Source organism: Bos taurus, chromosome X (assembly GCF_002263795.3).
Source record: "Bos taurus isolate L1 Dominette 01449 registration number 42190680 breed Hereford chromosome X, ARS-UCD2.0, whole genome shotgun sequence".
In the NCBI taxonomy this organism is placed as follows: Eukaryota; Metazoa; Chordata; class Mammalia; order Artiodactyla; family Bovidae; genus Bos; species Bos taurus.
The window spans coordinates 64638980-64701192 of record NC_037357.1 but is presented as its reverse complement, the minus strand read 5'-3'; the positions used below and the strand labels follow the sequence as shown (position 1 = coordinate 64701192).

Below are 62213 nucleotides of genomic sequence, written 5' to 3'. Positions count from 1 at the left end.
GCCTGTTTGCATTTGTGTCCCTGTCCCTTACACGTGTGTGCTTGTGTTGTGTGTGTGTGTGTGTGTGTGTGTGTGTGTGTGTGTGTGCATGGGTCCTGCCCACTGCAGACACAGAGATGAAGGTGACATTATCTCATGTGATGATGAGATAGTCCTGAGATATGGAGCAACCAGAAGAGGCAAGAGGTGTTCACAGACTAGGGGAGACTGGTCCATGCATCTCTGTCATGCCCCTGTCCAGGACAGGAATGAGGAAAGGATGAGAGGTGACAACTATGGACAGTGACTCTGCAAATCTGCAGTTACATCAAGAGGAATAAACAAGCTCACAATTTCTGCTGTGTTGTGTGTTTGTATCAGTAAGCAGTGATGAGGGGTTTGAGGAGTCACCGAGAGGAAATAAATCATAAGTGATGTGGGGATTTAAAACCCCTGTCTGTGGACCCCTCAGTCTGTGGTGCATTGGCTACCCTGTGGAAATGCTGGACCAGGCTAGGGCAGGACCCCCGATTTTGAAGAGGTCAGGTCCTTTGGATAAAGGGAGAGACTGGAAAGAGGAGGATGGGAATGAGAGCCGGCTTCACTGCAGATTGTTCCACACATATGAGAAGGGGATCTGGGAAAGTCCGGGGCTAGTGCTGTCTAGGATCAGCCTGTCAACCAGCACACTCCCTCTCCAAGTGTGTTACATATTGGCACCATACGAGACAAATGACATGCTAAGCTAAGCTCTCAGAGTGAACCCCCAGGCATCCTAGGAGAGATGGGGTGTGAGCATGGAATCTGTCTGGGCACTTCCAGCTACCTGGCAGTGCAGAAATGTGAGGAAAGTGCAGGTGTGGGGTGTGTGTGTGTGTGCTCCTCTGCCAGTATCTGCCTGTGAAGGAGGCAACAGGGATGAAGCAAGGATGGCAGCATAAGCAGCTGCTACCTGCAGAGTTTGCCAGTTTAAAACATCACTATACTCTTCACAGAATGCTTGGATATCAGGACTACACAAAGGACGGCTTCAGTTGATCATTCGCTGCTCCCAAGCCCACAGGCCTGGGGAAACAGGGTAGGCTGCAGTGTGTTCTCAACCTGGAGGGTGAACAAGAACAGCACCACTTTGAAAGGGCCTGTATACCCTAAATATGAAGACTTCAATGCCTCTGGTACCCGTGAGTCATGACCTTTAATGGAGAGCTGTCCTTAGCATCTCACCTACTGGCATTCAAGCACGTTTCAAGGAGTTCCCTAATGCCAGCTAGAGCATGTCCCGTTTCTCCCGCTGTCCAAAGTGTGGCCAAGCCACTGTAGTCCTGTGCAATGTTCATGTCCACTATGTGAGGGAGGGAGGGACGCCTGTCTCCTTCTGTGGTTCAACAGAGATTGCCTGTGTTTGCCTCTAAGTTTGAGAAAGCATTCCCCAGCTGTGTGAACTGACATAGTCAGATGCCCCTGTGGATGCAACTCACACAGGAGGAGAGCTCTGGCTTTATTCAAAGTTTAAGTGTCTTTTATGAGCGCTGGTGTCCAGAGAGTGGCAGAGGGCAACAGCACCAGTCAGAGAGACAGAGACACACAGACACAAGCCCCTACTATACACAAAGAAAGATGGACAGAGAAACAGGGCATGCCAGAAGCAGAGACAGAGACACAGAAAGCTCTGTACCCTGTGGCTCTGGTGCCCCTTAGCAAAGGAGCTCAACTGTATCAAACTGGTTTTGTACCCATTCTCCTGTCATCCAGACCACATCAGCCTCACTGCTCAGTGAAGGAAACTATTCAGCCACATTGTCCCCCTGCATTTCATGGGACACTTTCAGAGAGCACCCAGAGGTTAAAGTTCCTGTGGGCCACAGGAGTGTCCTTTTCGGATATGGAACTGGGAATTCATGGTTTGAATTTCTGGAGGCCAAGGAAGTGGCAGCTTGCACCTGGGTCTTGCCAGATGGAAGACAGACAACGTGCCTGGAGGTGGGCACTCAGCGAAGCAGAGGCATCACTTGGCTCACTGGAGCCCAGGAAGCCAGTGGGGTGGAGGTGTGGGGAGGTGGAAGTGGGTAGGCCCAGGGGAAGCAGGTGGGGGTGGGCCAGAGGTGACTACCTTTGGGCTAAGGGTGTGTCTGTGGAGCGTGACACCCACTACTCTCTCTGCCAATGGCTGAGATTGGGCCCAGAAGCCTGGGAGTGGTTCACAGCTCCAGCAGCCTAGTCCAATTCAGTTCAGTTCAGTTGCTCAGTTGTGTTCGACTCTTTGTGACCCCATGAATCACAGCACGCCAGGCCTCCCTGTCCATCACCAACTCCTGGAATTCACTCAGACTCACATCCATTGAGTCAGTGATTCCATCCAGCCATCTCATCCTCTGTCGTCCCCTTCTCCTCCTGCACCTAATGTCTCCCAGCATCAGAGTCTTTTCCAATGAGTAAACACTTCACATGAGGTGGCCAAAGTACTGGAGTTTCAGCTTTATCATCATTCCTTCCAAAGAAATCCCAGGGCTGATCTCCTTCAGAATGGACTGGTTGGATCTCCTTGCAGTCCAAGGGACTCTCAAGAGTTTTCTATAACACCTCAGTTCAAAAGCTTCAATTCTTCGGTACTCAGCTTTCTTCACAGTCCAACTCTCACATCCATACATGACCACAGGAAAAATCATAGACTTGACTAGACAGACCTTTGTTGGCAAAGTAATGTCTCTGCTTTTGAATATGCCATCTAGGTTGGTCATAACTTTCCTTCCAAGGAGTAAGCATCTTTTAATTTCATGGCTGCAGTCACCATGTACAGTGATTTTGGAGCCCAAAAACAAAGTCTGACACTGTTTCCACTGTTTCCCCATCTATTTCCCATGAAGTGATGGGACCAGATGCCATGATCTTTGTTTTCTGAATGCTGAGCTTCAAGCCAACTTTTTCACTCTCCACTTTCGCTTTCATCAAGAGGCTTTTTAGTTCCTCTTCACTTTCTGCCATAAGGATGGTATCATCTGCATATCTGAGGTTATTGATATTTCTCCTGGCAATCTTGATTCCAGCTTGTTTTTCTTCCAGTCCAGCGTTTCTCATGATGTACTCTGCATATAAGTTAAATAAGCAGGGTGACAATATACAGCCTTGAAGTACTCCTTTTCCTATTTGGAACCAGTCTGCTGTTCCATGTCCAGTTTTGACTGTTGCTTCCTGACCTGCTTCCAACAACACAAGAGAAGACTCTACATATGGACATCATCAGATCATCAACACCGAAATTAGATTGATTATATTCTTTGCAACCAAAGATGGAGAAGCTCTATATCATCAACAAAAACAAGACCAGGAGCTGACTATGGCTCAGATCATGAATTCCTTATTATCAAATTCAGGCTTAAATTGAAGAAAGTAGGGAAAACCACTAGACCATTCAGGTATGACCTAAATCAAATCCCATATGATTATATAGTAGAAGTGAGAAATAGATTTAAGAGCCTAGATCTGATAGATAGAGTGCCTGGTGAACTGTGGAATGAGGTTCGTGACATTGCAAGGAGACAGGGATCAAGACCAACCCCATGGAAAAGAAATGTAAAAAAGCAAAACGGCTGTCTGGGGAGGCCTTGCAAATAGCTGTGAAAAGAAGAGAAGTGAAAAGCAAAGGAGAAAGGAAAGATATAAGCATTTTAATGCAGAGTTACAATGAATAGCAAGAAGAGATAAGAAAGCCTTCCTCAGCGATCAATGCAAAGAAATAGAGGAAAACAACAGAATGGGAAAGACTAGAGATCTCTTCAAGAAAATTAGAGATACCAAGGGAACATTTCATGCAAAGATGGGCTTGATAAAGGACAGAAATGGTATGGACCTAACAGAAGCAGAAGATATTAAGAAGAGGTGGCAAGAATACACAGAAGAACTGTACAAAAAAGATTTTCATGACCCAGATAATCACAATGGTGTGGTCACTAACCTAGAGCCAGACATCCTGGAATGTGAAGTCAAGTGGGCCTTAGAAAGCATCACTATGAATAAAGCTAGTGGAAGTGATGGAATTCCAGTTGAGCTATTTCAAATCCTTAAAGATGATGCTGTGAAAGTGCTGCGCTCAATATGCCAGCAAATTTGGAAAACTCAGCAGTGGCCACAGGACTGAAAAAGTTCAGTTTCCATTCCAATACCAAAGAAAGGCAATGCCAAAGAATGCTCAAACTACCTCACAATTGCACTCATCTCACATGCTAGTAAAGTAATGCTCAAAGTTCTCCAAGCCAGGCTTCAGCAATACATGATCCGTGAACTTCCTGATGTTCATGCTGGTTTTAGAAAAGGCAGAGGAACCAGAGATCAAATTGCCAACATCCGCTGGATCATGGAAAAAGCAAGAGAGTTCCAGAGAAACATCTATTTCTGTTTTATTGACTATGCCAAAGCCTTTGACTGTGTGGATCACAATAAACTGTGGAAAATTCTAAAAGAGATGGGAATACCAGACCACCTGACCTGCCTCTTGAGAAACCTGTATGCAGGTCAGGAAGCAGCAGCCTAGGGGGCCCGTTAAACTGCTCAATCTTGCCGGCCTGTGCACTTTGTTCCAGGTGATCCCCCACCCACTTCTTCAGTCTCAGGGCACCCCCAGAAGGAGGCAGCTATGGCCACTGGGTGACAGCAGCATTCTAATTGGCTGTGCAGGCCACCTGCTGTGCTGTCATGTCCAACCCCTACATAGCTGCACCAGCTCGGGCCACAGCCAGGGTGAGATGCTGCCAGAGTATGCCAGGAGCACCCTGGGACTCTGGATCTTCTTAGCTGTGAGGCCAAGTTTTCAGGGGATGGGGGCCCTGGGTCCTCCTCTCACAGTGGGGGCATCAGGGACCTTGTAGGCACCAGGTGGCACACCAAGCAAGGAGGTGGCTCTCTTCAGTGTGTAGGCAAAGAAAGGAAGGTGAGGCCCTGGAAGCGAGAGAGATGGTGGGGATCGGGCAAGAGGTCAGGCTGCTGGTGGAAGAAGACAGCATAGAGGAGGTGGAAGTGGTGGAAGATGTGGAGCAGGAGCAGTTATCCTTGCAGGAGCCAGAGGAGAAGCTGGAGGAGCAGAGCCAGGAATGTGCAAGGCCAGGAGCCCCGAGTGATCTACCGGCCCATGCTGGAGAGGCTGGAGTGACTGGTAGCCCTTTAGACAGTGAGTTTAGGTCTGGGAATGTGAAAGACCACAGGGCCTACGTTTGTATCAGGTGGAACAACCGTCGGAGGAGGAAGGGTCACTTGGATCAGAGATGTGCCATCTTCCAGGGATTCACAGGCTTCTGGGCCCAAGCCGTATCCTGATTTCTATTCCTCAGAGTCAGCTGCTCAGGAGGAGGAGAAGGACCAGGAATAGAGGTGGGGACAATGGCACAGGCAAGGTAAGGGGTGCCCGAGGGAATAGAGGTGGGAACAATGGCACAGGCAAGGTGAGGGGCGGCCGAGGGAACTGTGTGCTGGTGGTGTGGAGGTCCAAAGGTACAGCAGGACCAGAATTCGAACATGGCCAAAACACCTGTAGGTGTCTGAGCCATGACTTTGGGTGACTCCTTTTGTCTTGCATCTGAAGAGGAGCAGTACCCAGGGTGGGGATTCTATGTCAGAAGTGACCAGAAACATTAGGCCAGAGTAGCATTCCCAGAGAGTTATTATTGTATTTGTGGATAATCCTGGGAAGTAACAGAGACAGTGCGAGTCCCACAGCCCATCCCAGTCAGTCAGAGCCCCTGTTGTTGTTCCCACTAGTGCAGTGCAGAAGCAGGAGGTTTTCCACACCAAGGTGGAGAAGGAAGTGGCTGCTGTCCGGTATGTTGTGAGTGCCAGACGACTCCAGACACATCCTTGTGAAGACAAGGAGCATTTCAGAGACCCAGGGCTTTCTTGTTAAACACACACACACACAGAAAGACACACACACATACTCATACACAACACACTTGTCCACAGACAAGGTGTGCCAAAGGGACTGCAGTTCCTGACATTTTTAAGCAGTGACATGCCACCATTCAGCACACACCATCCAGTCAGAAATAAGAAGTGGTCAGAAACAGATCCTCCCTTGGCGAATGCATACAAATTCAGACACCAAAGACTGGTCAGTGTATCTCTGTGGCACCCCTGTCCAAAATAGGAACGAGAAAAGGATGGCCAGTGACATCTCCGGACAGTGGTTCCACACATCTACAATTACATCAAGAGACATAAACAAGCTCACAGTTGCTGCTCTGTTGACCTGTTTTTTACTACAGGCCTTTTTCCATGACTGATCTCCTTAACTGGAAAGATCACACCCCCTCATACTCTGAAAAGCCCCAAGTAGTGATTGGTCTCTTAGAATCCATCTTTCAGACCCACTGCCCCACCTGGGGAGACTGCCTGCAGTGTCTCCTCACCCTATTCAATATAGAGGAATGCCGATGAGTCATGACAAAGGCTAGAAAATGGGTCCAGGCCAATGCCCCAGGGGCCCAATAAGATGTGGAGAACTGGGCTTGGGAGAACTTCCCAGAGGAAGAGCCTCTCTGGTATCCCAATACTGAGGGGGGAAGAAACCAGTTAGAGAGATAGCCACAGGCCCTCTCTCCTACAGGGGGTAAAAGACGGGGCTAAGAAGCCTGGTAACATGGCTAAGACCACTGAGGTGCTACATGAACCAGATGAAAGCCTGGACGATTTCTGAAAAAGCCGTGTGAGGCCTTCTGGGTTTTCACCCCTTTTGATCTTGAAACCACTGAAAATCAATGGATGATAAATTCAGCCTTTGAGGGATAGGCCCAATCAGACATCTGAAAAAAAAAAAAAAATTACAGAAATTAGAAGTTTTGCAGGTAAAAATGCCACAGACCTGCTTTGCCAACAAAGTCTTTGTCAATCACAACTAAACAGCAAAAAGTGGATGAAGCAAAATGTCACATTCTTGGCAGCTGTTCTGCCACAGTGTGCACCCCCAGTGGGACCACACCTTAAGGCAAGGGGCCCAGATCTGAAAAGGAAAATTCCCCTTAGCCACAATCAATGTGCCTATTGCAAGCAAAAGGGACACTGGAAAAATGAGTGCCCCAGTCGCCCAGAGAAGTAAACCAAAGCAGCAGGCCCACCGATCCGGTATTAACTCAAGCCACACGGCACTAATCTGATCGGGCTAACTCAAGCAGAATCCCAACTAGAGGAAACTGAACTCTCTCCAACTGGGTCCCCGAGAGACCATGGTCAGAATTCAAGTAGGGGCTATCCAAGGGACTTTATGGTGGACACTGGCACTGAGCATTCCCAGGTCACCCAGGAGATAGTCCCCTTATCAGGAAAAGAAACTACCATCATTGGGGGCACAGGAGCCCAGACCCACACACATCCAGACCTGCAGGCCCTTTTGCAGTCCTTGATAATGCTGACGGGGGGCCATGAGGTAGAGCACGAATTCCTTCACTTGCCCAACTGCCCTATTCCCTTGATGCGAAGAGTCCTGGTTGCTAAGATGGGGGCCCAGATTTCCTTTTCTGCTGATGGGTAACCTCTCCTAAAGCTAGCAGGCCCACTCTCCTCCTTGATTATGACTCTTGCTGTAAGGTGAGAAGAAGAATGGGGCCTATATTCCTCCCTTCCAGGAGAAGGGACCATTCCTCCGGAATCAGAGACTGAGTACCCACCAGTTTTGGCCAAGGAAAATGCTCTGGGCCTGGCAAAACTCCTTACTCCCATCCTGATTGATCTGAAACCAGGAGCTCAGCCTGTAAAACTACAACAGTATCTGATTCCCCGGTAGGCCCGGCTGGGAATCCACACTCATTTAGATAGACTACTCCAACACGGACTTCTGATGAAATGTCAGTCACCTGGAAACCCCACTACTACCCGTGAAGAAGCCAGGGACACATGACTACCATCCGGTTTAGGACTTAAGAGCTATAAATGAGGCAACAATTACTCTGCACCCGGCAGTGCCTAAACCGTACACCCTACTAGGACTGATCCCTTCCACAGCTGAATGACTTACTTGCTCGCACTTGAAAGATGCCTTCTTCTGCCTCCAGCTTGCACCTGTCAGCCAACCACTATTTGCCCCTGAATGGGAAAACCCACACATGGGAAACAAGAAACAGCTCTCTTGGACGAGGCCTCCTCAGGGTTTCAAGAACTCCCCTACTCTCTTCAGCGGAGCTTTGGCCACTGACTTTGTGCAATTTCCTGGACGAGAGTTAGACTGTGTCTGGTGAAGTAGGTCATTGAGCACAACACAGGCTCGATGCCTAGAAGGAGCAAAGGCCCTCATCTCCTTGTTAATGGAAGCTGGGTACTGGGTATCAAAGAAAAATGCACAAATCTGTAAAAGACAAATCAAATATCTAGGTTTTAATATCATCTCGGGCCAGCAAATGCTAGGAACTGAAAGGAAACAAGCAGTTTGCACCAACCCTCCCCCTACCACTCACCAGAAGGTCCACGAGCTCCTGGGAGCAGCAGGATTCTGCAGGATATGGATCCCTGGATTTTCAGACCTGGCCAGAACCCTATATGAGGCCCTGAAAGAAGAAAAGGCTCCCCTTGAATGGAGCCAAGAAGTGGCATTTCAAACAATTAAGGCCAAAGTCTCCAATGCCTCAGCCCTAGAGCTTCCCAATATCAACAGAGCGTTCAATCTCTGTGGTCATGAAATGTACAAAATGGCCTTGGGAGTCTTGACGCAAAAATTCAGGCCTTGCCAAAGGCCAGTGGCCACTTGTCTAAACAGATGGCCACCCTACCTCCAAGCAATAGCAGCCACTACCATGCTAGTGAGCGAGGCTGTCAAATTAATGTTGGGGCAAAACCTAAATGTTAACATCATACACTCAGTTGTAACCCTGATGGATAGCAGAGGCCACCACTGGCTCACACATGCATGGATGACTGAGTATCAAGGGTTACTATGTAAACATCCATGGGGAAACCTGAAAGTTGTATGAACTCTAAAACCAGGTATCTTCCTACCAAAAGAAGCAGGGCCCTTGGAACATGATTGCTTGGAATTATTAGACGAAGTGTTTTCTAATAGACAAGACCTGACTGACAAGCCACCCCACAACCCAGACCTGGTCCTATATACAGATGGTAGCAGTTACATGGAAAACAGAAAGAAGATGGTTGGGTATGCTGTAGTGTCTCACTCTGAAGTGGAGGAAGGAGAGGCACTTCCTCAAGGATGGTCAGCGCAGAGAGTGGAGTTATGGGCATTAATCGGGGCCCGGGAACTCAGCTGAGAGCAGCGAGTCAATACCTATACAGACTTGCGGTATGCTTTCACTACTCTACATGTCCACAGAGCCTTATACAAGGAAAGAGGACTCCTTACAGCAGGAGGGAAAGGGATCAAAACCCAAGTCAAAATATTGAAACTTCTGGAAGTAGTATGGGAACCAAAGGAAGTGTCAGTTGTCCACTGCAAAGGCCACCAGAAGGGAAGTGACCCAGTGGCCGAAGGGAACCGTCACACTGATGCAGCCACCAAGGAGGCTGCCCGCGGCAGCCACCAAATTCAAAGTCCTGCTAGCCCTGGAGATACCAGCTGCCCCCAGGTACTTTCCTGAGGAGGAAAAATGGAGAAAAATGGAAGGGGGAACCAAGGCAAAGATGGGATGGTGGCTCACACAAGACTGCAAGTCCATGTTCTGGCACATCTTGCCTACAAGCTGGTGTACCAGCAACATGAACTGACCCATATGGGCAAGACTGCCTTAGAGAGTTTGCTAGACCCATACTATCTTGTTGCTCACCTCCCTGCACTCTGTTCTTCTCTCAGTGATGTGTAAACTGTTTACAAAATAAAGCTCGCCAGGGCCCTAGTAGATCGGCAGGGACACAACATTGTGGACTATCCCCCTTTGAGGATACGGAAGCAGGTTTCACTGAAATCACTCCAAATCAAGAATTTAGATATCTTGTAGTTTTTATCTGCATCTTTTCAGGCTGGGTGGAAGCCTTTCCTATCCGAACTGAAAAAGCAAGACAAGTAACCAAGGCAGTCCTGAAAGACATTGTCCTCAGATATGGAATGCCTCTGTCCATAGCGTCAGACAAGGGACCAGCATTTGTAGCCAACGCAGAACAACAGGTGTCAAAGACTTTGAAAACCCAGTGGAAATTGCATACTGCCTACCATCCCCAGAGTTCAGGGAAAGTGGAACACGTGAATTGAACCCTCAAACAAACTCTAGCAAAACCATGCCAGGAGACCAGCTTATCTTGGGTAGGTATGTTGCCTGCAGCCCTCTTAAAAGTGAGGAGTTTGCCCCAGGCAGGGATAGGGTTTTCACCATTTGAAATCCTGTATGGACGACCACCCCCACTAGTCAACTTAAGGGGAGACACCAGAGAACTAGGGAACTTGAACTTATATAAGCAGCTACAAGGGTTAGGACACACCATCTCTCAAGTACATACATGGATAATTGATAGAATACTCGTTTCCTTAGGCATAACAGTACATCCTCACCAACCAGGGGACTGAGTATGGGTAAAGGATTGCAAAAAAGAGCCTTTAAAACACATGTGGAAAGGGCCATATTCTTTAACCTTAACTACCCACACTGATCTCAAGGTGGAAGGAATAGACGCTTGGTTCCATTACTCCAGAGTCAAACCTGCAAGTCTGACTGATAGCCAAGAGAAGTGGGAAACGACCCTTAGTCTGGAGGAATCCCTGTGCCTGACCTTGCAGAGAAGGAAACAACCATCCCCAAAGCCCCACTCTGGCCACACTGGAAGCTGGTCAATAAAAGCACGGCTGAAGCTTGAGGAACCAATAGGACCGACAAAAGGCAGATGTATTGGTTATTAATTGGTCTGGGACTCCCCCTATTCATCTTATTTGGAATAGGGCTTTACTCTTTCCCCCAGAGTGGACTTGTATCCAAAAACTCTCTCTCTCTGCTTTGTCTAATTCTTCATAGTTCTTGTTTTTTGGAGTTTCCTCATATTGTGATCAACTTAATTATGAAAACAGCGTATTTTTGCCTTTTAAGTTGTAAAATCCCCTCCTCATCTGAGAGCCAGGATGATTGTTCTGAATGTATGGAGTCTTTCTACCTTGAGGGTACATGGGCCCTGGAAGTGTACTGGATTGGATGCCTCTCTGCTATTCCAATGGAATCTAACAATTAGCAGGTGGGCAGGGTGTCCTATTCAGAGTTGTGCCCTGTCCAAGGAAACAGTAGGCAAAGAATGCCTAAGCTGAGAAGGGTTAAATTATACCTGGGTCGGAGAAACAAAATGCAGAAGAGCCCTGGTCTATAATGATCCCTATAAGAAATTTCCATGGTGTCCAGGGGCCCCAACCTGGTATTGGGCTCCCCAAAAAGGAGGGAATGGAAATCACACTTGCATTCCCTTGAATTCCACTTCTGGGATTCTAGAGCAAAACTGTACAGGAAATCAACCTGATACTAATCCCTTTCTTGCAATCCCAGGCATTAGCCCACATTGGAAGCATCTTTACTGCACAAACCCAGACTTATGGCAATCCTGAGAGGAACTTTTTGGAATTGTGGAAGAAGGGCCAACTCAGAGCTCCCATGCAGATATGGAAGAAACTGCACCATAGGAATAATTCAGTCAGGTTTCTTCCTCTTACCCACACCAGGGGATATGCTGGTGTTCCCAATTTGTGATAACCTGAGACACAGAGAAAAATGATTCTTTGAGCTAGGAGGAAAACAAAACTAGGGCGAAGATGGGAGTTGGGGATACAGGACCCCCATTTACATGCTCAATCGAATAATCCAACTGCAGGCATTACTTGAGATTATAACTAATGAAATCGCAACTGCATTGGAACTGTCATTACAGCAACAATCCCAGATGAGGACTGCCATCTATCAATATCGAACAGTGGAGGAAGGAGGAGCATATGAGAAATTCAACCAAACTGACTGTTGTATCCAAATAGATGACAATGGAAAATTTGTGACAGACATAGCTAAAAATATCGAGAAGATTGTCCATGTTCTGGTTCAGACAATGTTTCTGGTTAAGACAATGATTGGGATTGTCGTAGTCATACTCACTGATGTCTGCTTATTCCCTGGTTCACACCCGTCCTAATCAAAAACATAACAACGTTCATTCATAGGAACAGTTGTCAAATGGAGAACAGCCACCTAGCTGTTGCTTTTAAAGGATTACCAGCCAGTTCTGGATGATGATGTTCTCTGACAGCTGCAGATGCACCATAAACATCAAGAGGGGGGAATGAGATAGAAACCAGACCAAAGCCCCCAATTAAAGTAGCAACCTTTTGCTTTCCCTTCCTTTATCTTGTGTTAACATCTGCTGCTCATCAATCACTGCTTATGCATCTGATCTCTTGCTTGCTGGTTACCTCCTCTCCTTGGGAACTAGGGCTACCTGGGGAAAGGAGGGATCTGAGCTGTTCGAGCAGGAAATTTATGGTGCATAAAAGATACTTAGAACAAAGGCAGGGCACTCAGTCTTTGGAGGCAACTCCACTGAGCCCACACTGGTGCTGAATAAACCCAGCTGTTCTGCATCTTTGAGTGCCGCTTGTCTCTTTCTGATGCCACAGAGTCTATAACAACACTATGATGACAATCAGCTGACTCATGGCCTACTTTCCCATGGCCTTTCTTTATTTCAAACAGTCCTCAGAAACTTGCCTTGTCTGTGCTTTTGCATTCTATCTGCCTTTTCTTTTTTTGAGAGACTCTTGTATGGCAGGAGGAATTACTATAAACTGGGCCATCTTTAGTGGTAGGAAGTCATTTAGCACAATTGGTACAGTTGGAAAAGTGAGAGGAAAGTCCTAATACAAAAATGTAACTTCCAAGTTAGTGCTATCTTCTGGTTGTATGAGTAGAGTAGTAGTCAACGAGAAAGAAAATGAAATCCCAGATACGTGGTTATCTTGTTATGATCTCCAAATTGAAATATGCTTAAGAGAATAGTCTATATATAGGTGAATCCTGACTCCAGCTCTATTAAGTATTCACACTGTTTGAACAGTGTGAGTGAGCAAGTCTCCTTTAAGCCCTTCAGTTTGGACTGAATTGCATTCCTTTTTATTTTACTTTTTTTTCAGATATGTACTTTGCAAGTAGGAATGGTGGTCTCTTGGGGTTCTCAGGAAACCAGAGGACTGCTGATAAGAGTGGTGACCATAGACTACAAATTCTGCCATGGAGAAGGTAACAATAACACACCTGGAAAACTCTCTGAGGGAAAAGCCCATGTGATTTCAATGGTTTGGGAGGGCTTGTGATCCTCTAGGCTTCCCCATGGCTACTACAGCCTAGTGTCACAGCCTAGTGTCTTGGTTAGGGGAGATTTAGGGAGGCATGGTTGCCATGACATCACGACTCTGTGACATTACTAAAGCTATAGGCAGAATACCTTGGTCACTTCCCTTTGCCTCTAACAGATGAAAGGAGAGGCCTGTATCTATTTTATGAGGTGGGGCTGTCTTCATGATAGGCTTATTTTCTTCTACCACTTACTGTAAATGATGCTCATTCTAGTAGTTCCTAGGCCAACTTTACCCATGAAATAGGAACAAGCTCTAGCCCAGTTGAATCTCTAAAGAAATGGTGAAAACTCTAAGGGAGTGTTAAGTATCTGTGAGGATCATCAGTTTATGTGTTAGAGATTCCATTACTAGTTTCCTTTCCATGAGACCCTAGGTAAGAAAAGGAGGCCTCATTTGAAACTGAAAGCCTCTTTTCAAGAGGAAATGTGTGAATTGGTTTTCTAGGGTTGCCAGAACAATGAAAAACATACCAGGTAGCTTTAAAAATGTTTTCTCAAGCTTCTGAGGATCAAACCAGAAATCAAAGGGTCAGGAGATTTGTTCTGTTCTGGACTGTGTCAGTCCAGAATTTTCTGGCTTTGTCTTCACACAGTAATGTCTCTGTGTTTTCTGTGACTGATCTCCTTTTCTTATAAAGAATCAGTTGTATTAACCCAAGTACCTATTCAGAGGCCCTATTTCCAAATAGGGTCAGAAGAAAAGACAATCTACTCACATTTTGACTAAATATAATGTACAGAGAGTTATGTCTTCAGCATAAAATTTTGAGAGGATACAATTTATTCATGATATTCATTTTCTCCTCTCAACTTGCTACTGCTAAATATTCATCTGTATCCCAAAGCTTACCCCACTAAGCAGCTTGCCTAAACCCAGAAAGCAGCTGCTTAAGAAAAAATGGGTTGTTTAGGAATAATACAGATGAAAACAAAATTCAAAGTTTCTTACCAATCCAGAAATCCTCTCCACAAAGACAGAATGTATGGGAAACATTTCTTTTATTGAATAAGTATTAAACCATAATGTGATGGCCATGATAAGGAAACTACTAAAAGACTGCAAAGAGAATAGAGGTATTATAAATATGTTTCCTAGCAAACTGTCAATCACGCTTTGACTGTTTGGGTCGCAACAAACTGTTACAAATTCTTAAAGATATGGAAATACCAGACGACATTACCTGCCTCCTGAGACATCTGTATTCAGGTTAAGAAGCAACAGTTAGAATCAAACATGGAACAACGGACTGGTTCAAATTGGGAAAGCAGTACGTCAAGCCTGAATATTGTCATCTTGCTTATTTAACTTACACGCAGATTTCTGCTAAGTTACTTCAGTTGTGTCCGACTCTGTGTGACCCCAGAGATGGCAGCCCACCAGGCTTCCCCGTCCCTGGGATTCTCCAGGCAAGAACACTGGAGTGGGTTGCCATTTCCTTCTCCAATGCTTGAAAGTGAAAAATGAAAGTGAAGTCGCTCAGTCGTTCCCAACTCTTAGCAACCACATGGACTGCAGCCTACCAGGCTCCTCTGTCCATGGAGTTTCCAGGCAAGAGTACTGGAGTGGGGTGCCATTGCCTTCTCCGTACATGCAGATTACATCATGGGAAATGCAGGACTGGATGACACACAAGCTGGAATCAAGACTGCAAGGAGAAATATCAATAACCTCAGATATGCAGATGACAACAACCTAATGGCAGAAAGTGAAGAGGGACTAAACAGCCTCTGGTTTAAAGTGAAAGATGAGACTGAAAAAAGCTGACCTAAAACTTAACATTCAAAGAACTAAGATCACAGCATTTGGTTCCATCACTTCCTGGAAATAGATGTGGATACAAAGGAAACAGTAACAGATTGTACAGACTGTATTTTCTTGGGCTCCAAAATCACTGCAGAAGGTGACTGCAGCCATGAAATGAAAAGTTTTGCTGTTTTGAAGAAATCCTATGGCACATCTAAACAGCATATTAAAAAGAAGACCCATTATTTACTCACAAATTTCCATACAGTCAAAACTACGTTTTTTTCAGTAGTCATGTATGGATGTGAGAGTTGGACCATAAGGAATGCTGAGTGCCAAAGAATTGATGCTTTTGGGCTGTGGTGTTACAGAAGACTCTTGAGAGTCTCTTGGACAGCAAGGTTGATAAAACTAATCATTTTAAAGGAAAACATTTCTGAAAGTCATTGGGAGAACCGATGCTGAGGCTGAAGTTCCAATACTTTTGCCACCTGATGCAAAGAACTGACTGATTATAAATGACACTCATGGTGGGAAAGATTGAAGGCAGGAGAAGAAAGGGATGATAGAGGACGAGATGGTTGAATGGCATCACTGACTCGGTGGAAATGAATTTGAGCAAGCTCCAGGAGATGAAGAATTACAGGGAAGCCTGGCATGCTGCAGTCCATGGGGTTGCAAAGATTCGGAAATGACAAGGTGACTGAAATGATCCTAGCAAGCATTGTTTATTACAAAATTTTCAAAATATGAAGCCGTCCTCAAAAAGACCTGATTAAAACACTCATCACAGTTATTTTGCCCTAAATTTACATAGTAATTGGGGTAACCATCAGTGTTTTCTAATTTGTTTCTAGAGAGAAGGATAAACTTCACATAATTTTATGACTGAATGTGGCTGTGGAAAGAGGCATACGCTAAGATGGTCTGTTACCCTCCACAGAATTGAGAGATAAGATGTTACTATTAACAATTGAGAAATAAGATGCTACTATGAACAAATACCCATGTACTCATGGGCAAACCACTTCAGTATTCTTCCCCAAGAACCCTATGAACAGCATGAAAAGGCAAAAAGCTAGGACACTGAAAGATGAACTCCCCAGGTCGATAAGTGCCCAAAATACTACTGGAGATATCAGGAGAGAAATAACTCCAGAAAGAATGAAGACATGTAGCCAAAGCAAAAACAACACCCTGTTGTGGATTTGACTGGTGATGGAAGTAAGGTCCAATGCTGTAAAGAGCAATATTGCATAGCAATCTGGAATGTTAGGTCCATTAATCAAGGCAAATTGGAAGTGGTCAAACCGAAAAGTGGCAAGGTGAACATCAATATTTTAGGAATCAGTGAATTAAAATGGACTGGAATGTGTGAATTTAACTCAGATGACCATGATAGCTACTACTGTGGGCAAGAATCCCTTAGAGGAAATGGAGTAGCCATCATAGTCAAGAAAAGAGTCCAAAATACAGTACTTGGGAGCAATCTCAAAAATTTCAGAAGGATCTCTGTTCATTTTCAAGGCAAACCATTCAATATCACAGTAATCCAAGTCTAGTAATGCTGACCAGTAATGCTGAAGAAGCTAAAGTTGAACGGTTCTATGAAGACCTACAAGACCTTTTAGAACTAATGCCCCCCAAAAGACGCCCTTTTCATTATAGGGGCCTGGAATGCAAAAGTAGGAAGTCAAGAAACACCTGGAGTAACAGGCAAATTTGGCCTTGGAGTACAGAATGAAGCAGGGCAAAGGCTAATGGGGTTTTGCCAAGATAATGCACTGGCCATAGCAAACACCCTCTTCCAACAAAACAAGAGAAGACTTTACACATGGACATCACCAGATCATCAACACCAATATCAGGTTGGTTATATTCCTTGCAGCCAAAGATGAAGAAGCTCTATAGAGCAGCCAAAACAAGACCAGGAGTTGACTGTGGCTCAGATCATGAGCTCCTTATTGCCAAATTGAGACCTAAATTGAAGAAAGTAGGGAAAACCACTAGACCATATAGGCATGACTTAAATAAGATCCCTTATGATTAAACAGTGAAAGTGACAAACATATTCAAAGGTTAGATCTGATAGATGGAGTGTCTGAAGAACTATAGATGGGGGTTCGTGACATTTTCGAAGAGACTGGGATCAAGACCATCGCTAAGAAAAAGAAATGCAAAAAAGCAAAATGGCTGCCTGAGGAGGCCTTACAAATAGCTGTGAAAAGAAGAGAAGCAAAAAGCAAAGGACAAAAGGAAAGATATCCCCATTTAAAAGCAGAATTGCAAAGAAAAGCAAGAAGAGATAAGAAAGCCTTCCTCAGAGATCAGTGCAAAGAAATAGAGGAAAACAATAGAGTGGGAAAGACTAGAGATCTCTTCAAGAAAATTAGAGATACCAAGGGAAGATTTCCTGCAAAGATGAGCTCAATAAAGCACAAAAATGGTATGGATCTAACAGAAGCAGAAGATATTAAGAAGGGGTGGCAAGAATACACAGAAGAACTGTACAAAAACCATCTTCACAACCCAAATAACCACAATGATGTGGTCAGTCACCTACAGCCAGACATCCTGGAATGTGAAGTCAAGTGGGCCTTCGGAAGCAGTGCAACGAATAAAGCTAGTAGAGGTGATAGAATTCCAGTTGAGCTATTTCAAATCCTGAAAGATGATGCTGTGAAAGCAGTGCACTCAATATGCCAGCAAATTTGGAGAACTCAGCAGTGGCCACAGGACTGGAAAAGGTCAGTTTTCCTTCCAATCCCAAAGAAAGGCAATACCAAAGAATGCTCAAACTACCATACAATTGTACTCAACTCACACGCTAGTAAAGTAATGCTCAAAATTCTCCAAGTCAGACTTCAACAATCCGTAAACTGTGAAATTCCAGATGTTCAAGCTGGTTTTAGAAAAGGCAGAGGAACCAGAGATCAAATTGCCAACATCCACTGGATCATGGAAAAAGCAAGAGAGTTCCAGAAAAAGATCTATTTCTGCTTTATTGACTATGCCAAAGCCTTTGACTGTGTGGAACACAATAAACTGTGGAAAATACTGAAAGAGATGGGAATACCAGACCACCTGCCCCCTGAGAAATCTGTATGCAAGTCAGGAAGCAACAATTAAAACTGGATGTGGAACAACAGACTGGTTCCAAATCGGAAAAGGAGTGCATCAAGGCTGTATATTGTCACCCTGCTTATTTAACTTATATGCAGAGTACATTATGAGAATTGCTGGGGTGGATGAAGCACAAGCTAGAATTAAGACTGCCGGGAGAAGTATCAATAACCTCAGATATGCAGATGACACCACGCTTATGGCAGAATGTGCAAAATAACTAAAGAGCCTCTTGATAAAAGTGAAAGAGGAGAGGAAAATGTTGGCTTAAAGCTCAACATTCAGAAAACTAAGATCATGGCATCTGGTCCCTTCACTTCATGGCAAATAGATGGGGAAACAGTGGAAACAGTGGCAGACTTTATTTTTTGGGCGGGTCTAAAATCACTCAGATGGTGACTTCAGCCAGGAAATTAAGACACTTACAACTTGGAAGGAAAGCTATGACCAACCTAGACAGCATATTAAAAATCAGAGACATTGCTTTGCCAACAAAGGTCTGTCTAATCAATGGTATGGTTTTTCCAGTAGTCATGTATGGATGTGAGTTGGACTATGAAAAAAGCTGAGCACTGACGAATTGATGCTTTTGAACTGTGGTGTTAGAAAAGACTCTTGAGAGTCCCTTGGACTGCAAGGAGATCCAACCAGTCCATCCTAACGGAGATTAGTCCTGAGTGTTCATTGGAAGGACTGATGTTGAAGCTGAAACGCCAGTACTTTTGCCACCTGATGAGAAGAGCTGGCTCACCGGAAAAGACCCTGGAGGAGAAGGGGATGACAGAGGATGAGATGGTTGGATGGCATCACCAAGTCAATGGACATGATTTTGGATAAACTCCAGGAGTTGGTGATGGAAAGGGAAGCCTGGCTGGCTGCAGTCTGTGGGGTCGCAGAGAGTCAGACATGACTGAGCAACTGAACTGAACTGAACTGTTGTACCCATAGGTTAGACAAGCAATATCAGAACATTGGAGTTTAAAGAAGAGAGCATTTTCTTCCAGGGCCATGCAAGTAGATGGGTGGCTTATGCCTTAAAAAATCCTGAACTGCCCTCCCTGGGTTATCCCAGTGCACCAGCCCTAAGCAACCAGTATCATGCATCGAACTTGGACTGGCGACTCATTTCATATATGATATTATACATGTTTCAATGCCATTCTCCCAAATCATCCCACCCTCTCCCTCTCCCACAGAGTCCAAAAGACTGTTCTATACATCTGTATCTCTTTTGTTGTATGCAAAACCAATATTGCAAAGTAATTAACCTCCAATTAAAATAAATAAATTTATATTAAAAAAAATCCTGAACTTCCCAAAAGCTTTCAAGAATGTCCACTTAAAACTTGTGGGAGGGATGTGATTAGCTGTGACAAACTTCTTGCTGTCAGATATTTTATTCTTGAAGAAAAGTCACAGTGAGGTAACTGTTCCTGTAAACCTCTAGCAAAACAAATATCATTCTCTATGCTGAATGGTAAGATTCCAAGCTTGATTTTCACATTCCAAGGTCCTGGTTAGGAGGAGGAGATTCCTGGGCAAGCTGATTATCCTGTCTGAGGGCATTCATCCATCACCCTGTCTTGGTCCTCCCACCCGTGGTTAGTCACAGCTGAAGAGGCAGCTTTCAGTCTCTGGGCCCTTGACTTACCAAGGTCCCCACACCCTGCCCAGCCACCTTAAATGAGGGAGCCAGGTGCCCAGCCCACAGCTGCCCTCAGTCTTCTCAGTCTGCCCTAATTGTGGGGGCGGGGGCTGGGTCCTGTAGACTCTGACCCAATCAGATTGCCACAAGCATTATGTCATGGAGGTGGGGATGGCAGGCAGATTGCCTATTGCTCTGAACCCTGGGCCAGGTCAGTGAGTGGCTCTAGAAATGTCTCTGTACCTCTGCAAGACTCGGCTTTTAGCCTGTCCCCAGGCTCCACGCGTTGTTACCCAGACCAAGGCCAGAGCACCTGCAGGGCCATGGAGGAAGGCTGAAATATATCTTTTACTACACTCTGCTGAGAGGCTATTGGTGGGCCTGGTCTTCTAACTCCTATGGTCTTTAGCTGAGGATGGCAGCTCCATGCCCCTCTTGCCCCTATTACCGTATCTTCCTTGGTGAGATTATTCAACATTTGACAGAAAGTTGGTAACTTAGACCATCATGGTCTATTTCCATTAGCCCAAGATAATCACATTCTACTCTGTTTCTATAACTCAGGTAAATTAACTAACAATATCATGTGATGATACAGTTTTTATCTTCCTCTAACTGAAATATTATACTTAAAAAGCATAATGTCCCCTAGGACATATATATTGCAAATGGGGGAACCATTTATTCATTCACTGCTGGAGGTATAGTTGAATTGTAATATTTTAAAAACAATTTTTATTGGAATAGAGTTGCTTTACCATCTTATATTAGTTTCTGTTGTACATCAAAGTCAATCTATTATAGGCATACATAGATCCCTTCATTTTTGGATTGCCTTCCCATTTAGGTCACCACAGAGCACTGAGTAGAGTTCCTTCTACTTATTTATTTTTTTCATTTTTTTAATTCAAAGTAATTTATTTGTTTTAACTGGAGGATAATTACTGTACCATACTGTGACGGTTATTGCCATATGTCAACATTAGTGAGCCATAGGTATACAAGTGCTCACACATCTTTAAGCCACACTCACCTCCCTTCCCACCCTATTGCTATGGGTTGTTCCAGAGCACTGGTTTTGAATGCCCTGCTTTATGCATACATAAACCTGAATGATGATTTTCCTGCATGAAATGTGCAATTTTCTCTATATCACATGTGAGTTACGGGTGTAGAGTTTTCTACATTAAATTTGAAATCTGTATTTATGTTTGGAAATCTAGCTGTATATTTTTGGTCATGATAGATGAACTATTGTACGTTTCATATCTGGATATCCCTGCACACGTTTTCCTACATAAATATGGAATGCTGTATATTTCACATAGGAAAATTTGAGCATATATTTTCCTGAATAAAGTATGGAATATTTTTACATTTTTTAATGAAAATCTCAGTTAAGATTTTCAGACATGAAGTATATAATTCTCCATAGTTCAAATATGAAACACCGAGGCAAAGTTTCATTATTGAACTAGAAATTTTGTACATTTCATAAATGATCCTCTAGGTACAGATTTTCCTACATGAAAGTTGGTATATTTTATATTTCACATGAAGAAATACAGACACGGATTTCCTTGTTTTGCGATACTCTATATTTCACATATGAAAATATGGGTGCTGATTTTTTTACATTAAATATGTAACTTTCTATATTTCACATTTGAAAATCTAGATAAAGATTTTCCTGCATGAAACATGCAATATGCTATATGAAAATCTGGAAAAGTTTTTCCTGCTTAAATATTGAATGTTTTATTTTACACTTATTAAAATCTATGTGCACATTCTGCACATGATATATGGAATTCTCTGTGTTTACCTTTGGAAAATATTGACATTCTTTTCCTTACATTAAATATTAAATTCTCTATAGAGGTCATATTAAAATATTAGCATGGGTTTTGTGGGCCTAGATTTTCAACTGTGAAAATATGTAATTCTGTATGATTCACGTGTGGAAATCTCAGTGCAAATTTTCCTAATTGAAGTATGAAAACATGTATATCTTACAGATGATAAGTGTGGATTTTCTGATATATTGCTATATGGGATTCTGCATATTTCATATAAGAAAATCTTATGATTTTGGGGGCATAGAATATGTAATTCTGATTTCACATATAGATATTTGGGAACAGATTTTCCTATATGAAATATGAAATCTCTATATGTCACATATTGAAATCTGTATACAGATATTCACACATTACATATGAAATTTTTCACATTTCCTATGTGGAAATCTCAGACCAGATAGTTTAGAAAATATATGGAACTCTCTATAGTTCCCAAGTAAAAACAAGATGAATTTTTGAGATGAAATATGGGTTTTTGCTCATTTCTCATATGAAAACCAGGGTACATATTTTCTTACATGACATATGAACAGTGTATATTTTAGATTGAAAATCTGAGTTCAGAATTTTTTACATGAAATATGGAATTTTCTGTTGCAAATGTGGAAATCTTACCTTAGATAATGCTTCTATGAAATACATAATCCCTCTGTTTCCTATATGCATGTGGACCCTGATTTTGCTCCATAGTATGTGCAATTTGCTACATGTCACATAGGAATATCTTGGTCTAGATTTTCCCACATGAACTATGGAATTCTCTGTATTTCCTTTATCAAAATATGAGGACAGGTTAACTTTAGGAAAGATGGAATTTTTTTATATTTCACATTTGAAAATCTAGGTGTTGATTTTCTACATGAAATATGAAATTCTGTACATTTCTTGTATTAAGGTATTAGTGCAGATTTTCCTGCTTAAAATATGGAATACTCTATATTTCATATAGGAAAGCCTGAATGATGACTTTCTTACAGCAAATATGTAACTGTCTATATTTCACACATGAAAATATGGGTACAGATTTTTCTACATGAAGTATGAAATCTGTACTTCATGTTTGAAAATCTAGCTGTGTATGTTTGGTCATGATATATGGAATAATGCATGTTTCACATATGGATATATGTGCACATATTTTCCTGCATGAAGAGAGAATCCTGTATTATTCACATAGGAAAATTTGAGCATCCATTTTCCTGCTGAATTATGGAATTCTACTTTCATAAATGAATTTCTCAATTAAATTTTCTGACAAGAGATATGCAATTCTCTACAGTTCAAATATGAAATTCCAGAAGCAAATATTCATTCCAGAAATACAAAATGTGTATATTTCACAAATGAAAATCTAGATAGAGGTTCTTACATGATGTGTGGTACTCTTTACATTTCATATAAAAGATCTGAGCACAGATTTCCTTGATTTAAATACAGACTAATTTATATTTCACATATGAAAATATGGGTACTGTGTGTTCTACAATATATGTATTTCTCTATATTTTACAAATGACATGTTGAATTTTTCCTATTGCATTTATAAATATTGGTTGCACATTTTCCTACACGGTATATGGAATTCTCTGTGTTTAGCATTTGAAAATATATATGTTCATTTTCCTACACTAAATAATAAATGCCCTAAACTTCACATATTAAAATATTAGCATGGGTTTTGTAGACATAGATTCTCAAATGTGAATGGGGAATTTTGTGTTCTGCATGTGGACATCACATTAGAAGTTTTCCTAAATGAAATATGGACTTCTGTATATTTTACAGATGATAATTGGAAGAGAGGTTTTTCTGCTATATTGATACATGGGATTCTGTATTTTTAATATACAAAAATCTTAATTAAGATTTTATTACAGAAATATGTAACTGTCTATATTTCATATTATACCAAACTGGGAAAAACTTGACCTACATGAAATATGAAATCTTTACTTTTCACATATATTAATCAGAACAGATTTTCATACATGACATAAGAAAGTTTCCATGTTTTATATAAGGAAATGTCATCCCAGATATTCATACAATAAAATGCTGAACTCTACAATTCATATATGAAAATACAGTTGCCAATTTTCCCACATGAAATGTGGAATTCTCTATATATCACATTTGAAACCTGGCCACCCACTTACCACAAAATATGAAATCTTCTATATATCATATATGAAAATCTCTGCTCAAAGTTTCCTCTAGGAAATACTGAACATTATGTATGTCACATCTGAAAAACTGGGTGCTAATTTACCCACGTGCAATCTGGAATTGTGTATATTTTTGATATCAAAATCTGTGCACCAATATTACTACTTAAAATATGGAATTCTGTATATTTCACATGTGAAAATAGGGTGAAATTTTACTCAGTTAAAAATGAAATTCTCTATATTTTACATATGAAAATGTCAGTGCTGAATTTACGTCATGAAACATTGAACTTTTTGTATTTCACTTTATGAAAATCTGTATGCTGAGTTTCCTACATGAAATATTGTATTTTCTATACTTCATATATGAAAATCTGGGTGGTGACTTTCTTACATTAAATATTCAATTCTCTATATTTCACAGATGAAAATCATGGCTTTAGTTTTCTTCAGATATGGAGAACCAATATGGTATTGGAGTTATCTCTATGTCACAAATGAAAATATGTGCACCACTGTTTTTTCATGAAATATGGAATTATTTGTATTTCTTATGTCAAAATCTAGGCTTAAACACTCTTTCATGGAACTTGGAATTCTGTATATTTCACATATGAAGATAAGAATGGAGATTTTCCTATAAGAAATATGAAGTCACTGTATTTCATATGAATCACTGGTTCTTCAGGTACTGACACATTTCTTCCCTGTTTGTCCCTGTGCCTTGCACATGCATGTGTACAGGTGTGTGTTTGTGTCACCTGTGTTTGTGTGTGTGTTCATGGGCCCAGGCCCCTGCTGACAAGGAGATGAAGGCAAAAGAACATGAGAGGTCTAACAATGAGTACAGGAGGCAGGAGACATCGACAGACTAGGGGAGACAGGTCCATGCATCTCTGTGGTGCCCCTGTCCAGGACAAGAATGAGCAAAGGATGGCCAGTGACAACTCTGGGTAGTGAGTCCACAAATCTGCAATTACCTCAGGAGACAAAGACAAACTCACAATTTCTGCTGTGCTGTTGTGTGTGTTTGTATCCATAAGAGGGGTTGGAGGGTTTGCAGAGTCAGCCAGCATAAATCAAGTGCTGTGGGCCTCTAAAATCATTACCCGTGGACCCCTCAGTCTGAGGAGCCATTGGCCCTGATTAAAACTCTTCAAGAAATGGGCATAGAAGGAACCTACCTCAACATAGTAAAGGCCACATTTGATAAGCCCACAGCAAATATTATTTTCAATGGTTAAAAAGTGAAAGCATGCCCCCTAACATCAGGAACAAGAAAAGAGTGTCCACTGTCACCACTATTATTCAGTCCAGTTTTGGAAGTCCTAGATACAACAATCAGAGAAGAAAAAGAAATAAAAGGAATCCAGATCGGAAAAGAAAAAGTATAGCACTCACTGTTTGCAAATGACGTGATGCTGTAAATAGAAAACCAAGATGCTATCAGAAAATTACTAGAGTTAATCAGTGAATTTAGCAAAGTTGCAGGATAAAAAATCAATACACAGAAATAATTTGCATTCCTACATACTAACAATGAAAAATCAGAAAGAGAAATTAAGGAACCAATTCCATTCACCACTGAACAAAAAGAATAAAACATCTAGGAATAAACTTACCTAAGGAGACAAAAGAACTGTATACAGAAAATTATAATTTGATGAAAGAAATCAAAGATGACATAAACAGATGGAGAGATATTCCAGGTTCCTGGGTAAGAAGAATCAATATTGTGAAAATGACCATACTACCAAATGCAATCTACAAATTCAATGTGATCCCTATCAAAATACTAACGGTGTTTTTCATAGAACTAGAACAAAAAATATCACAGTTCATATGGAAACACAAAAGCCCCTGAATAGACAAATTAATCTTGAGAACGAAGAATGGAGCTGGAAGAATCAACTTACCTGATTTCAGATTATACTACAAAGTTATAGTCATTAAGACAGTACGTTGCTGCTGCATTGCTTCAGTCGTGTCCGACTCTGTGTGACCCCATAGATGGCAGCCCACCAGGCTTCCTGTCCCTGGGATTCTCCAGGCAAGAACACTGGAGTGGGTTTCCATTTCCTTCTCCAATGCATGAAATTGAAAGTGAAGTCGCTCAGTCATGTCCGACTCTAGCGACCCCATGGACTTCAGCCTACCAGGCTCCTCCGTCCATGGGATTTTCTAGGGAAAAGTACTGGAGTGGAGTGCCATTGCCTTCTCCAAAGACAGTACGTTACTGGCAGAAAAAAAGAAGTATAGGCCAATGGAACAAGATAGAAAGCCCAGAGAAAATCCCATACACATATGGGCACCTTATCTTTTACTTAGGAGGCAAGAATATACAATGGGAATAAGACAGCACTTTCAATAAGTGGTGCTGGAAGAAGTAGACAACTAAGTGCAAAAGAATTAAATTAGAACACTTCCTAACACCATACACAAAGTTAAACTCAAAATGGACTAAAGACCTAAATGTAAGACCAGAAACTATAAAACTCTTGGAAGAAAACATAGGCAGAACACTGTATAACATAAATCATAGTAAGATCCTCTATGACAAACCTCCTAGAAAAAAGGAAATAAAAACAAAAACAAATAAGTGGGCGCTATTTAAATTTAAAAGTTATTGCATAGCAAAGAAAACTATAAACAAGGTGAAAAGACCACCCTCAGATTGGGAGAAAATAATAGCAAATGAAACAACTGACAAAGTATTAATTTCCAAAACATACAAACAGTTCATACAAGTCAATACAAGAGAAACAAACAACCCAGTCAAAAAGTGGGCAAAAGTCCTAAACAGATATTTCTCCAAAGAAGACATACAGATGGCTAATAAACACATGAAGAGATGCTTACCATAACTCATTATTAGAGTGTTAGTTTGTCAGTTGTGTCCAACTCTTTGTGAACCCATGGACTGTAGCCTGTCAGGCTCCTCTGTCCATGGAATTTTCCAGGCAAGCATACTGGAGTGGGTTGCCATTTCCTTCTCCAGGCCATCTTCCTGACCCAGAGATTAAACCCGGGTCTCCTGCACTGCAGGAAGTCTCTCTACTGTCTGAAGCACCCCAGAAGCTCTTTATTAGTGAAATACAAATCAAAACTACAATGGGATATCACCTCACGCCAGACAGAATGGACATCATCAAACAATCCACAAGCAACAAGTGCTAAAGAGGGTGTGGAGAAAAGGGAACCCTCCTACACTGCTGGAATGTAAATTGATATAGCCACTATGGAAGACAGTATGGTACTTCCTTAAAAAAAAAAAAAAAAGCTAGGAATAAAACCACCATATGACCTAGCAATCCCACTATTAGGCATATACCCTTCAAAAACCAAAGCCAAAAAAGACATATGTATCCCAGTGTTCATTGCAGCACTATTTACAGTAGGCAAGACATGGAAGCAAGCTAGATGTCAATCGACAGGGGAATGGATAAAGAAGCTGTGGTGCATATATACAATGGAATGCTAGTCAGCCATAGAAAAAAAGGAATGCCTCTGAGTCAGTTCTAAGGAGGTGGATGAACCCAGAGCCTATTATACAGAATGAAGAAAGTTAGAACAAGAAAAAACAAATACCGTGTATTAATGCATATATATGGAATCTAGAAGGATGGTACTGATAAACCTGTTCGCAGAGCAGCAATGGAGACACTGACATAGAGAACAGTCTTATGCACAAGGATAGGGGAGAAGAGGGAGAGGGTGAGATAAACAGAGAGAGTAGCAATGGATGCATTTATACTAACATATGTAAATAGACAGCCAATGGGAATTTGCTATATGACTCAGGGAACTCAAATGGGGGCTCTGTAATAGCCTAGAGGGGTGGGAATAAGCGGGAAGTGGGAGGGATTCAAGAAGGAAGGGGCATATGTACACCTACACTCATGGTTAATTCAGGTTGAAGTGTGACAGAAATCAAACCAATACTGTAAATAATAATCAATCAATGATAAATATTGTTTAAAAAGCTTAAAAAAAGGTTATTTGGAAATTATCTAGAATGTCGCATGTGAGAGAAAAAATAAAAAACTTAATATGTGGTCTTTTGCCTTCCAGGTTTTGTTCTCGTAATTTTTTAAAAGTATGAGATAGGGGAGTTAATGTCGTCATGATTCTGTATCTGTTGTTCTGTTTATCTTTATATTATACTATGGTTATGCTACTTTCCATAATAATGAGGGTGCTCCACTAATGTTGGTCAGAGGAAACACATGTTGAGATGTTCATTTGGACCAGGAACTGTTCTCTGTGATGTGTGCATTCTGACATGACACCCCATGGTCTTTCAAGCACTTAGGAGAAACTGTGTTCAATCAATACACAGATCCATACACAGTAAAGTTTCCTGCAGATAGACATGTTGATCTGCCTTTTGATCCAGAGCACACTAGACACTTCAATGTATTCCAGACTGGGGGTCAGATACAACACGTCTCTGTTCCTCTCTGGCCTGGGCAACAATCTGACTCAGCTCTTCCAGGGAGGTGACTTTGGGCAAATTCATTCACCCATTAACCACTACATGTTTCTGCTTCCTTAGCTGCAGAAAGGGATGATAGCATTAAAAATTCTTACCTCATAGTGTTGTGATGAGTACTCAAAGACTTTATTATACCTGTACATATGGAGAGCTAACCACGGTTCAGAAGGTTGAGCTTATCTTCTTGCCTCTCTTCACTTCCATTTCTGCTTGTACTCACACCCCCCTGTCCCTGCCCCAACTCTTTTCCCCTACCACCCCAACTCCACTCTCTAGCACCTGTGCCCCATCCTCAGACTCTCCATCCAAAAACATGGCTGATAATCTCCTCATGATTTACGTCAGAAAATATCCATACCATCACCCTTGAATTAAAAATCATGAATATTGGCAGAAGAAATAAGAAACAGACTAAAACTGGCAATGTGAAAACTACACATTAAATAAAGCATTACTGATGAAAGTCTGACTATTAATGTTTTCATGTCTTCATCAGATTCAGATTTTCAGAATTTGATACAGGAGAATTAGACTTGATAAAAAGAATGCAAAAAAAAAAAAAAAATGTTATGCGGGACCACAGCCTTTAAATTTCCATCTATAAGGTTTTTAAAACTTTACATACTCATGTTCTATAATGGTTCAGTGACCACTTATTTCCCGTCATTATACAGATCATATGAAGGGGTTATTGGACTTGTAATTTCATAGAGAATATGCACTAAACTTTTCCATATGAGCACATGATGAAACCTCAGTTTTGCATTTAGGCTTCACAATATCCTCATTGGAAGAGGCGGATACTCATTATGCTAAAAAAAAAAAAAAAAAAATCCTTCCCCCATGCCTCATTCACTGGGTTCTTGAGGCCCTGGAGGGCTGAAGTGACACTGCAAGTCCATGTGGTGAGTCAAGGTGGTCTTAACACTGTGTCCCTGGTACACTATCCAGGGAAATGTGGAACAGCAATAATATTAACTACAGTAATGACAACAGCTAGAATCGACTGGGAACATACCATATGGCACATACTGTTCTGACGATTTCCCATGTCTTAACATGGTCAGTCTTCTACAGTGCCCGATGAAGTAGTTAAATTTACTCCAAGCTAGTGCTTCTATGTGGCTAATGGAGGAATGAGCCACAGAGAAACTATGTAACTTGCTCAGTGTCACCCAGCAGTCAGGGAGCCACCGGTCTGGATGCATTGTGGAAAACTCAGTGTGTTCTGCATTTCTAGTCAAGGGTAAGATCCAACTGCTATGGCAAAATATGTCGAATAAAAGCTACCACATAACAAAAATTGATCTTACATCAAGGAAATGCACACTAAATAGAAATTCAATTTCTTCAGAAATCTTTCAGATAGAGGCTTTGAAAGACTGGAACTAGGATGTTTTGTAGAAACGATGGTCTGAAACCCTCCTCAGAACAGCAGACAGCATGTCAGTGAGTCTCCTAGACTGGAGGTCGTGGGTTCCTGCATCAGAGAAGGCAGCAAACCCCTGTCACCTACACAAGCTCCAAATGGAGACAGAGCCTGGCAGGAGTCAAAATAAGACCATTCCTCTGCTCTGGTACTGCCTAGACAAGTTGTCCATGTCAATCAGAACTGAGGAATTCTAAAAAAAAAAATGCAGATTTCATGATCCACATTCAGTGAATCTCACTTAGTGCAGCTACAATAGTGCCCTAGAATCTGTCACTTTTCATTATGCTTGGGAAACTCTCAGGGACTTTATTAAACCCCTTTAGTAGAGAGACTGTCTGAAAAATAAGGGAAATAGCAATCAGAACAGATATGAGAAAAAAAATAGAGATGATCAACAAAACCCAAAGCTGGCTCTTTAAAAGATCAATACAAATTCATAAACTTCTACTCATATACAAAAAAGAGAGCTAGATAACTAAAGACAACACTTACCAATATCAAGAGTAAAGCAGATTTCAGATTCCACAGAAATTAAAAGGATTCTGTGAATGATTCTAAATAATGGCATCTGGCAATTTCAGTGAAAAGAACTAACTAAGTTCAGCCACAAAGAAATAGATAATCTATTGAAAAACCGAGCTTATAGTTGAAAAATTTACAGAAATCTTCAGGCCCAGGTGGTATCCCTGGCACAAAAGAGAAAGAGAGGGAAAAAATGGGTAGGGACAGAGAAAAGGTGACTATATTCTAATACAATCAGTTACTCAAGGTAAAATGGGGCAAATCCAAACAATGTGATGAAGCCATTGGTTTTTATTTTCTCATTGTCCTCCAGCTTCCCATTACTACCTCCCTCCTTTGCCCCAGTTGCCTTCTCCTTCTTAAGTCTTGCCCTCCACCAAGAGTAGCAATATTGTGAGGCACTATTCCCACATTATAACTGATATCCGCTGGTTAACTGACATTCTATCATCCCAACAGCTGGTATACTCAAGCTCTCTGTCTCTCACCATGGACCAGAAGGTTTCACTCCTAATTTCAGGTATAGCTAGGAGAGAAGGTGCAGAGCACACATTGGATTCTTGAGTCCTTCATCTGTGAAATGCAGATGACCACAAACTGTGGGAAAAAACAGAGACAGCAGCACAAGACCCTTTCAATGAGTGCTAATCCAAACAAAATATGCCAATCCCAGAGCATCACAGGACTCCTTGACATTCAGAAGCATGCCAAGTAGATTTCCCTGCCAGGACTGTTGCATTTATTGTTGCTTCTGCCTGGAAAGCTCTTCCTTCAGGTAAGCCCATGGCCTGCTCCCTCACTTCCTCCACATCTCTGCTTAATTGCCATCTTTTAAGGAGACTTTCCCTCATTATCTTGAATAAAATAATAACATCATACCCATACACACCCTTTCCCCTGATCTAGCATTATCTTTCTTCATAGTGCCTGCCACCCTTGATTTACTTACTGACAATCAGGTCTATGAAATGAGAGACTTGGTCCATTTTGTCCTGTCACAAACTCCTCGAATTAGGGCTCTGGTATATGGCAGGTGCTCAGAAAACATTTGCTGAAGGACAGCCGGGAACCAGGCCCTTTACACGCATTGCTAACGTGCACAGGTGCCCTGCAAGACGGACACTGGCCCCACTGTATTAATTATCATACATACTGAGATTCCAGGAGACGGGTGACACACTCAAGAACACACAGTCAGCATGTCAGGTTCCAGGCTTCGGAATCATATCTGCCAACTTCCAAATCCTCAGTTCCTGGACAGAGACCTCACAGCCAAGAATGCAAGAGGCTTTATTTCTAACACAACGACTCCACACAGCTCAGGTAGATACCCAGAGACACCAAAAACAGGTCACTGTGTATCTGCACAGAGAGCTCACAACTCGAGTCTCAGACCCGCAAACACGACGGAGACCAAACACACTGCGACAAAGAGCCTCCAAACAAACCAAGGTCTTCAAGACAGAAACAAATGAGAATTGCACAGATACTTCACATCATGGAGACTGACTTCCGAACCACTCCGGACACTTACTAACCTAATACTGAAACCCCTAAATAGAAGGACAGGACTTTGAGTAACTCAAGAACATCATACAACCTGAAGATAAAGTTCCCAGACAAATGGAAAAGCTGCACCCTGTGCACAGACACCAAGCAGCTGATAGTTCACACCCTAAGACAAAACCCTCCTCAAAGCAGCTCAGAGACATCACAACTTGGGACCCAGAATCAAAAGCTCAGAGATCTCACATTCTGGGGAGCAGACGCCTACACAGACAACTCACACCCAGGGACTCAAAGGCCCCAAAGCTCCAAAAAATGCACATCCCGGCATACAGGCACACACACCCTAGAAGCTTTGGACTATGGCTTGCAAAATCCACTCAGATCAAATATCCCATCACCCACGATCCTGGCCAATGGCTCAGAGAGATCAAATGTACCCAAAACAGCATCTGTGATGTCATACGTAGCCATACACAACCCCAAGCTCCCTGACACAGGTTACTCTCCAGGGAGAGACACAAAACAAGCCCAGAGACCTCTCCCTGGTCATGAATTGCATACATCTGTGCGACTTACCGCGCGTTGCCATATGATCCAGACTGAGTGAGAGCTAAGACTGAAACAGCGTCACTCTGCACAGCCACTGACTGTGCCGAACCTCGCCACTAACCAAGGCAGCGATTCAACCCCTTCAGGAAAAGCGGTAAAACTCGAAGAAAAAACACACACTATGAAAAGCCGCGCAAGCAAACGCAGGCGCCTCTCGCCCAGAGTTCCAGCTCCGCGACCTCAGTACCTGTCTAAGACAGGCAGCCTATGGGAACCGAGCAAGAGACGAAAGAGGTCGGGAGGAGCCGGACTTCCGCGTGTACCCGAGCCCTGGAAGAGCTAATTCTGGCTATCTCCCGGTCTCCGTATCCTCAAAGCGGCAGCCAATCTCTCGCTCTGTAGCCATCCCCACGTTGGTTGAGAACATGTAGAAACGAAGGGGTGGAGTTGGAAAAAAGACAAAGAAAGTTGCAGCTTAATATCGGTGTCCACTCGAATTCAAATGCGGCGGGAAGATGGAGTGGAGCGAATGTGGTTGGACCTAGTGGCACCATGAGTGCCTCCGCTGGGAACTCTGGTCGATGCCCGACGCGGTGTCAGGGCACCCTCTGTTTTTTCACACACACTCTCCCAATGGTACCTTCCAGAGTGGGCGGTCCTACCGCTACCCTTCAGCGTCATATTTCAGGACCGAACTGTTTCTTCTCGAGCGCCACTTGATGGTGAGATTGGGAAACAACAGAAGTACATGCCCAGGATGATATGCAACGGGTAGAAAGACAGTCAGGATGAAAACCTCACAGATTGCCACACTCTTGGACTCAGAAAAAAGTCTTAAGAAACTGAAGATTACTCCTCTGTGGTGGCCACTATTGTAACAGGAAGCATTCAAAGAATTTTCTCTGTGCTGGGCATTGGCCCTGGTGCTTCTTTGTGCTTTCTTGTTAATACAGAGTAGGTCTCATGGGGAAAACCAGCCACAGTCCCCCAACTGGCAGGAGAGATAAAGCTTCTGAGAATGGGATCTGAAGTCCTGGTATGGGAACGGCCTCTGTCGCTGACTGCGAGTGATATGTGAAAGGACAACAGGACTTTCCATTTTGTTAGGAAAGGGGTCATCTCCAAGGGGACCCAAGGACACCGTGTATGTGGCATAAAGACCACAGCTTTGTCATCTTGTCATCCCTGAATATGTTCCTTAGCAGAATCCTCAGCCTGTCTAGCTGTGCCTCTCTCAACAAGTTTAATTTATTCATTCTGTCATTCATTCATTGTATCCACAGTATGTGTGAAGCACAACTATGAGTGTTAGGAAGGAGAAAATCAACCTTTCCCTCATGGAATGTACATTCTTTTGGGATCATACAGCCCCAAAAATCTAAGAAATTTTTCAGGTGTTTGTAACCACCATAATTAAAATTAAATCAGGATACTGAAATAGAGAGAGGGGATCATGTCTAGAAAGATTGGTCAGGGAAGTTCTTTCTAAGATTGTGACATTTTAGCAAAAGCCTAGAGGAGATGCCTATGTGGGAGAAAAGTACCCCAGATAGAGATAATGGCCAGTTGAAAAATTGGAGTGTAGAACTCAGTGTCATGTGTGTGAAGAGTGAGGAGGCCAGTGTGACTGTCACAGCATAATGGAGGGATAACCAGGAGATTGGATGAGAGAGGTAATGCGGGGCAGGTCCCATAGGGCCTAATGGCCATGGGGAGGACTTTGACTTGAGCCCCAGGAGGGTTCTTACAAGAAAAGCCCCCATGCTTCCTTCAGAGGCCCAGGTCACACAATGATTTTTGAGGAACGCCTGGTTCACCCCAAGAAAACCACAGGCCCTCTGAAGCTGAATGTGCCTTTCCTCGAATTCCCCACTCTCAAGGGGAATCCCCCCTACTCCTCCCAGTGAACATCCATGTCAATTGATGATACCCTCAGGTGAGAACAAGGACCCTCATGGTGTGAGCGAGGTCACATTCAGTCTTGCAAAGGCAAAGAGGGACTATGTAACAGGCATGAGGTTGTCCAGGAGAAAGACAAAGCTAGAGCATTAGACAAGCAGAGAGACTATTTCTGGAAGCAAAGAGACCCCACTTAGTTGTGCACCCACCTATGGGCCTCCAGCCCTGCTACTGGATGATGTACCCATCTCTACAGGAGAAAAGAGGCCCCTCCCCGGGGACTGCCTCTAGGGAATGACTCAGTTGCCCATGGCCTGGGCCTCAGTCAAGCTCCCTTGACACACATCAGGGGCCTCTGCCCATCAAAACAAGGACATGTTCCAGTCATGGGGAGGCTCATGCTGTACAAAGGGTCCCTCACAAACTGTTCTGTTCAGACTGCTCTCATGCTGACCTCAGTGCCAATGAACGCTTTAATGGGGGAAAGAGAGGCAAGGATCTCTGCATTTGTGGTGGAGCCTCATACAAATTGGTGAATGTGAGGTTTCTCCCCACCTGCTTAGAGGCTCACTTCTGTGACTTTCAGCACCACCTCCCAGGGAATTAGAAGGTTACGTTATATATATCTGATAACGAGCTGGATGTATGATGGGGAGACACAGAGACATATCCTGATGGTGCATCAGTCACAGGGTCCTTGTGGCCCTGTGCAAACGCCCCCCTCTCCCACCTCCTGGCCAGGGTTGTGCTGAGTCCTTCCTGCCTCGTACAAGGAACCCAAGCTTACATCCAGTTCCTCCCCTCCTCATGTGCTGACACCTTCCATCTCCACTGGGCTTTGGGTTGGGCTCCCATCTGCAAATGGTGTCCTCCTTGTTGTGGTTTGGGCAGATTGAGTGAGTGAATGTGTGAACACAGTTTTGGTCACAGGGCCACTATCAAGGGTGGCAGTCATGTTGACAAGGTTTGTGTTTATCAGGATTATTACCATGGGCTCCTGTGAACTGCACATCACTTACTCTCCCTGAGGATTGGGCCCCCAGGCTTTTATCTCTGTAGGGAGGATGGTAGAAATCATATCAAATGTGAAATCACAGGTCTGCTTCTAAGACCTGTGAGAGTGGGGTCCATCCAGCCTTCCTCTCAAGAAAACTCTCATTTCCAGATACATGAACACCTCAGAGGCCCAACGCACTGTACAAAGACCACCTTCCCCCAAATAGTTCAGAGACTCCATGCCTGGGACAGAGATTCATAAATAGTTCAGAGCCTGCTCATCCTGGACACCAACCCCAAACAGCTCAATTACATCACACCTGAGGACACAGACCCTAACCTGCTCAGAAATTCCCACTGTGGCCTCAGAAGAAACTTCTTTGGTTGCTGAATGACACTGCATTCTGAAGGAATTCAGAGTGAAAAACAGGATGAGGCATACTATGCTTTGGACAAGCTGGCCTTTATTTAGTTACTTGGATGCCTCAGAAAAAGGTTCAGTGACCCCAGATTCTTGCATCTTCCCAAACACAGAAAAGCATGAAAAGCATTATCTTGTGATATCAGATCTCTGTGTTTCACAGTAACCTTTTACCAATATGTATGCTTGACTGCATGCATTTCCTAGCCAAACTCATATTGTCTTCTTTGCTACATCCTCAGAGCAGTTTCCTCAGAGCTAACAGAGTAGCTGTGTCCTGGGCTCTGGTTCCCAGAAGACCCTGATTCAACCAATCACAACACTTCCACTGTACGTTTTTCTTTAAGTAGACACTACTCAAACTAACGGCCCCTCTTTAGCTTTTAGGCCTCACATGCCTCCCCACAGGGCCTACAGGCTGCACCCTGGGGCACAGAGCCCCAAATCTTTCCCTCTGGGCTTCTGTGTGGGCAGTGGCAATGAGGTTCTGTTAAGTCATCTCCAAGGGAGAGGCCACCAGTCTTGCAATACCTGCAGTCTGCATTCACCAGCATGTCATTCTGAGGAAGGCAGGTTCATTCCAGGGGTGTGGTATGCCTTAGAGCTGAGGGGTTCTGAAATTGATTTCCCATGTCTGGGTCCTGACTTAGGCCCTAACCCTCCCGCCATCCCCGGTCACCTCTGGTCATGGTAACTTTGTATCCTGCCCCATGGGAGGTTCAGAGTGAATCTCACATCCACATAAGAACCCCTGGGGACCTGGTCTTTGCTGTATCAGCACCCACTCTGGGCTACTGAATTCTGGAGATGGGAGAGGTTTTCCCCTCATAGTGCCTATGACAACTCCCTTACATCCCTCTAATCATCTGTCATTTTACAGAGTCCCTCTCCTGGTGACAGCTGCCACAACCTCCCTCTCACCCAAATTCCCACCCCTCCCCTCATCTTCCAAGAGTCCTCTCTTCCCACCTCAGGGGCCTCTTTAGCCCCTGCCCCAGACCTATTCTCAGGGCCTCATTTACACCCTCACTCCAATTGTGGCCTCTTACCCACCACCCCCACTGCCTCAGAGGATCCCCTGAGGACCCTGTCTACTCTCTGCATTCTTCAGGACACCTCTCTCCTGCAAAAACACAGGCGTCTATAATAAAGTCCTAGTGAGGGAGGAACTGAAAATCTCCAGGATCCAGAGAACATGCAGACACAGACCAGGAGTCCAAGGCACTTCCCTCAGAGCTTGTGGGAAAGGGTGAGGGTCTCTGAGAGAAAGAGCTAGACTGAAGGTCCCACAGGTGTGACAGGGTTTTCTTCAAGGGGCCTAGTGAAGAAGAAGTGAAATGGCACCTTAGAAGTGCTTAGGACACTGCAATTCAGAAGGATGATTACCTGAAACTGAGATCCCCACTCACGGATGCTACCTGACTCCTAGAGTGACCTCACTAAAGCAGCCACTGATCGGAGAAGCGTCTCCAGCCTGTTGACTGGGCAGCAAACACTCCTGGAGACTGGGTTCCACTGGTCCTTCAGTGCTCAGGCCCCACTGCAAGCTCTTGCTCATCAGCCTCAGTGCCTGACTGTGTGAGCCCTGGTCTGATCTGGGGTCATTGTCTCTGTACCCCCACGAGAGCCTGAACCTGCATTTTCCACGTTGGCTGCAAAGAGTGGTCTAGGATTCTGTGCCTCCCAAGCTCCACAACCAATCACTGCTGTCAGTATAATCAAATCTGCAGGGGATGGGTGTGGGCAAAATGGGGTTGGAGCGGCCTCCTGAACATCAGAGAAAGGGAATTCCCCTCTGTCTTCCCTGAGAATGATGTGAGGAGGTAGGAAGCAAACTTTACTTCTCCTGCACCACAGATGGACAGCACTGTGGCAACATCTATCAAAGTGAAAACTCCTGACAAATCCCTTGTCCTGTCCCTGAGTGAAGGATGTTTTTTGTCCAGTTTTGTAAATCACCCCAGTGCCCGGCACAGAGTAGGTGATAATTGGGTTGTGTGTGACCAACTGAGACTTGATCCAGCAGCTCTACTTTAAAAATGTATAATCAACACACCCACATTCATAGACCTGTGTGTAGAAGGAAGGTGGTAGCAAATAACTGTGCAAAACCTCTTTATGTCCATTAAATGTCAACGATCTTTGGATGGTAAATGAACGTTGAGGGGTTCATGGTATAGCATGCAGCACACACTGGCCATGGAACACAATGAAGGGACCAGTGTGTACTGATCAGATGGAACTGCTTCAAGACATGCTGTTAATAGTCGTGGAGAGGGGAAGCAAATGGGAGATGCTCATAGTGGGGCCTGCTGTGTTTGTGTGTGTGTCTGTGTGTCCGTGCTGTGCTTAGTCACATCTGACTCTTTGCGACCCCATGGACTGTAACCCTCCAGGCTCCTCTGTCCATGGGGATTCTTCAGGCAAGAATGCTGGGGTGGGTTGCCACGCCCTCCTCCAGGGGATCTTCCCAACCCTGGGATCAAACTCAGGTCTCCCGCATTGCAGGTGAATTCTTTAACATCTGAGCCACCAGGGAAACCGAAGAATACTGGAGTGGGTAAACTATCACTTTTCCAGGTTCTTCCCAACCCAGAAATCAAATTGGGGTCTCCTATATTGCAGGCAGATTCTTTACCAGCTGAGCTACGAGGGATGCAGTGTGTGTGTGTGTGTGTGTGTGTGTGTGTGTGTGGTTTAAATACAGAGAAACTTGTTTGAAAGGAACAAAGAGGCTCTGATAACTAACCCCAGTGGTAGGCCCTGGAAGCAGAGAACGTGGAGTGAGATGACCTGTGTAGTCCATGTACTGATATACTAATGGAATCTTTCATCAACCCCATACTCAGATAATATTTGAGTAACTATTAATATATAAAGCAAGGTCAGATGATGACAACAATACCTGTACCACAGAGCACTTATATGTGAGGGCCTCTGGAAGATGTCCAGAAATAGGGTTCTCAAACTTACATGGCCCAGGGTCAGGCAGTTAGTGTGCATAAGGGAACCCAGCTCATGTGAGAGTAGGGAAGAGAAGCACATAGACATGTTAAATGTTCCCTGCTGATCTGCTTCTGGTATAGGTACAGTAGAGAAGATGGGATTGGTGCAGACTCCAGACCCTCGTGACAACCTCCTCCACACCAAAAATAGTGGTAATCTTCAGGATGCATCAAAGTTGTTCCATCTTTGCACTGATGTAAACTCCTTGGGAGTTTCCCTCAACCTTTTCATTGCAGAACACACACACACACACACACGCAAACACACGCACACACACCATAGGGAAAGATAACTGATCCTTTTAACCCAGAATTCAATAACTAACTATGATGGACTTGAGGGGACTTCCTGGTCGTTCTATGGCTAAGAATTCACCTTGAAGTGCAGGGCATGCGTGTTCGCTGCAGCCACTGAGCCTGTGGCACAACTAGAGAGTCCATGCAACCAAAGTTGAGTTTCAGATCTTTGCTTGTGGTGCACTGACTCTCTATTTATTTATTACAGTTTACTATTGTGCTAATAAATTAAATATATTACAAAATATATACACAAATGTGCCAGGAGCCACCACGGGAAATCCCACCCATGACAAAGGTCATGCATAGAGGACCTGACAGGCAAAGGCAGATCAGAACTTGAGGGACCCCCTGGATCTGCTCGAGCATCTACCCCAAAACCAGAATCTGTCTGTCTTACTATTTTGTGCCTTTCACCAACTCTTCTGACATTAACAAGGGGCTATCCCCGACCACCTTTCTCTGGAAAAAGTCAACTTAGGGCTTTAATTAATAAATCTCCTGGGCATGAAAGGAGTATTTCAATTCAAACCCCTCTGATGCCTTTTTAGCTTGCCTGACAGGTTTATCCAGACTCTTGCAGCTATGCATGTGATTGTTCACAGCCTCCCAACCGTGAGAGACATGGGAAGCCTAAAACATCCTAAAAATATAGAACCTTTCGAAGAGTTAAAAACTATTAGAGTAGTGCTGGTGTAAGATTTCATTGTTGAGCCAATGCTTGCTGCCAAGTGCCCATATCCCTTATCCATTGTGCACCTAGGAGTGCATTAGTTAATGTAGTTGGAATGTAAGAAAAACAAGTAGTAGCCTTGGAATTAACCACATCAGACCTTTGAGCTAATTGGTTCTTTCTTTGTTGTAACTCACTGCACCTTTGCTCTGTGAGAATGTAACTCTGTTTAGCACTTTCTGAAGCTGATATAGATTAGAAATATAAAGAAAAAACACTTCAAGGGAAAATAAGTTTTCTGGTTGAGCAGCCTTTATCAAAAAAGGGTCATAAAATGTCCACAGGCCTCCAAGGCCAGAAGATAATATACACAACATTGTTTATGGGAAATGTATGCAGAAAAAATCCTGGTTTCAACAAAGACAAAACAGATGTAATGTTTGGGCTAATTCTGCATGACTTTGCATCTTTCATTTCCCTCTATATACAAGTCAAGGTATAAAAGTTCCTTTTGAAAATAAAGTTATGGGCCTTGATCACCAAAGCTTGGTCTCCCCGTGTCATTCTCTCTTTCCTTTTCTTTCTTTCTCTCTCTGTTCTTCTTTCAGGATGGCTCCTTGGAACACAGGAGATTTATTAGCTTTCTGTGTAAACCAAGGAAGATCAAGCCTCTTTCTCTCCCCTTTTACTTTCCTTATTGCTGATGCCATCATCCTGAGGGTACCCCTGGATCCTGCTGGGGCTGGACCCCAGCACAAATGGAAATTGTAAAGAGATCAATGAAAGATAAACTGTTTAAAAAAAAAAAAAAAACAAGAAAATTATCCTCCAGTTAAATAAAATAAATAAATTAAAAAACAACAACAAGACTGACTTAGGAATTGATTCTGCCCATGAGGAATTAACAGGCTTGGATTTATCCTCCCACTTTAATTAACTAAAATTTTGTGACTGTTTTCATACATATTACAACATGCAGGATGCTGATGCCTGAGAGAAGGGGAAAATGAGGTGAGAACTCCAATTTTCCCTAGCTTACTACCTGAAGAAGCTTTCCAAGTATTAGTGCAGGAAGAAGGAATTCAATCAGAGACCAGCACTCTCCCAGATCTGAGGAAACAGAACACAGCATTCAGGGAGGTCAAAACAGCTAGAATTCTTGGAACACAGGACAAGAGAAAGGGGAGCTGCACCAAGCAGGGAGGACTGCAGAGAGAGAGAACAGGAGTGAGAGCTATTTATATTTGCACAGGGTTCCCTGGGAGTCCCCTGCTCCATTATGATCAGCTCATATGTGTGCAGAATGTACCTAAGGCCAAGAAAAGAACCACCAAAAAGGAGTGGGTGGAGAAATCCCAGAGCTCAGAGAGGGATGGAGAGAGTTCTTCTTACCTTCCAGAGGGAAGAAAACACTCATAATATGCAGGTATCTTGTACATTACTCAGCAAAATATTACCTCAGTAGTGAGGCAAATTAGCCCTAGATGAAGGAAAGATAGAGGCCATAAACTAGGAGCCACTGATGTGTTCTGTGTGACTTTCACTGTTCCTAAAAATGACTATGCTCAGTTGCTAAGTCATGTGTGACTCCTTGAGACCTCATGGACTGTAGCCCTTCAGGCTCCTCTGTCCCTGGGATTTCCCAGGCAAGGATACTGGAGTAGGTTGCCATTTTCTTCTGCAGGCATAGAATATGTTTTAGGCCAGTGAAACTATTCTGTATGAGGTTATGGTAAATAGATGACACCGCATATTTGTCAAAACCCTTAGAATCTTACAGCATATAAAGTGAATAAATGTATACATATTAAAAAAAGTTGACATCAAGAATGGAATACAGAATTTGACTAAACAATCTAATTATATTGCAAATATTTAAAACTACCTCACTCAGATCCCCTGACTTAAGTAACTTTGGAAATGAACAGAGTTTGCAAGACTTAAAGCAAAAGATAAAAACACTGTAACCTAGTTGATAGTGTTCTTTCTCATAGGGATACAGGTTAAGAATCTTGATACGGTTACACATGCATACATGAATTAAGCAGTCAAAAGGATGGCACATGAGTATACATACATATATTTCTTTGTTCTGTGAGCTGAAAGTGTCTAAGAGAAGTGATACTCCCCAAATCTGAAAGAAACAATGATGTAGAAAAAAGCACAAAACTTGGTTCCCAATACTCTTTTCCAATAAAAATAACCAGGCTTATAGGAGAAATTACTGATTGTAGGGCTCAGAGAAGAAATATAAAAGAGGAGTCTGGGGGGTCTTATTGTGTCAAAAATGTAGTGAACAAAAAAAGATCCCCACAGTAATGGGGTTATGTCAAAGAAGAAAGGAATGAACTTCCAATGGCCAAAACTAGAACAAAAAGAGCCACATAATTAATTAAGTAAATCATCCTTTGGGATTATACCCCACAGTACAAAGCAACTATTTATAAAGCAATTCAGTGAGATCTATCAAGACAGGCATCCATGACAGGGGAGCATGGTGCTGTAGTGGGCCAGATGAGATGGTACGGGTGAGGAGGATATCAATGCAGAGAGAGTATCCTAGTACAGGGAGTCAGAACTCAAATAGGGTGAAAAGATAAGATCCACGAGAACATGGAAGGGAGGTGTGTAGTATGAAATGTAAGAACTTGAGCAGGGTAAAAAGGATATCCATCCCAGGACGTATCATGGGCAGTCAGTGCCAAAGTGGGAATAAGAGGCCTTCACAGAGCAGAGAATCCTGCCACAAGAGTCAGTTTAGTCCAGAGGATATTAAATAGGAGGCTGGCCAGGCATGTAGAGTAAAAACCTAAGCCCAGAGAAGTAGAAATCCACTTGGGGTAGACAGATCTGTGTAGAAAGGCAGAGGCCAATCAAGGGGAGGAGGGCATCCATGCATGGAAGTGGGCAGTCCTGTGTGGGCAGTTAGAGGCTGAGTGGAATAAGGGAAGTATCTGAACATGGGGGTATCCCATTGCAGAGTATCAAATCCCAAGCAGAGTAAGCGGAGTATGTTTATAAAACAGTTGCCTGGAGGGTGGGAGTCTGAATATGTTGCGAAAGACATTCACATGGGTTGGGGACAATTCAGAATTTTGTGACATCAGAGTCAGAGCTATGCAGGGAGGATTCACACACAAAGGCATGCACACACACATGTACAATTCCCAGATTCTGTTCAATGACGGGAACTGGGAAATAATGAGTACATACAAGTCTCATATATTGGATTCTGAATTCCATTTTCCCCTAAAAATTATTGGAACTTCTGGGAGAAAGTGTTAATTCCATGGCAAGTCCAGGGAAAGAACAAGATTAGCCTGGTATATCTTTTACAAGAAGCATCAAATTGTTCAAAGAATGATGGGAAAATATCAAAAGGACAGAGAGCCTATTTAAGGAGGTTTCCACTCTCTGAGGTTGGAAAGATATAAACAATATGAACATCAAAATAAATAATGATAGTGACAGGTCATGATTCCTTTAGTAAAATAAGACTATTAATCAAATAGATTTAATTAAATTGATAAATCTAAATTTTGGTGACGAGTAAAATATATATGTACTTTGAAATACAAAAGAATGTCTTAATTACAAGATAGGAGAGAGAAACTTGACAGTGGAGAAGCTTGACAGCAACCACTTTAATCAAGTGATCCAAGTGAACATCATCAACATTGGGACACATTGAAATCATGGACCACTTGATAGAATGAGATGATATGAAGACAGTATCATTTCTATCATTTTCCTGTCAAAGATGGAAAACATGATATTCATCATGAGCAAATACTGGATGGAGTAAAGTTGAGGAGAATTACAAAATAACTGACCTCTAGTTTTGGCATTCGAGTATCACTGCCTCACAGAATGAACTGGGAAATGTTCCTTTCCACTTCTATGGGCACATTTATAATGCATGTGTGGAGAATTGGCATGACTTTTGGTTTATGTATTTTGTAGAATTCAGCAGTGAAACTATCTGGGGCTAGGTATGGTAGGGGGACATTTGTGAGGTGGGTTGGGCAAGGAGTTAAAAAAATGAATAATCCTTTCTGTTTGCTTCAGATTTTCATTTTCTTCTTGAGTCAATTTCAGTCAGCTATGTATTTCTAGAAATTTGTCCATTTCATCTAAATTTTCTCATTAGTGCATATTCCAAATTGGGAAAGGGGTCGACAAAGCTATATATTGTCACCTTGCTTACTTAATTTATATGCAGAGTACATCATGAGAAATGCTGGACTGGATGAAGCACAAGCTGGAATCAAGATTGCTGGGAGATATACCAATAACCTCAGATATGCAGATGACACCACCCTTATGGCAGAAAGTGAAGAATAACTAAAGAGCCTCTCGATGAAAGTGAAAGAGGAGAGTGAAAAAGTTGGCTTAAAACTCAACATTCCAAAAACTAAGGTTCATGGTATCTGGTCCCATCACTTCATGGTAAATAGATGAGGAAACAATGGCAACACTGAGAGACTTTATTTTGGGGGGCTCCAAAACCACTGCAGATGATGACTGCAGCCATGAAATTAGAAGGTGCTTGCTCCTTGGAAGGAAAGCTATGACCAACCCAGACAGCATATTAAAAAGCAGAGACATTACTTTGCCAACAAAGGTCCACCTTGTCAAAGCTGTGATTTGTCCAGTAGTCATGTATGGATGTGAGAGTTGGACTATAAAGAAAGCTGAGCACCAAATAATTGATGCTTTTTAACTGTGGTGTTGAAGACTCTTGAGAGTCCCTTGGATTGCAAGGAGATCCAATCAGTCTATCCTAAAGGAAATCAGTCCCGAATATTCACTGGAAGGACTGATGCTGAAGCTGAAACTCCAATATTTGGCCACCTGATGTGAAGAACTGACTCATTTGAAAAGACTCTGACGATGGGGAAGATTGAAGTTGGGAGAAGGGGACAACAGAGGATGAAATGGTTGGATGGAATCACCGGCTCAATGGACATGAGTTTGAGTAAACTCCAGGAGTTGGTGATGGACAGGGAGGCCTGGCGTGCTGCAGTCCAGAGGGTCACAAGGAGTCAGATGACTGAATAATGAACTGTCTGACTGATTCCTTTATAATTTTATTTATTTCTCTAAGTGGTAGTTACTTTTCCTATTTTATCCCTAATTTTAGTAATTTGAGTCTTCTTCCTTCCTTGATCATTATTGCTAAAGTTGTGTTATTTTTTGACCTTTCTAAATAACCAAACTTTTATTTGTTGAGTATATCTGTAGTTATTCTATTCTCTATTTCCTTTATTTTGCTCTAATATTTATTGTTGACTATATCTGCCTATTTGAGTTCAGTTCACTACATTCCCTAACTTAGGTGTGATGTGTTTTTTTTTTTCATTCCCCTCAAAGTAATTCAAATCAATGTGCTTACCACAGATGCTAAAGTAGCTCAAGCTGATCAATCATATGAAGACCTAGAAGACCTCCTAGCACTACCACCAAAAACAGATATTCTATTCATCAGTTTGGATGTGTATGCCAAAATAGGAAGTCAAAAGATGTCTGGAGTAACAGGCAAGTTTTGCCTTGGAGAACAGAATGAATCAGGACAAAAGCTCACTAAATTCTGCCAAGAGGATACACTCATCATAGCATATACCCTTTATGAACAGCACAAGAGATGAGTTTACACATGGACATCACCAAATGGTCAATGCCAAAATCAAATTAATTACATTTTTTTTTTTTTTTGTAGCCAAAGATGGAGAAGCTGTATGCAGTCAGCAAAAACAAGACCTGGAGCTGACTGTGGCTCTGCTCATCAGCTTCTAATAGGAAAATTCAGGCTTAAACTAAAGAAAGTGTGGAAAACCAGTAGGAGAGCCAGGTGTGACTGAAATGCAATCCCCTATGAATATGCAGTGGAGGTTCAAGGGATTCAAGGGATTAGATGCAGTTAACAGAGCACCTGAAGAACTATGGATGGAGGTCCATAACACTGTACATGAGGCAGCGAACAAAGCCATCCTGAAGAAAATGAAAAGCAAGAAGGCAAAGGGGTTATCTCAGGAGGCTTTCAAATAGCTGAAGAAAGAAGAGAAGCAAAAACCAAAGGAGAAAGGAAAGGTGCCTCGAACTAAAGGCAGCATTTCAAAGAAGAGAACCCAGAGACAAGAAGGCCTTCATCAATGAACAGTGCATAAAACTAGAAGAAAAAAACAGAAGAAGAAAGAATAGAGATCTCTTCATGAAAACTGGAAATATCAAAAGGGCATTTTGGCCGTACATGAGCACAATGAAGAATAGCAATGGTAGAGACCTAGCAGATGCTGAAGAGATCAAAAAGAGATGGAAACAATACATGGAAGAACTGTACCAAATATATCCTAATGAACAAGATTATTATGTTGGTGTGGTCAGTCACCCAGAGACAGGCATTCTGGATTGGGAAGTCAAGAGGGCCTTAGGAAGCTCTACTGTTAGTAAGGCTAGAGGATGCAATGGAATTCCAGTTGAACTATGCAATTCCAAAAACGATGATGCTTTCATGGTGCTGCAATCAATATGTCAGCAAATAAGGAAGACACAGCCATGGCCATAGGACTGCCAAAGGTAAATCCTCATCCCAATTCCCAGGAAGGGTAGTACTGAAGAATGTGCTAGCCATCTGACAATTAAAAGCCTTGAGTAATGAGCACATAGCTTCTCAAAATCATACAAAGAACATACATAATAAAGTCAAGATTCTGATAACATACATATATGCTTGTAAGTAAAACTTCAGGGTAAATGTACAACTGCAACTGGTAGTAACACAGATTTGGTTAACATTGAGAAAGTATATAAGACAATCAAATGATATTAGGCAAAATAAAAATGAACAATATTAGGCATGTTGCCTGATATCTCCTTACTTCCACTTATGAGCTGTGTGATCTTAGGCATGTAGCCAACCTCTCTGTGCTTCCACTTCTGAACTGTGTAATCTTAGGCAAGTTGCCTGACGCAGGTGTGCTTCCACTTAAGAGCTGTGTGATTTAAGCCAGTTGCCTGACCTCTCTGTGCTTCCACTTCTGACCTTTCTGATCTTAGGCAAGTTGTCTGACCTTTCTGTGCCTCCACGTCTGAGCTGTGTGATCTTAGACAAGTTTGCTAAACTCACTGTGCTCCCACTTCTGTGCTCTATGACCTTAGGCAAGTTGCCTGACATCTACTTGCTTCCCATTCTTAACTCTCTGATCTTGGGCAAGTTACCTTACCTCTCTGTGCTTCCATATCTTTGCTGTGCTCAGTTCACTTTAGTCTCTCAATCCTGTCTGACTCTGTGTGACCCCAGGGACTACAGCAGGCCAGGGTTCCCTGACCATCATGAATTCCCAGAGCTTGTTCAAACTCCTGTACATCGAGTCTGTGATGCCATCCAACCTACTCATCCTCTGTCATCAACTTAGCTTCCTGCAATCAAAATTTCTGGCATTTGGGTCTTTTCCAGTCAGTCAGTTTTTCACATCAGGTGGCCAGAGTACTGGAGCTTCAACTCCAGCATCAGTCCTCCCAATGAATACTCAGCACTAATTTCCTTTAGTATGGACTGGCTTCATCTCCTTGAACTCAAGAGACTGTCAGGGTCTTCTCCAATACCCTAATTCAAAGCATCATTTCTTCAGTGCTCAGCTTTCTTTATCATCCAATTCTCACATACATACATGACTACTGGAAAAACCACAGCTTCGACTAGAGGGACCTTTGTCAGCAAATTAATGTCTCTGCTTTTTCATATGCTGTCAAGATTGGTCAGAGCTTTCTTTCGGTAAGAACTGTCTTTTAATTTCCTGGCTGCAGTCACCATCTGCAGTCATTTTGGAGCCCAAGAAAATAAAGCCTTATACTATTTTCATTGTTTCTTTCTCTATTTGTCAAAAAGTGATTGGACCTGATGCCATGATCTTTGTTTTTTGAATTTTGAGTTTTAAGCCAGCTTTTTCACTCTCCTCTTTCACTTTCACCAAGAGGCTCCATAGTTCTTCTTCACTTTCTGCCATTAGGGTGGCGACATCTGCATATCTGAGGTTATTGGTGTGTCTTCCCGAAATCTTGATTCCTCTGTGTGCTTCATCCAGCCTGGTGTTTCCCTCAAAGTACTCTGCATATAATTTAAAGGAGAAGGTTGACCATAAACAACCTTGTCATGCTCCTTTCCCAGTTTAGAACTGGCCTGCTGTTCCACGTCTAGTTCTAACTTTTGCTTCTTGACCCACATGCAGATTTCTCAGGAGGCATGTAAGGTGATCTGGTATTCCCATCGCTTTGAGTATGTTCCACAGTTTGCTGTGATCCACGCACTCTAAAGCTTTGGTCTAACCAAGAAAGCAGAAGTAGATGTTTTGTCTGGAACTCTCTTGCTTTTTCTATGATCCAATAAATGTTGGAAATTTGCTCTATGGTTCCTCTGCCTTTTCTAAATCCAGCTTGAACATCTGGAATTTCCCAGTTCTCATACTGTTGAAGCCTAGCTTGGAGAATTTGGAGCACTCCTTTGCTAGCGAGTGAGATGAGTGACATTGTGTGTTAGTTTGAACATTCTTTGGCATTGCCTTTCTTCGGGATTGCAATGAAAACTGACCTTTTCCAGTCTTGTGGCCACTGCTGAATTTCCCAAATTTGCTAGAATATTGACTGAAGCACTTTCACAGCATCATCTTCTCAGATTTGAAATAGCTCAACTGCAATCCCATCACTTCAACTAGCTTTGTCCATAGTGATGCTGCCTCAGTCCCACATGACTTTGCCTTCCAGGATGTCTGGCTGTAGGTGAGTGATCACAGTACTGTGGTTATCTGGGGCATTAAAGCCTTTCTTGTATAATTCTTCTGTGTATTCTTGTCACCTCTTCTTATTATCTTCTGCTTCTTTTAGGTCCATACCGTTTCTGCCCTTTATTGTGCCCTTATCTTTTATTTCTTTTCCTTAGATTTCAGAGATTAAAGATTACATGGGAAGAGATTCACACTATATGAAAAAAGAAAAAAAAATCAAATAGTAGTGGTTTCCCATTGAGCTGCCTTTTTCACTGGTGGTGGGAAGATTTTCAGTGCTCCAATGAGTAACTCCTGCAGCCTACTGCAGTTTCACTTTGTACTAGACCAACCCATGGTAATGTCTTAAAGGAAGATGTGTTTTGGCTGGTACCCAGTTATAATGAGTTGCTTTTTAGCAGTACAGTTAACAGACCTTCTTTCTCAAATACATACATGTCCATAATTTTTGCTATTATTATCCACCAACACTATATGAGGATCAAGCCTGTGTCAAACTTCTTATGAAAAAAGAGAAATATTCACAGTTCTCTGCCTCACTTTCAAGAAAGCATTTTCCATTAGCTATCGAACATATATTCATTGCTTAAGCTCACTTCAGAGTCCAAGCACAAAAATTTCAAAGGTGGAGTCATCGATACATTTCTTTAACAACAGTAAGGACTAGTTCACAGACCTGTATGATAGTGAAGCTTAAACAGCTAATATTGTGTACCATACCTCCTTATTAGCTGCCAGACCAAAGCTTAAGTCAGGGTTTGATTTCCATCTTTCAGACCTTGCACTCCAATGCCAAACAGAGAGAATTTGACAGGATAGTTCCCTAATTAAATGGCATAGTTCCAGTTTTCTAGCTGCAAACACACAAAAGTAAATGGTTAAAGATTTTTACTTGTTCAATCTGTGTATTTGGGGGCACACAAAGTCAGGAAACTTGCCTAGGATCACCAGTCTCAGACGTGGAAGCATCCCCTGGAGAAGGAAATGGCTACCCACTCTAGTATTCTGGCCTGGAGAATGCCATGGACAGTTCATGGGGTTGTAAAGAGTTGGGCGGGACTGAGCGACTTTCACTTCACCTTACTTCACTTCACTGAGCAGACTAATTATAACAGATGCTGGATCTCAGGAGTGGCTACATAATTAACAGAATACAGTAAAGAATAAAATATGGGGCCCCTGCATCACAAATGCTTCAAACTTTCAAGATGGCCACAGCAGATCATGAAATCATGGTTGAGGCCCTTCCAAGCACCCAAGAATAGGGCCTGGTGTAATTGCACAGAACACATATCCAAGAAGCCCATCTTCATTCACTTTGGCCCAAGGGTAGGATCTTAGGGAATTCATCCTGTTATTCCTTAGTTGCTCTGAGAGCCTAAGGGAGGGATTTCAAAGCAAGGGGCTAGGCAGCCCTAGAAGACAGAAGACAGATGGCCAAGAGAGGGACCATGGCTTAAGCCACTGTGTATAGACCAAGCATTTGGGAAATGTGCAATACTTTAAAGCCCTATCATAATGAAAAGCAATTTTTAAAAGTGAGATTAAAAACTACAATTTTAGAAAATTTGGGGTCACGTTACTTAAAGGTAAATAAATCTTTACAGCTACAGGGTCAGGAGTTCCAGGGGTCCTTTTGCAGGGTCCAACTCTGTGAAGATTTGGTGTCACATGGCTGGCATATGCCATCTATTGGGCCAATTGTGGTAGGGACTTCTAGGTCTATGGCAGGGAATCCATAAATCATTGATTAGAAGAGCTTGTTGTGCATGTTCTGAACAGGCCAATGGAAATAATAGGTCCTGAAAACCCATTCAGCCTCCAAGGATGGGATTGCCAACCATTTCCCTGTCTATGGTGAAGTCCACCCCCATTCTTATATTATTTTATGATTTTGTTTCACAATTGTCCTTGTGATTTTTTTCATAATAACAAAGTAGGAAAATATTAACAAAGTGATTAGATAAATGTGTCCTGTGTATCTCTTAACTCTAAATAAGATGTTTATATCATACAAGGCTGTAGTCAAATTTGGTAGCTGAAATTTGGTCTTCAATATAAGTCCCAGTGCAAATAATGGAGCTAGCCTTTAAAGGTCAAGCTTTGCTGAAGTTGTCTCACATTTTGGTAACTGAAGAAATGAGCTTTTTCTTATCCTTCATTCTTTTTTTCTCAGGGATGAAATTAGAACGATCCTTCTGGATAGCAAGAGTTTCCCTGGTGGCTCAGTGGGTAAAGAGCCTGCCTGCAGTGCAGGACAGCAGTGTTCGATCCCTGGCTTTGGAAGATCCCCTGGAGAAGGAAATGGCAACACATTCCAGTATTCTTGCCTGGAGAATTCCATGGACAGAGGAGCCTGTGGGCCTACAGTCCATGGGGTCATAAACAGTCAGACACAACTGAGTGACTAACATGTTCACTTTCACTGCATAGCAAGAAAGAAACCAACACCAGACAACCTTAAGAAGTACACAAGGCTTGTCCTTCCAAAACTAGTATCTCCCACATATTTTTGAAACACTATGAAATATCTTGAATCCTAGGCCTACACCTATAGTCAAAACTATCTCCAACCTCACCTTTTTCTTGGTGTCTTATTCACTCAGGACCTTATTTTCTACTGAAAAATTTCCAAACTGATAGACTCAGTTCAGTTAAGAATTGAAGGATATAATCCAGAGAAATTACTAATGATATAAGCTTTTTGGCATGAAAAATTAACAATGATAAAAGAGGCTTCTTTCATGAAGTTCCAGAATGAATCCTGAATAAGATATATTGCCATTTTCAAAAGACACCTGTGCTATTTTTCTGTCACTTAAAACATCCAATAAGAAATGTGCCAAAGAAAACCACATGCATCCCAAGAAAGTCCTTGTTTCTAATCTCAAACTTATTATGATTCTACCAAGAGATAGCCATCAGGGCAAGAGAAATATGTCTTCAATAACATGGTAAACATTGCATATAAAAAGTTTTTAAAAAAACAGAAAAAAAAAAAGGCAAAAAAAAAACGACCACATTGTAAACCAACTATGTGCTGTGCTTAGTCGCTCAGTCATGTCCGCCTCTTTGCAACCCCATGGACTATACTTAAAGTTAAAAAAGAAAATTGTGTTAAATACATAAAAACATGTATCTTTTGAGGATGTGGCTAAAAACTCACCATGTCTACTTTAAACACTGCATTGACTAATAACAAGATGTAATTCAGGGCATGACTTTCTCAATGTCAGTTCCACACTGTATCAGATTTCCTATATTAGAGACAAAAATTAAAAACATAGAACAAGTAAGTGTTCTTTCTGTTTCCATGTATCTTTGGTTAATTGAGTTCTCTCTCTCTCTCTCTCCCTGTTTTTTTCTCTGTAGCCCTTAGGGATTATATGATATATTTGCCTTCTTGGCTTACTGTATCAGTTCAGTTCAGTTCGGTCGCTCAGCCGTGTCTGACTCTTTGCAACCCCATGAATCACAGCACGCCAGGCCTCCCTGTCCATCACCAACTCCCGGAGTTCACTCAGACTCATGTCCATCGAGTCAGTGATGCCATCCAGCCATCTCATCCTCTGTCATCCCCTTCTCCTCCTGCCCCCAATCCCTCTCAGCATCAGAGTCTTTTCCAATGAGTCAACTTTTCGCATGAGGTGGCCAAAGTACTGGAGTTTCAGCTTTAGCATCATTCCTTCCAAAGAAATCCCAGGGCTGATCTCCTTCAGAATGGACTGGTTGGATCTCCTTGCAGTCCAAGGGACTCTCAAGAGTCTTCTCCAACACCACAGTTCAAAAGCATCAATTTTTCGGCACTCAGCTTTCTTCACAGTCCAACTCTCACATCCATACATGACCACTGGAAAAACCATAGCCTTGACTAGACAGACCTCTCTTTGCAAAGTAATATCTCTGCTTTTGAATATGATATCTAGGTCGGTCATAACATTCCTTCCAAGGAGTAAGCGTCTTTTAATTTCATGGCTGCAATCACCATCTGCAGTGATTTTGGAGCCCCCAAAAGTAAAGTCTGACACTGTTTCCACTGTTTCCCCATCTATTTCCAATGAAGTGATGGGACCAGAACTCTCCCTAGTTTGGGATTAAACATAAAATCCATGAGGCAACGTATTTCTTTTTTTTTTTTTTTTTTTAACCACTGTATGTCCAGTACCTTAAAAACACTGACCCATAGTTCAGTTCAGTTCAGTTCAGTCACTCAATCGTGTCTGACTCTTTGTGACCCCATGAATCACAGCATGCCATGCCTCCCTGTCCATCACCAACTCCTGGAGTTCACACAGACTCATATCCATCGAGTCAGTGATGCCATCCAGCCATCTCATCCTCTGTTGTCCCCTTCTCCTCCTGCCCTCAATCTCTCCCAGCATCAGAGTCTTTTCCAATGAGTCAACTCTTTGCATGAGGTGGCTAAAGTACTGGAGTTTCAGCTTTAGTATCATTCCTCCCAAAGAAATCCCAGGGGTGATCTCCTTCAGAATGGGCTGGTTGGATCTCCTTGAAGTCCAAGGGACTCTCAAGGCAAATTGGAAGTGGTCAAACAGGAGATGGCAAGAGTGACCATCAACATTTTAGGAATCAGCGAACTAAGATGGACTGGAATGGGTGAATTTAACTCAGATGGCCATTATATCTACTGACCCACAGTAGGTGCTTAAAAAACATCGGATGTATGAAAGCAAATGACATCACTATAGTAAGAGAGATAACAAATACACATTCTATTATAAATGAACAACATAAAAGGAGCTGAATGACTGACAGAATTGCCTTTATATATTTGTATCTGTATATGTATTTATATGCCTTTATCTGAAAGAGCAATGCTGAGTTAATTTGCTTCCATTTCAAAAAATGACTAATATTTATATTGATAAAGTTGATTATTGTACTGCAAAGTACAATAATCTTTTGCCCCATTCTCAACGTTGTTTCTGTTAGGTCCATAGCATTTTTGGACCTAAAAGAAGCAGAAGATATTAAGAAGAGGTGGCAAGAATACACAGAAGGACTATACAAAAAAGATCTTCATGACCCAGAGAATCACGATGGTAAGATCACTCACCTAGAGCCAGACATCCTGGAATGTGAAGTCAAGCAGGCCTAAGGAAGCATCTCTGAAACAAAGCTAGTGGAGGTGATGGGATTCCAGTTACGCTATTTCAAATCCTAAAAGATGATGTTGTGAAAGTGCTTCACTCAATATGCCAGCAAATTTGGAAAACTCAGCAGTGGCCTCAGGACTGGAAAAGGTCAGTTTTCATTCCAATCCCAAAGAGAGGTAATGCCAAAGAATGCTCAAATACCACACAGTTTCACTCATCTCACACGCTAGAAAATTAATGCTCCAAATTCTCCAAGCCAGGCTTCTACAGTGCATGAATTTTGAACTTCCATATGTTCAAGCTGCATTTTGAAAGTGCAAAGGAACCAGAGATCAAATTGACAACATATGTTGCCATCGAAAAAGCAAGAAAGTTCCTGAAAAGCGTGTACTTCTGCTTTATTGATTATGCCAAAGCCTTGGGGTGTGTGGATTACAATGAACTCTGGAAAATTGTTAAAGAGATCAGAATACCAAACCACCTGACAAACCTGTATGCAGGTCAAGAAGCAACAGTTAGAACTGTCATGGAACTACAGACTAGTTCCAAATCAGGAAAAGAGTATGTCAAAGGTATATATTGTCACTCTCCTTATTTAACTTACATACAGAGTACATCATGAGAAATGCTGGACTGGATGAAGCGCAAGCTAGAATCAAGATTGCTGGGAGAAATTACAATAACCTCAAATATGCAGATGACACCACCCTTATGGCAGAGAGCAAAGAAGAACTAAAGAGCCTCTTGATGAAAGTCAAAGAGCAGAGTGAAAAAGTTGACTTAAAACTCAACATTCAGAAAACTTAGATCATGTCATCTGGTCCCATCACTTCCTGGCAAACAGATGGGGAAACAGTGGAAACAGTGACAGACTTTATATTTTTCGGTGCCAAAATCATGCAGATGGTGACTGCAACCATGAAATTAAAAGATGCTTGCTCCTTGGAAGAAAAGTTTTGACCAACCTAGACAACATATTAAAATGCAGAGACATTCCTTTTCTAACAAAGGTTCATCTAGTCATAGCTATGGTTTCTCTGGTAGTCATGAATGGATGTGAGAGTTGGACTATAAAGAAAGCTGAGCACCACAGAATTGATGCTTTGAACTGTGGTGTTGGAGAAGACTCCTCAGAGTCCCTTGGACAGCAAAGAGAACTAAGTCGTCCATCCTAAAGGAAATCAGTGTTGAATGTTCATTGGAAGGACTGATTCTGAAGCTGCAATGTCAATATTTTGGCCATGTGATCTGAAGAGCTGACTCACTTGCAAAGACCCTGATATTGGGAAAGATTGAAGGTGGAATGAAAAGGGCACGACAGAGGATGAGATGATTCCTTGGCATTACCAACTCAATAGACATAGATTTGAGTAAACTCTGGGCATTGGTCATGGAAAGGGAGGCCTGGTGTGCTGCAGTCCATGAGGTTGCAAAGAGTCAGACACAACTGAGCAACTGAATTGAACTGAACTGAACAATGTTGTTCAGAGAAGGCAATGGCACCCCACTCCAGTACTCCTGCCTGGAAAATCCCATGGATGGAGGAGCCTGGTAGGCTGCAATCCATGGGGTCACTGAGGGTCGGACATGACTGAGTGACTTTACTTTCACTTTTCACTTTCATGCATTGGAGAAGGAAATGGCAATCCACTCCAGTGTTCTTGCCTGGAGAATCCCAGGGACGGGGGAACCTGGTGGGCTGCCATCTATGGGGTCACACAAAGTCGGACATGACTAAAGTGACTTAGCAGTAGTAGCAGCAGAACAATGTTGTTTAGTTTATATCATGATTTTTGTCTTCTAGAAAAGTTTATTTTTTAATGCTTTATTTTATATTGGAATATAATTGGTTAGCAATGTTGCATTAACTTCCAGTGTACAGCAAAGTGTACACACACACATATATATAACACACACACACATATATAGATATATGTATATATACATATTCTTTTTCAAATTATTTTCCCATTTAGGTTCTTACAGACTATTCAGCAGAGTTCCCTGTGATATAGAGTTTTAGGTTATCCATTTTAAATAGAGCAGTGTGTACACACCAATCCAAAACATACTTAATTGATATATGTCTTTTATTATAAGTCACTTTAAATCAGCATGGGAAGTAATCAGATTGTACATTTTGCTAATGGTAATATTAATTAGTAAAATATTCAGTAGGCACAATACCAGACATTCGAACACAAGTGTCTTTTAACTTGAAAATCAAAAGCATAGGAAAGTATTGAGTAAAAGAGTCTTCCCCCAAAGAGAACTGGCACATTCTCTTTACTGACAGGAAAAACAAGAACGTTAATAACTGAACTATAATGAAGACTTTAAGTTAAACTAGTTAAAACTGAACATTATATTTTCTATAAATTGATGTTTGACTCAGGCGCTTGCTAATTTATCTTCCCTGCTTATAGAGTACAGGCAAGAGCATTTTGACTTTCATAATTACAAAATATCCTGAGAGAAAATTAATTTTGTTAGCAAATAGCAAATAATTTAGTTACTGTTCTTTTTGAAATATATTTTCTTCAATGACTATACCAACATATATTATCATTGTTCTCTCTTTCTAACATTATATAAATGGATTCATTCGAATCTCAATGGAGAAGAGGCACAGACTATTCAAAACTTGAATAATGAACATGTAGTTTTTTTTTAAACAATATGAAGAAGAAACATAATAAAGTTAAGATTCTAATAAAATATGTAAATGCTTGTAAGAAAACTTCATGATAAATGTGCCACTACATCTGCAACTGGTATTAATATCTACTTGGTTCACATCTAGTAAGTATATAAGATAATCAAAACAAACCAAAAATAAGGGGGAGAAGTTCATGCTGAACTGAAACTTGTGTAGAGCCACTAAACAATAGTGGACAAAGCAATACTCAGGAAAAGAAAATGTCAGTGTTGCTCAATTAAAATTTTTTTTTTCCAATCTACATGATTTCAAGTTATGAGTCCTTCATGAAAATATTATGGGAGAACTAATTAAGCAAAGTAAGCACTGATGGTATAAACAGCAGCAGAAGTTTTGCTGAGCAGATCTATTTAAACCTCAGATTAAAGATAAAACACCTAAAGAACTGATAGTAATAAAACACAATGGAAATGTTTCAATGGAAATATAGAAATAAGATCACCTTTTAGAGTATACTGGTGAAATTAGAGCAATGAGATACCACTACACACTTATCAGAAAGGTCAAATACAAAAATCTGACAAAGCATTTACCGGCAAAGATAAGGAACAACAGGAACTCTCATTTGTTGTTAGCGGGATTACAAAATGGTAGAGTCACTTTGGAAGCAATCTCTTACAGAGCTAAATATTGTCATACCACATGATCTAACAATTACCCTCCTAGTTAGTTCACCCAATGATTTGATAGCTAATGCCCACATAAAAACATGCACATCGATTTTATAACAGCTTAATTCATGCGCTCTCTCTCTCACACACACAAATTGGAAGCAACCAGTTCAGTTCAGTTCAGTTCAGTCTCTCAGTCGTGTCCGACTCTTTGCGATCCCATGAATTGCAGCATGCCAGGTCTCCCTGTCCATCACCAACTTACGGAGTTCACTCAAATTCATGTCCATCGAGTTGGTGATGCCATCCAGCCATCTCATCCTCTGTCGTCCCCTTCTCTCCTCCTGCTCCAATCCCTCCCAGCATCAGAGTCTTTTCAAAGTGTCCTTTAATAGATGTATGGATAAACAAATAATGGTACATTAACATAACAGAATATTATTCAAGAATAAAAAGAAACAAGCTATCAAATAACAAAAAGAAATGGATGAAACCTGAATGAATGTTATTAAGTAAAGTAAGCTAGCCTTGAATAGGTTATATACTGCATGCAGCCAATTGTACAACATTCTGGGAAAGGTAAAACTGCAGAGAAGATAAAAAAATATATCAGAGGTTTTTTCTTTTGCATCACAATAGTTCTACTAGTCTGGATACAGTATGTCAACCTTCAACAATTCCTCTTCTACAATGACACACAAATCCACTCAAACTGGAGTCATTGCCCCAGAGCTCATATACTGTAATGTTATTCTGTGCATCTGCAGGAACCTTGACATTGGCAGAGTTGAGGTTAGGACCAGTTAGTAGTTTCAGATTCCACACCCTGGACACACATTTCACAAGGTCCATCTCAAGCAGGATTAATGTATCAAACATATAGTCTTTTTCTGGGGAAGCTTTTTTTCTTTTTCTTTCCCAGAGAGCCAAATGAACCACCCTAACGGGCAGGAGGAGTCTGCAGATTACTCTCGCCACTTTCTCCTGCCAACTACACTGTCACATATATCAGGACAATGAAAAAAAAAGCCAGAGCAACTCAAACCAGTCTTGGGCATGCTCTGATAGATTCTGCCAAATTAGAACGTGTCCTCTGCAGAGGACCCTACCCTGGAGCTCCCCTGAGCCAAGAGGAAATGGCTCCTGGTGTACTGGTCTGCCCTGGCACCTGGAGACTGAGGACCAGGAAGGGCTGGGCCCTTGGTGATGTCATAAAGGGCCCATGTGGCCATTGTGAAAGGAGGTTTGCAGGGCCAACTGGAAGTAGGGCTTAAAGGTAAATGGGCACATTTTCAGCGAGCAAGTGAAAAAGAGTTTGGGAGTGACAAAATGCCATCTCCTTACCAGTGTATTCTTTCTGAACCTGATGTTCTACTGGAAGGGTGGATCCGTCTTCTATTCTCATTATTCCATTTGTTGAATCCAGATGCTGGGCTGAGCAGAACAGAGCCCTGGGCATGTGTCCCTGTGGAGCAGAGAGCCAAGTGAGAAAGAAAGATATTAAAGCAGAGGTCAGAAACTAGGAGCCACGTATATGTTTTGTGTGGACTACACTCTTTCTATAAATGACTGTGGTCAGTTGCTAAGTTGTGTCTGAGTCCTTAAGACCCCATGGACTGTAGCCCAACAGGCTCCTCTGTCCCTGGGATTTCCCAGGCAAGAATTCTGTAGTGTGTTACCATTTCCTACTCCATGCATAAGGGATGTTTTAGGGCAGTGAAACTATTCTGTATGATGTTATGGTAAATACATGGTATTACATGTTTGTCAAAACCCATAGAATCTTAACAGCAAAAAAAGTGAATCAATGTATGCATATTTAAAAAAACATTTGACATCAAGAATGGAATGCAGAATTTGACCAAACAATCAAATTATATTACAATTATATGAAACCACCTCACTAAGATCCGTTGAATTAAGTAACTTTGGAAATGAATAGATTTTACAAGACTGAAATCAAAAGATAAAACCACTGAAATCTAGTTGGTAGTGTTTTTTCTCATAGAAGTATAGGTTAACAATCCTGATACTGTTACACATGCATACATGAATTGAACAGTTTAATATATGGCACATGAATATTCATAGATAATTATATTCCTTTGGTTAGCTGAAAGGGTCTAAGAGGAGTGATACTCTCAAATAATGAAAGAAAGAAGCACAGATCTTGGTTCCCAATACTGATTTCCAATAAAAGGAACCAGGCTTCTTGGAGGAATTAGTGATTGTAGGGCTCAGGGAGGAAATATAGAAGAGGAGTCTGGGGGAACTTATTCTATCAAAAAGGAAATGCTAAAAATATAATAATAAAAAAAAAGCCCCAGAATAACGAGGTTATGTCAAAGAAGACAGGAATGAGCTTCAAATGTCCAAAACTGTTAACAAGGTGAGCAATATAATAAATTAGTAAGTCATCTTTTGGGATTATACCCCAAACTATAAAATGAATATCTATGGGCCATACTGATATAATTAAATGATTGAATACATGTGAGACAATAGACCAATTTCCCATGAAGAAGAATTTCAGATAGTTGGCATAGATAATTCGACTTTCAGGGAGGTGGAGTGTAACTCCCTGTTCCTGAAGAGTGAGTTACATGTAGTGACTTCCTTCCAAAAAATACAACAATATGGAGAGGGATAAAAAGGAGTAACTTAACAGTGATATAACCTGACAAACACTACTTCAGCCAGGTGGTAAAAATCAGCATTACCAGTGATAAGGCTTGTTGATTATGTCACACGATTAAAAGGACATTCCACCTCTGCATTCTTCTTCCCCCAAAACCATGAAGTGACAGTGAATGTGAAAGTTGCTCAGTCGTGTCCAACTCTTCAAAACACCATGGACTATACTGTCCATGGGATTCTCTAGGCCAGAATACTGGAGTGGGTAGCCTTTCCCTTCTCTAGGGGATCTTCCAACCCAGGGATCAAACCTAGGTCTCCTTCATTGCATATGGGTTCTTTACCAGCTGAGACACAAGGGAACCTCCCCCCAAAAAATCCATAGTCCCAAGCTAATAGGAAAATCATCAGACAAATCCAAATTGGGAAACATTTTATAAAATACCTGATCAGTTCAGTTCAGTTCAGTTGCTCAGTCCTGTCCCACTCTTTGTGACCCCATGAATCGCAGCACTCCAGGGCTCCCTGTCCATCACCAACTCCCGGAGTTCACTCAGACTCACCTCCATCGAGTCAGTGATGCCATCCAGCCATCTCATCCTCTGTCATCCCCTTCTATTCCTGCCCCCAATCCCTCCCAGCATCAGTCTTTTCCAATGAGTCAACTCTTCGCATGAGGTGGCCAAAGTACTGGAGTTTCAGCTTTAGCATCATTCCTTCCAAAGAAATCCCAGGGCTGATCTCCTTCAGAATGGACTGGTTGGATCTCCTTGCAGTCCAAGGGACTCTCAAGAGTCTTCTCCAACACCACAGTTCAAAAGCATCAATTCTTTGGTGCTCAGCCTTCTTCACAGTCCAACTCTCACATCCATACATGACCACAGGAAAAACCATAGCCTTGACTAGATGGACATTTGTTGGAAAAGTAATGTCTCTGCTTTTGAATATGCCATCTATGTTGGTCATAACTTTCCTTCCAAGGAGTAAGCATCTTTCAATTTCATGGCTGCAGTCACCATCTGCAGTGATTTTGGAGCCCAAAAAATAGTCTGACACTGTTTCCACTGTTTCCACTGTTTCCCCATCTATTTCCCGTGAAGTGATGGGACCAGATGCCATGATCTTCATTTTCTGAATGTTGAGCTTTAAGCCAACTTTTTCACTCTCCACTTTCACTTTCATCAAGAGGCTTTTTAGTTCCTCTTCACTTTCTGCCATAAGGGTGGTGTCATCTGCATATCTGAGGTTATTGATATTTCTCCCAGCAATCTTGATTCCATTTTGTGTTTCTTCTAGTCCAGCGTTTCTCATGATGTACTCTGCATATAAGTTAAATAAGCAGGGTGACAATATACAGCCTTGACATCCTCCTTTTCCTATTTGGAACCAGTCTATTGTTCCCTGTCCAGTTCTAACTGTTGCTTCCTGACCTGCATACAGATTTCTCAAGAGGCAGGTCAGGTGGTCTGGTATTCTCATCTCTTTCAGAATTGTCCACAGTTTATTGTGATCCACATATCAAGGTCATAAAAAATAAGAAAAGTATGTGAAATTGTCACATCCAAGAACATGAAAGTCATGGCTACTACATGCAATGTGGGATCCAGGATGGGTTCCTGGCACAGAAAAAAGATATTAGGTAAAATTTAAGAAAATCTTAGAGGAAAAATCTTAGAAATAATGTAGCCACTCTAGTTTATAACAATATGGTTGATATTAGGGAACTTTCTGATATAAGGAAAATATCTTTGCTTTCTTGTAAATCTAAAATCTTTCCAAGGTTTTTTAAAGTTTATTTTCAAATCATAGAGCAATAGAGGCAACATTAACATTGTTTCCTGATGATACAATTGTGTATCTGGTGACTCCAAGTGAAAAGTACTCTATACAGTTAGCCTTTCCTATCCATGTGTTTCACATCCAAGGATTCATTCAACTCTGGATTAAAAATGTATATTAAAAAAAAAAAAAAAACTCCAAAAAGTTCCAAAAGTCAAGCTGCAAATTTAACACATGCTGGCAACTGTTTACATATCTTTTACATTGTATTAGGTTCATAAGAAATTTAGAGATGTTTTAAAGTATATGGGAGGATGTGTGTAGTTTATATGCAAATACTAAAATGATATGATACTTATTTAAGGGACTTGAATGTCTGTGGATTTCGGTATCTGATTGTTGGCAGGGGTGTCCTAGAACCAATCTCCCACAGATATCCAGGGAAAGCTGTATCTTAAAGGAATTGACCTAGATGGCTGGTTAAAAATAATAATATATAAAACAGTGTTCCTAAATAACAAGTAATTACATTTATAAAGGAAGACACCATTTATAATAGCTACAAACAGATAAATATTAAGATTGTATTTAAGAACAAATATGCAATAGCTATTTGAAGAAAATTCTGAAATGCTACTGAAAAATGCAATGAAATGGAAAGATATCACTTCGGGGAAGATGAAAATATTTTATACAGATATCAATTGTCCCCAGATTATTCTATAATTACAATAAGATTTTAGCAAGAATACTAATATGTTTGGTGTGGGAAATAAGCTTATTCTAAAACGTATGTGGAAAAATAAACATGTAATAAGAGGCAGGACATTTCTGAAAAAGAATAATGAGCATGAAGGCTATACTTACCAGATTTTAAAGCATGCGGATAGCTGACATACTTACATAGAGAAGTACCGTTTTACAACTAGTACTGGTACATGGCTAGCCTTAGTTCATG

At 41.9% G+C, this 62213-nt stretch overlaps 1 long non-coding RNA gene across 4 annotated transcripts; it reads right to left on the bottom strand.

The window, feature by feature from the left end:
* Window positions 1-4348: 4348 nt before the first annotated feature.
* Window positions 4349-32971, bottom strand: LOC101906457 (uncharacterized). Of its 4 annotated transcripts, none has more exons than XR_003033445.2 (5): window positions 30755-32971; window positions 30237-30430; window positions 8412-8522; window positions 7976-8302; window positions 4349-6767 (listed from the first exon to the last, which is right to left on the bottom strand). It is a non-coding gene; the product is annotated as an uncharacterized lncRNA (long non-coding RNA). The 4 variants fall into 4 exon arrangements; XR_003033446.2 differs by having other exon boundaries at window positions 30237-30863; window positions 32352-32969; XR_003033444.2 differs by having other exon boundaries at window positions 30237-32965.
* Between the last annotated feature and the right edge of the window lie 29242 nt (window positions 32972-62213).